Source organism: Papaver somniferum, unplaced genomic scaffold (genome assembly GCF_003573695.1).
Source record: "Papaver somniferum cultivar HN1 unplaced genomic scaffold, ASM357369v1 unplaced-scaffold_96, whole genome shotgun sequence".
Classification (NCBI taxonomy): domain Eukaryota; kingdom Viridiplantae; phylum Streptophyta; class Magnoliopsida; order Ranunculales; family Papaveraceae; genus Papaver; species Papaver somniferum.
This window is the reverse complement of record NW_020652748.1, coordinates 57,331-129,419: the sequence shown is the minus strand read 5'-3', so window position 1 is coordinate 129,419 and position 72,089 is coordinate 57,331. Positions and strand designations below refer to the sequence as shown.

The 72,089-nt window shown below is 35.4% G+C and overlaps 1 pseudogene; it reads right to left on the bottom strand.

Moving 5' to 3' along the window:
• Nucleotides 1-39,991: 39,991 nt before the first annotated feature.
• LOC113346169 lies at nt 39,992-40,091 on the bottom strand (annotated as a pseudogene).
• Between the last annotated feature and the right edge of the window lie 31,998 nt (nt 40,092-72,089).

The window sequence follows — 72,089 nt, the reverse complement described above, 5'->3', positions numbered from 1 at the left end:
TTTGTCATTTTTGTGACAAAAAGGGGGAGAAATATATGGAGTAAACAAGTGATACTGGAATTTATTTTATATTAATTGGTATCACCAGGGAAAAGAACATTGGTGCTTGAATGTTATATCTAATGAAAGAGTGAAAGCACAGACAAAGGGGGAGTAACATGTCATATTGATTGGTATAACAAAGACATACGGATTGAATATCTACCTATTGATAGATGCATTTATGTTGTCTAATATGTCTCAATTGAATGTATTGTTAGTGCTCGATTGTGTATTTATTTTGTTATTTTATGTCTTTGTAGGTGTTTTTGGAAAAATAAGCTCTTGCGGCGAAATTGGCTCGAAAAATAATGTTTTACACCCCAGGATAGAGTGTTAAAGGCACCCCCGAAATGCACTAAAAGCACCCGGAGGAGTCGATAAAAGCACCCAGAAAATTACTATTTCCACCGAAAAATTTACTATTTCCACCCCAATTGCTAAAGGGACCCCAGGAATGGATAAAGGGGAGGTCATCTTCTTCCAAAAATTTCAAACAGAAAATGGCGGGAAAAAATGTTCTTCCCTGGAAGAATTTCAATCAAGTGTTTGGACGTGATTTAGTGAGATTCAATCCCTGAAACTTAGTGGGTAGACGTGATATGATCATACAAAGCTGGTATGGGTGTTCGTTCAGACCAGAATTGGCTAGAATTGGCTAGATAATCCACAAGTTTCAAATAGAGAAATACGTGCAGGAGAAAGATATTCACGGGATTTGGTGAGGATTGAACGTGTTCTGTACGTGTATGAAGACCATAACAACCTTTAGGAGCGTGAAGGAGTTAAATATAGTGATTTGGAGGCTTGAATTCGCGTGAAGAAGCTGAAACAGGAAAGAAAATATCCAAAAATATTTTCTTTCACTGCCGAGTAAATGAAGATTTTTGGGAGTAATTGATCAAGATTCAATGCATGATATGGGTATAAATAGAGTCACAAGGTTCCATAGAAGGGCGATCGAGAGTTGGGAGTCGAGAGGAGGGCCAGAGAAGCAGAAATCAAGAGTTTTCAGAACTCTGCTGCTGCTGATGAAGAACACCAAGAACACGAAGAACAGACTCGCCAGGGCAGTCGTTTATGAAAAGTAACAGCGACAATTAAACGAGGGTCGTGGGTGCGGATCTTAGAACCATAGCGCCAGCAACACTTCAGTTTTATCGTTTCTATGACGTTTTCCGTCGGTCGTATATCCCTTGTGTTACACCTTTTCATCATTTGTAAACCATTTTTGAGAATAAATAAATATATTGAGAGCATGTTTATTATGATGAGCTAATTCCCTCGTAACCAAGGGAAGCTATTTACGCAACATAAATGGGTAATTATTTCATTTTCTCGTATTATATAATTCACTTAATCACTGCTTTTGCAGAGGTCTTTAAACTGTTTGCATGATTTTCTTAATTATTTGTCATTCAGTTTGATAGGTTATGCTTGGTTAAATCTCCTGATAATCTATTCTTAAAGTTTACAAATAACATTTGAGAATTTGTATAATTGATAGTGAATTAAAGATAAAAGAGGACTTAAGAATTGAATAGAGTTTTGAAATATTTGTCAATCAATTTTGCGTAATAGTGGAATGTAGTGTCTAGGTTACCTCTCGCATCCTTTGTAATATTTTTGTATAAAATTTTATTTAAATCTGAAATTCCATTTCCTTCACAAGTCTGAAAAGAATCCATTTTTACCACTATTACAACAACTTTTGAAAAATCATCACCTATCTTCCTTAGGAGGAGTAATAGATTTGTTATTAAAATGTCAACATCGACATTTTCAAGGATTGAATGTAAGCAGTTTTACTGTGCTGTTGAATCGGGAATCAAGCGGAGTGTAATGAATTCTTGTAATTTGTTTAGAACGATTTTTTGGGGACTACTCAAAAAAGGTGGGGGACTATTTTGTGATAGGAATGTTCATCCTATACTTATAAGGGGTGTCTTAAAGTGTGGAGATGACCAACCTACGCTTCACCTATATATATAATCACCTCCTCCCATCACCACCACCTATATATATATAAGCACCTCCTCCCATCACCACCACCGCTGCTCACCACCACCAACCACCACCACCACCGACCACGTCAAATCACCACCACTGCCACCTCTATATATAGCTTAGTTTAAATCATTAACAAAACAAAATCAAAATCAAAATTATTACACACCCATTACTTTTTATTCGTTTTCCGTTGAAATAATGAGAAGTAATCATCAAAATGAGCTGAAAATGGAAGTTACAGAGAAAAGTTCGGCTAGGAATTATGTGAAACAGTTTTTCGAACTAACCGAACTCGGCTTTAATGGAGTTTTTTCTTTCAGAAAAAAATTCAGTTACCTCGCAAAAAAAATTTCCTAACCGTCGCAACTTTTTTTCCTTTTTCTCATAGCCGAACTTTTAGTTCGGTTACGTCGCAATTTTTTTCTCCTAACCGAACTTTTCTCTGAAAACCTATATATTGAGTTCGGTAACGTCAATTTTTTTTCTTCCCAGGAGAACATTTGGTTCGGTCACGTCGCAAAAATTTTTTCCTAGCCGAACTTTTCTCTGAAAGAAAAAACTCCATTAAAGCTAAGTTCGGCTACCTGTGTTTTTAGAACCATTAACCGAACTACACTTGCAGATGAGTTCGATTACTTGTTCTTCAGATATCCTAACCGAACTCTATCTACATGGTAGAAATAAGTTTATAAATTTTTCATTTTTCGAAGGATTTTGCCAATTCGAGCAACATTATCTAAATTTGAAGTATACCTAAGTACCCAAAACCCTCATTTCAAAATCAACCATCTTATAAAAAAACAAAAGAAAAAAAACCCCTTCTCCTCACAAAATTATTCTTTTAAAAATACCCAACTAATTAACCTAACCTCACTAATTAATCATTGCACTAACACTAATCAATCATTACACTAATTAATTTAATTACCGAGGGCAAATTTAATATTAAATAAAAACTTAGATAAGGGGTGACTCATTTTTACTTCTAATATCCAATCCAAAAAGTGGAGAGTAGTCCCCCACCGTTTTTAAGTAGTCCCCAAGAAATGGTTCTTTGTTTATCCATATGATGTAAGAGTTTAGTCACTAAAATTGACAAAGGGGGAGATTGTTAGAGCATTGGTCGGTTGAACCCACCAAGCGTTGGTATGTCAAGCTTGGTTGTCATATTTTAGTGAATCAAAACTCATGTTAAGAGGCGCTTGATTATGTACTTGAAAAAGCGGGGGTCTAACAACACCACCCAATATTTCGCTTAGCAATCTGTATGGACTAATTCCAAAATACTTTGCTAGAGAATCAGCTAGACAGTCAGACAAAAAATAGATAAAAAGTATCTCGAGGAGTTAATATCTCTCACTTGTTTTGATTTAATCAAGCTAAAACAATAGCGAGTCTTTTAATCAAACACAAGGAATAACTAAGACGGTACCAAAGACCAATATCCAAGGATCAATCAATATCAATCAACAACCAAAGGTTGGATTTCTAATTGATGATCTTTAACGCACAACCTGTATTATTTCTATTATATAAAATATAATGTGGAAAAGAAATAACACAGACACCAGAAGTTTTGTTAACGAGGAAACTACAAATGCAAAAAAAACCTGGGACTTAGTACAGATTGAATACACACTGTATTAAGATGCTATAGACACTAGCCTACTACAAGCTAACTTCGGACTGGACTATAGTTGAACCCCAATCAGTCTCCAACCAATCCAAGGTACATTTGTACTCCTACGCCTCTGATCCCAGCAGGACACTGCGCACTTGATTCCCTTAGATGATCTCACCCACAACTAAGAGTTGTTGCAACCCAAAATCGCAGACTTGATAATAAACAAATCTGTCTCACACAGAAAAGTCTATCAAAGGATAAATCTGTCTCCCATAGATAAACCCTAGGTTTTGTTCCGTCTTATGATATGAAATCAAGGTGAACAAGAACCAATTGATAATCTGGTCTTATATTCCCAAAGAACACCCTAGATTAATCAATCACCTCTCTACAAGCCTTCCTGACTACACAAGCGGTTTGTCGAGGAATCGCAAATTGTCAGGCAAAGATATTTATGACTTTTTTATCTTCCCTGTCGGAGAACTCTCATGATCTCAAGCCAATCAAAGATTGTACTCGTACGATAGAAGATGCAAGATCGGATCACACAACTAGGATAAAAGTAGTATCGGTCTGGCTACACAATCCCAATGAAGTCTTTAAGTCGTTAACCTGGTTTTAGAGAATAAAACCAAAGGTTAAAGAAGAATCGACTCTAGCGAGCGCACTAGTATCACATAGACATGTGGGGATTAGTTTTTCTCATAGCTAGATATCTTATTTATATAGTCTTCAAATCAGGGTTTTGCCTTAGATACAAAGCAATCCATATTCACCTTTAGATGAAAACCTGATTTAGATTCAAACTAATATTTTTCAACCGTTAGATCAAAAACTTAGCTTGTCACACATACTTGGGTAAACGTTTTACTGGGTTCGTGAAAACCTTGCCAAACGTGTACGTGTATGTTGGTTTAACATAGTAACCCAAAAGGGCAACCATATGAGCATTTCATATTAACCTTGTTCTTCTTCACCATAACTAGTTCAATTGACTCAAATGAACTAGTTAAAGAGTTGCTCAATCGTAAGATACAACGGAAGCAAAGATGATTCGATTCGATGAATCCACTCATGAACTTATAGCCACGGTTTGCATAAAGCATTCCTTAGAAATTTAAGTTTCATTTTCAAAGAACATATTTAAATCATAACCACTTAAGATCAAAAATCGCGAGTTAAGATAACCGGTTGAGTTTTCCAGACTCAGCAGAAAATCTCTGCAAGGAGACTTCCGCCAGTTCGTGGACTAGGTTCGAGGACTGAGTTCGCGGACTTAACACGCAAACCAGTTGTTGGAAACTCCAGCAGTAATTATCGGGAAGAGAACTTCCGTCAGTTCGCGGACTGGGTTCGCGGACTTGGCAAAGCCAATTACTCCGGTCCTCACTCAATCAACAAAGCTCGAAAGCTTCGAATTAAGGAATAGTACTTATGCACATATGTTTTACCACACAATGCTTATATACATCATTGGTTATATAGCCCTAAACTCTCATTCCAACCATTGAAACATTCTCAGAGGACGTTATTCATTCGTTATTCACAGACCTTTCTTGTCAGAGAAATTTCCAAAGCAATTGAAACTTTTCATGACTTTCGTCACTAGGTGAAGATAAACTTGATCAAAGCAAAATAATTTACCAACACACGATTTCAATAAAAAAATAAGCATTGAATACTTAACTCGAAATATCAAATGTGTATGCTCCAGTCTATATAGCATACAGCTTTTGTCTCATAAGAAGTAGGAGATAGAATAGATAGACTTTTGAGTGATAGATAAGTTCAAGTCTCCACATACCTTTTTGTTGATAAAGTTCCACGGTTGCTTGAGTAGATCTTCGTCGTTGTATGATGAATCGCCATGAAGTTCTTGATCTTACTACACTTTCCTATCCTAGTCCGCGACTTAGCTATAATAGGCTAGAAATCAAGACTCATAGTTTTGATCACTAACATTGACAAACATGCTTGATATATCAACGCATGAGAGGTTGACCGAGCTATGCTCTAACAGTACTAAAGTTAATCTTCGTATAGGTTAGCTTGAAAACATTAGGATATGAGACATTACAAGTATTGCGAAGTCTTGAAGATGTGAAGAAGCAAGGATCTACAACGACAACAATCATCCTTTCACTTGAGGTTAGTGATATTTGACTTGAACTGTTTCATTCCCTAACGTATCTTTCAAGTCGTGCATATTTAAAACATAACTGCAAAGCATATTTGAACTCTGGATAGACATAGTATTAAGGAATACAATACGAGGTTTATTGATTAACCATTAAACTTTGTAGATAAGACATCGCCATAATCATTTGAATGCTATTGTGATTATGTATGTGTATAAGATGAGGATTTCATCCTAGGGAAGAATGTTTACATGTGTTCTAAGGAAGTAAGTTCATAAACTTCTTTTGTGAACCGAAACGTAAATTGCCAGGTGTTATTGGTTTTTTTATTCATTGCATATCTTATGAACAATCAATATGTGTGATAAAGTAGAACCGCTCACAACTTATTGTGTTCTTGGTAGAACTATTCACAAAGGCCTGACTTTTGTATTGGTATAACTTTTATTAGTAAAACCAATCTTAAGTAATCACCTTGGTATGATAGGATTATGTCTTCCATGGGAAAGGAAACCGATCCTTGTAAGGTGTGCAGTACATCAAGGGGAAACGATCCTTGTATGGGGTGCAGCAAGGTTTACAACATAAAGGGGAACCGATCATGTGAATGTGTGCAATACATATAAGTTAGATACCATATATATTTGGAGAACCGATCCTAGTACCTAGTCAACCGAATCTTTTGGGAAGCTAGTGTGACTATGTGTAGTACTCACATGAAGTTAGAACGGAAACTTGTTTTGGTAGAAATGTAAACCCATGATTGTGATCGAATGTTGGTTTGATCAATCACATAGTTCTTGAAAGTCATATGAACCAATTCTAAACTTTTTTGGAAGTGTGGAAAATCAGTTCCAAGGTTGTAAGTGTGAAAGAGAACTTACAAAGTAAAGATGTCGACAAACTTTGAACACGTGCTGAGAATGTTTATTTCTATAATTGTTCAAAGATATTCCTTAAAGTATAAGGGAAGTGAACCCCATGATCGAAACATAAGTAAGTTAAGAATCTTTTAATTAAGGTTATTAATTTATCTTTGTGGGGAAATTATGGAATTAGTAATGTGCATTTACTAATTAGATTTTCCGAGAGATATCGATTGTTATTTTTGGACAGAGCATTTCCAAAAATTATGAAAACCGAATTTGTGCATTTATGTATATATTTAGAATATTTTCTGTTTTGGAAATTCCTTGGTGTCCAAACTTTCTTGTCTATAAATATACAAAGTTTGCCGTTCTAGCAAACTAATCCTTCATAATATTTGACTTCCTCTTTTGTCATTGTTACTGGTATAGCCCCCTACTGGAGAGGAGAGTAATCTAATTAGGTGAAATCTCTTACGTCCCTCGTTTTAAAGTTTTCTTTGGGATTGAGAAGCTCTAGCACGACCCGTTGGTGGGAAATTAGATAATTTCGGTTTATCTTTGTTTTCGATTGATTTGATTGACTAACGGTATTTGAAATCTGATTGCACCTAGTTTGTTTATTCTTGAGAATCTTCTCTTCTGATATAAGATTCACTCAAACTAGTTCAGAGTTTCGACATGGATCTTTAGACTGTTGCTAGTTCTAAAGACGATCTTGTGATTGTCATAGCATAGCTCGGTCGACCTCGCATGCGTTTCTATATCAAGCATGTTTGTCAATGTTAGTGATCAAAACTATGAGTCTTGATTTATAGTCTATTATATCTAAGTCTCGGACTAGGATAAAAAAGTGCAGTTGAGCTCAAGGACTTAATGGAGATTCATCATACAACGACGAAGATCTACTCAAGTAACCGTGGAACTTCATCAACAAAAAGGTATATGGAGACTTGAACTTATCTATCACTCAAAAGTCTATCTATTATATCTCTTACTTCTTATGAGACAAATTTCGTATGCTATATAGACTGGACCATACACACTTGACATTTCAAGTTGAGTATACTCTACTTATCTTTTTCTCGAAATCAAGTTGGTAAAGCGTTTCGCTTTGATCGGGTTTATCTTCACCTAGTGACGAAAGTCATGAAAAGTTTCAATTACTTTGGAAATTGCTCTGACGAGAAAGATCTGTGAATAACGGATGAATAACGTCCTCTGAGAATGTTTCAATAGTTGGAATGAGAGTTTAAATCTATATAACCAATGATGGATATAAGCATTGTGTGGTAACACATATGCGCATAAGTCTTATTCCTTAATCCGAAGTTTTCGAACTTTGTTGATTGAGAGAAACGGGAGGAATTGGCTTTGCCAAGTCCGTGAACCCAGTCCGCGAACTGACGAAAGTTATCTTCCGAGAATTTTTGCTGGGATTTCCAAAAAACTTGTTTGCGTGTAAGTCCGCGAACCTAGTACACGAACTGACTGAAGTCTCCTTGCCGAGATTTTCTGATGAGTTTCGAAAACTCTGCAGGTTATCTTAATTCCACGATTTTTTTTGTAAGCTTAAGTTGTTAGGATCTAAAGATGTGCTCTGAACATGAAACTTAAATTACTAAGGAATGTTTTATGTAAACCGTGGCTATAAGTTCATGAGCCGATTCAATCGAATCGAATCATCTTTGTTTTAATTGTGTCTTATGTAGTTACATAAGATCTCATAGCAATTGAACAACTCTCTAACCAGTTCATTTAAGCCAATTGAACTAGTTATGGTGAAGAATAACAATTTTAATATGAAATGCTCATATGGTTAACCTTTTGGGTTACTATATTGAACCAACATATACATACACGTTTGGGCATGGTTTTCACAAACCCAGTAAATGTTTTCCCAAGTATGTGTGACAAGCTAAGTTTTTGATCTAACGGTTGAGAAATATTAGCATGAATCTAAATCAGGTTTTCATCTAACGATGAATATGGATTTCTTTGTAACTAAGGCAAAACCCTGATTTGATGGATATATAAATGAGATATCTAGCATTGGGTAAAACTAATCCCCACACGTATGTGTGATACTAGTGTGCTCACTAGAGTCGGTTCTCCTTTAAACCTTGGTTTTCTTCTCTAAAACCAGGTTAACGACTTAAAGACTTCGTTGGGATTATGAAGCCAGACCGATACTAATTTTATCGTAGTTGTGTGATATGATCTTGCATCTTCTATCGTACGAGTACAATCTATTGATTTGCTTGAGATCGTGAGAGTTCTCTGATAGGCAAGATAAAGAAGTCAAAACATCTTCGTCTCATTGTTTGTGAATCCAAGACATCTGCTTGTGTAGTCAAGAAAGGTCGTTGAGAGGTGATTGATTAATCTAGGATGTTCTTCGGGAATATAAGACTGGATTATCAATTGGTTCTTGTTCACCTTGATTTCATATTATAATACGGAACAAAACCTAGGGTTTTTCTAAGGGAGACATATTTATCCTTTGATAGACTTTTTTGTGTGAGACAGATTTGTTTATTATCAAGTCTGCGATTTTGGGTTGAAGCAAATCTTAGTTGTGGGTGAGATCAGCTAAGGGAATCAAGTTGGCAGTATCCTGTTGGGATCAGAGGCGTAGGAGTACAACTATACCTTGGATCAGTGGGAGACTGATTGGGGTTCAATTATATTCCATTCCGAAGTTAGCTTGTAGTAGGCTAGTGTCTGTAGCGGCTTAATACAGTGTGTATTCAATATGGACTAGGTCCTGGGGTTTTTCCTGTATTTGCGGTTTCCTCGTTAACAAAACTTCTGGTGTCTGTGTTATTTCTTTTCCGCATTATATTTTTATATAATTGAAATAATACAGGTTGTGCGTTAAAGATCATAAATTGGAAATCCAACCTTTGGTTGTTGATTGATATTTATTAGTCCTTGGATATTGGTCTTTGATACCGTCCAAGTTATTCCTTGTGTTTGATTAAAGACTCGCTATTGTTTTAGCTTGAGTAAATAAAAACAAGTGAGTGATATTAACTCCTTGATATCTTTAGTCTAGATTGAGTTTGAATGTCTAGTTGATTCTCTAGCAAAGTATTTCGGAGTTAGTACATACAGATTGCTAAGCAAAATATTGGGTGATGTTGTTAGACCCCCGCTTTTTCAATTGGTATCAGAGCAGGCAAACACGTTTAAGACCTCATCAGTCTTTGTTTGTAGCGATTTGACTCTATGGACAGATGTGCTATCTCTATTAACATACCAGAAGTCTTCGATGGCTCTAATTACTTATGGTGGAAAATTTATATGCGAGGTTTTCTTCAAGCATGTGATTTTCAATCATGGGTATATGTTGTTAATGGCTATGATGTTCCCGTCGTGGAAGATGGAGATGTAAACGTTCCCAAACCTATTGGTGAATATACCCCTACTGAGATACTTGCGGCTAAGCAAAAATCCAACGGTTTGAATGCTATCATACATGCTATTAACCCAAACCTTTAGCACCATGTGTGTAATTGCACTCGGTCTAAAGATGCTTGGTATATCTTATAAACCGTATTCGAAGGAAACTCCAGTGAAAAGGAAGCTAGGTTTCAAAACCTTAATTCCTATTGGGAGAACCTTCGTATGGCATATGAAGATTCATTTGATGAGTTTAATTATAAAATGTCTGAAATTGTTAATGCATCTTTTTCATTGGGTAAGACTATTCCTGAAAAGGACATTGTGATGAAAATTCTCAGATCTAGATACGAGTCTAAGAAGCATGCCATCGTTGAGGGAAATAACCTCGATAATCTTTCCAGAAACACCTTGTTTGGGAAGATTAAGATCTTTGACCATGAGCATACATCCAAAGTCGGTAAGGATGTTGCCTTTAAAGCACAGAAAAACACTAAATTACTTGTCAAAGGTAAAACTGTTCATGTCTCTGAGGATGATCAGTCTGAGAATGATTTTTCGGATGAAGACCGTGATAAATCGGTATCCTTAATCAGAAGAAAGTTTATGAATCTTCTGTTGAAGAGAAGTAAACGGTTTTCAAGAGACAAACCTCACGGTCGCGTACCTCCTTAAAACAAGGATGCTGACGAGGCTGATGATGAGGACATGCCTCAGTGCTGTAAGTGTAAGGGTTTTGGCCATTTTACTAACGAATGCCCAAATCGTAGAAAATACACTGGAAAAAAAGGTCTAGCTGTAACACTTGATGAAATATCTAATACCTATGATTCTGATGAAGATATAAAATCAAGTGTAGGGCTTCTTGGTGAAAACATCGATTTTGATACTTGTAGCAATACATATATCAACCTCAATGGGTTCAGAGAAGAAGGAAACCCAATCAAGCTGGAAGATTCATTGAATTCGTAACTGGAAACCCTATCAGTGATGTTTCAGGATCAACTGTATGTCTAGTTGTTTGCACATTTCAGATGCCTGAATACTATCCAAGATTGACGTGCTCGTTTTGTTCGATGAAGGGACACGAACTATCAAGGTGTTACAAATACAAGCACCAAATAAGGCACGCTAGCAAACTTCAACGCAGAGCAGATCGATTAGCAAGGAAGCTGAAACTTGCTCAGAAGACCACCGAGGTATGTAGGATCTTATCTTCGTCTAAAAAGTTGGTTTCCAGGGATAGAATAAGACCATTTTAAAAGAAAATATGGTCAAATCGTTTTGATATAAAGAGATCAGAGGATTCCTCCCATGAGTAAAAATATGGAAAAATTGTTGTTCATCGCAACGTAACTTGATTGTGTTGTTGGGAAAATATTGTATCATGTGCCTGATCGAAAAGAGACAAGATTGAGAGCTGATCCAGGTTTCAGAAAAGTTTTTCCTTCTTTTCGTAGTTTTGTTATTTTCGGTCTATCAAATAAAAGAAAGGGTTATTATCGATAATTCTACTCTTTATAGGGTTTTAGAGTTGGGGGTATACGAACCTATCAATAGGTTTCGAACCCTACTTTCCTTTTTCTTTTTGACATCCTTTATAAGACTGCTTGTTGAGTTAAGTGATTCCATCACACAAATCCAGTTGTTCATAAATGTTCTCAAAGCGCTATGTCGTCAGATGGAAAGGATGTCAACATGATTGTTAAGTCTTCAATCAAGGAAAAAGATAAATCTTCTGTTTCTAAGTCCTTGAAAAGAAAAAGAAGAAATACAAGAAAATCCAAGGTTGCTCCTTCTAACTCTCAGAAGTTTTCCGATGTTCTTGATGAGTTAAAGGAAATAAGAAGGGATATTTGTGAAATAAAGACTTTCATGTCTAAATCTTTGGAAATTCAGAGGACACTAATTCGACTTCTTCATCCAAGACAGTTTGTGGGTATTGACACTTATCTCCGTGAACCTTATGTCTCGATGGCTATCGATAACAAGGAGTTCGAGAATGATAAAGAATTTCTCAAAGGAATTGTTGCCTAGGATTTCTTCTTTTTGGATTGGTTGGAAGAATAACTAGAGCTTTGAATACCGATGATTGTGACTACACATAATTATTTTTGTTTTCATCTTCTTGTGTTATTTTTTAGGTTTATTTGTTCTAAATTCTAAAAATATTTGGAGGATGATATTATTGCAGTATTAATGTGTTTGATTTTGAATTATTGTAATATTTTTATGGGATATGTATTGTTTGCGTCCGTGAACTTGAAGGTCCCATATTTTGTCAAAAGTAAAGTCGTTCAAAAAATGATATTCGTATTGATGAAAGGACGAATGAACTTTTGAAAAGTACAAAAGTTATGCTTATGCAGTCATTTATTTGATGGAAAATAGGATGAAATCTTTTGTAAGACAAGGATAAAGTCTATTATGTCGTTATGCATATAGTGATGGAAAATAGAATAGATCCTTGTATGTTATCCACGGTATTGATCTTCATTGATCCATTTTGCTATGTATTACCGTGAAGGCTCCATTGTGTGTCTCATTTTGAGCACGGTACAACTAAGTCGATTAATTTTTGGCTTTTTTGGTTGTTCCATGAGATGCTATATGTTGAGCATTCTTGAACTAAATTAATCATCTCGGTTAGTTATTTAGTTATTTGCTACGAAAGTCTTCTTTTTTCGAGCAAATTATTTGACGATTAAATTAATTACTTAGGTGATTAGTTTGGTTGTGTATTCCAATTAGATTAATTATAAGTTCTATTATAATTAATCTAGTTGAGTTTTCATATATTCCACAAGTTCTTGTGTTGAGTATATGAACAACTATACTAATCATGTTCTATTGGTTAATGTAGTCATATATTCCGTAACGTTTTCCTTATGTTGAGTATTTGAACGGTTAAGTTAGTCATCTCCATATGATTGGTGATAAACACATTTATGTGTCTAATATGTCTCAATTATATGTATTGTTAGTGTTCTATTGTATACTTATTGTGTTATTTTATGTCTTTGTAGGAATTTTTAGAGAAATAATCCCTTGCGGCGAAATGGGCTCAAAAACAGTGTTTTAAACCCCGGAGAAAATTACTAAAGGCACCCCAGAAATGCACCGAAAGCGTCCCAGAAATGTCCCGGAGGAACCCAGAAAAAAAATACTATTTCCATCCCAAAATTACTATTTCCACCCCAATTGCTAAAGGGACACCCGTGTAGGATTAGGGGGAGGACATTTTCTTCTCAAAATTCAAATTCTGTTTTTGGCGGGAAATTTGCTTCACACTCTGGTAGATTTTCCAATCAATTTTTGAAGGTGTTAGACAGAGATTAAATGGCTGAAACTTTGTCTAAAGTTGTGATATGTCATAACATAGCTGGCATGGGTGTTTTGGTCGATCAAATTTGGCTGGAAAACGTGTCTTAGTCCACGAGTTGAAAACAAGGTGAAACACGCGTCAACGGGATTTGGAGAAGATTTTTGGCGTGTACTGAACGTGCTTAGCTGACTCAATCGATTATATGGAGCGTGAAGAAGGTTTATAAGGAAAGAAATACATCTGCATGCGTGTGGAAGATCAAAAAATGAAAATTTTGGCCATGGAGAATATTTTTAATAAATGAAGATTATTTGGGAGATATGGACGGATTAAATGAGGATTAAGAGTATAAATAGATGGATATTAGTACAAGAGAGGGTGGTCGAGAGTTTGGTGGCTTTAGGAGAGCGCAGGAAGCAGAAATCACGAGTTGAGATTTGCTGTTGCTGCCATTGATGAAGGTGAAGAACACACTGCGAAGGACCGTCGTTTATCAGCAGTGACAGCGACAATAGATGCGTAGGTCGTAGTATTTCAAAATACTACTGCACTTCTTATATATCGTTCTTTGTAACGGTGTTCTGAACCCTTATAAGCGTTGCAAAGACCCGATTTTCACTATTTTCTCTCCGTTTCATCATTGTAAACCATTTCTGATCCATAATAAATTATTTTGAGAGCATTTTTACTATGATGAGCTAAAACCCAACACCGGGACGACGAAGGAGGCCGAGCTTCATACATGGGTAATGTTATTAATTCTTTTTAAGACTTTTGCATTAAAAATTAATTGAAATATGATTTGATTAAATTGGTTGCTATTTGATTAGATGGTCATGCTTAGCTTAGGTGATTTGATGTTCCATGCTAAACATTTACAATCACTGTTTTGATAATCTACTTTGGCAAAATAAGAGTCCATATAATTTATGTTTTGAGCGATTATTTTCGAGAATAAATCATTGAGCCCTATGTTATGAAGATTGGCCGAATCACTAGTCCCAGTACTCTCTCACCAGTGTTAATATTTTTATTGTATATATATATATATATATATATATATATTTTTATTAAGTCTAAAAAATTATCCTTCACAAGTCCGAGAGTTTGAACCTCATTACTACAACCACAGAAAACCTTTAATCATTTTGGCGCCGCCGACGCGGATTTGTGTTTAGGTAGATTTGTTTTTTTAGATTTATTTTTCTTTGTTCTTTTTTACGGTCTTTGGGTATTTGTCTATGTGATACAGGTTTGAGGCTTGGATCGAAAAAAAAAAAGAAGTTGTCAAGAATTTTGACGATTTCATAAAGACTAGGAGCTAGAGCGTAAAGCAAAAAGAACGGAAAGAAGACGAAGGACTTTTTTTTATTATTATTATTATTTTTTTAGATATTTTTTTTATTTTTTTTTAGAAACATAAATTAGGGTTTTTATTTTTGTAATTTTTTATTTTTGCACATTTTTTTTTCGGACATTGAACTTTTGGACATTTTTTTTAAACCCTACGGAAGGGTTATATAATCAAAAAAATAAAATAAATATAAACTGTTTGCAGGGAAGGGCGACGATTACGATATCGTGTCGGCCCCTCAGGTTCGCACACTGACACCAGAGTCAGTGTCCGAGTCGACTACAGCGGTTCTTCGCCCGTCTGGTACGGGAGGTAAACTTCTAAACACCCTCGAATCTCCTACAAGCGGGTTTACTGTTTGCCTTAAGGTGAATATATGCTTAGGACTTGAATACAGCTGTTTTAAATTCCTAATAAAGGGAAAGGCCTGGCCAATATAAGATAAGGGTTCGGATTTCACCACCGCTCCCTTCTTGCCCGCCTTAGGAAAACGAAACCGAACGCGAACCTAAGCTTTAAAATTCGGAATAGAACAAGACTGATAAGGTGATGAGATTAATAGGAAACTCGATCGAAAAATATTGGTTGCTCTTTAAGCACACTTCAAAGTTCATGATGGTTTATGTGAGTTGAATGCGTGACTGCGCCGCCTTCTAATGCGGTGAGGCCTTGGGTATCAAAGCTCTACTAAGCTTCCCTCGCCTCGATTCAACTTACTTTGACTCGGATTGATTCCAAAGGGGTTTGCTTAAATCGTAACGAATTCCCTTTCGAAAGATAGAAGCTGGTCTAGAAACAATCTAAGTGGAGCCATCATGCTTTTTGTTTGCTAGAAATCTTTAGGTTTGCTTTGGTCGAGTCAGCCTTGTTTGTGATTGTGTATAATTCCTCTGGAGTTTATATTTCATCGGTGATGAATCCTTTTCAGGAGACTCCACCTGAGATGACGTTACGAGAATATATGAGTAGAAATTCTCGTTATCAAGAGACGTCTTCGAAAATGACTCTTGGTGAATATATGCAAGGGAAACGACATTGCGATGTTCTAACGGTTAACGATGAATCACCTCTAACGATCTACGAGAAGTATTATAAAAATAGACCGCCTAGTTTGGAACAAAGAATGATAATTATTGAATATCAAAAATTATATTATGATGATGAAGATAGTGCTGATGAAGAATCGGAAATGTGTGGCAATAGTGATCAGGAATTTTTTACCCCAATTGAGCCTTATAATGATTATATTATTTCTGGTTCAGATCCTAATAATTTTAACAATTGTTCACCTATTCAAAAGGACGAGGATTTGACTAGAGATACCCCCGTATTAGACGATGTAGTATGTCTTGTTTACGAAGCCAAGAAAGGTTTAGAGGAACCGTTTTATCCTGAAAATACTATTTTAGAGTCGTACGATTTAGAAACAATAGTCTTAGATGAACTCGTAGAGGTGAGTGAGGATGCACCGCAAGATTACAACTTAGAAGAATCAATTGCCCATTTTCAAGAATCTGATGACCTAGAAATTAGGGAAGTTGTGACTAGTCTATCTAGAGACGCTGAAAACTCTAAGTTTGGGGGTGAGTATCATTCTCCATGTGCTTTAACTTTTAGTAAGGTCCCTTACTTGGGACTTGACATCAATGCCTCAACCATCTTACAAGATTGTCTTCATACTCTTTTACCAGAACCTAATGATATCCAACAAGAGTCTCAACTGTTAGAAACCCATCCTCTGGTTGATGTGGTTAACCCAGGCAATAATACCAAGATTGATTTTGTTCTCCCACCAAATAGTTTTCTTCCAAATGTGGGAACATATAGATTTCAAATGTGTCGAATATTAAGTTGTGAGACTAAACCTAAATGCCTTAGAAAATTAGAATCGACACATTTGCTTAAGAATGACCACTACTCTCACTGTGGTCAATTATGTAAGTCAAACCTGATTGACTTAGAGGATCCTCAGTTATTTAGGTTATTATTTTGTGATTCTAAGTTCTTATTTGAGTTTTTCCAGACTCTAGGACCTAATAATTTGGATCCAACCTATGAGGAAATGCATCGGAGGAAAATATTTTATTTAGACCCTTTCATAGAACCTGAACCTGAACCACAATTAGATATAAATATCTTAATCAGAAAACTAGATAAGGGCATGCTATTCTTGTTCACTTTCTTGGTTCACTGCAGTTTCCTTTTGTCAGCTCTTTTTGGTTTTGAAGACTCGCAGTTATTTCGTCTGTTACTTTATGGTTCGAGTTGACTAATCCTTTCCTAAGCCTGGCTGAAGACTTTAAACTTAGCACTTCTTGGGAGGTAACCCAATCTCATGCAACACGGTAATATCTTTCCTTAACTCTTTTTCTTCAAATGGTAACAGTTTCTCATTGTTAATGCTTTTAATTTCATCTTTAGAACATTGAGGACAATGTTAGATTTAAGTTTTGGGGTATGGGAGAAACTTTTTAGTTGCAATTATTAAACTCCAGAGCCTAGAAATTTCTGCCTATTAAGGTTTTCACTAACCAATCTAAGTGGATGGGAACATCTTGGTTATAGGAGTTGAGGAACCAATCTGATTAGATGTAAACATCTATAGGAGTCTATTCATACAAGCATAGAGCTCAGGTGTTAGAAAAAAAAAACATGGTAGTTTCGCCATATCCTTGTGATGGAAACATCGAAAGAATCCTGATCACTTCTTTTTGTTTTATTTTTACCATTGCTAGGGTGAAATAGAGTGACTGAGATACACAAAAAAAAAAGAAGTAGAAGAAAAAAAAAAGACCAGACCATCAGACCAACCGGAATAAAGTCAACCACTGGAACCCTTGTATATGCCAGTTGTGTTGACCTAGAATTAGGATTATCGACCACTAGTTCCCTTGTATATTCCAGTATGTTGATACTAGTCCAGACCAGTATCTCAGTCCATTAGGATAGGTTCACCTTAGTCAACATCATCCACGTACATCCACCTTCTTAATCTATCCATGTGATTGGTTGACTCCGGTTTATGATGTCCAGAAACTATCTGAGTAGAGCTCTGTCACTTTATATGAATTTTAGTATGCTTGAGTGCAAACTAGTGTACAACAATTGGAATTTCGCATACGGGTACTTCCTCCTGTAGTCAATAAGTATGCCAACCAATGAGATTCTTTAGTGCCTTCCAAGGTTCTGCGTAGATAGCTAGGGTCTGGAGTAAAGGTTTTGTTGGCACACCTCTGGTAAACCCTCCGGAGTCAACAATCCGCCACTAGGGCCACCTAGGGGTTCAAATGATTTTCCTTTCTAGAATAAATTTGCTCGAGGACTAGCAAATAATAAGTTTGGGGGTATTTGATAGACACATTTATGTGTCTAATATGTCTCAATTATATGTATTGTTAGGGTTCGATTGTATACTTATTGTGTTATTTTATGTGTTTATAGGAATTTTTAGAGAAATAATCCCTTGCGGCGAAATGGGCTCAAAAACAGTATTTTACACCCCGGAGAAAATTACTAAAGGCACCCCAGAAATGCATCGAAAGCGTCCCAGAAATGTCCCCGAGGAACCCATAAAAAATTACTATTTCCACCCCAATTTCTAAAGGGACACCCGTGCAGGATTAGGGGGAGGACATTTTCTTCACAAAATTCAAATTCTGTTTTTGGCGGGAAATTTTCTTCACACTCTGGTAGATTTTCCAATCAATTTTTGAAGGTGTTAGACAGAGATTAAATGGCTGAAACTTTGTCTAAAGTTGTGATATGTCATAACATAGATGGCATGGGTGTTTTGATCGATCAAATTTGGCTGGAAAACGTGTCTTAATCCACGAGTTGAAAACAAGGTGAAACACGCGTCAACGGGATTTGGAGAACATTTTTGGCGTGTACTGAACGTGCTTAGCTGACTCAATCGATTATATGGAGCGTGAAGAAGGTTTATAAGGAAAGAAATACATCTGCATGCGTGTGGAAGATCAAAAAATAAAAATTTTGGCCGTAGAGAATATTTTTAATAAATGAAGATTATTTGGGAGATATGAACGGATTAAATGAGGATTAAGAGTATAAATAGATGGATATTGGTACAAGAGATGGTGGTCGAGAGTTTGGTGGCTTGAGGAAAGCGCAGGAAGCAGAAATCACGAGTTGAGTTTCTGCTGCTGCTGCCATTGATGAAGGTGAAGAACACACTGCCAAGGACCGTCGTTTATCAGCAGTGACAGCGACAGTAGATGCGTATGTCGTAGTAATTCAAAATACTACTGCACTTCTTATATATCGTTCTTTGTAACGGTGTTCTGAACCCTTATAAGAATTGCAAAGACCCGATTTTCACCATTTTCTCTCTGTTTCATCATTGTAAACCATTTCTGAGCCATAATAAATTATTTTGAGAGCATTTTTACTATAATGAGATAAAACCCAACACCGGGACGACGAAGGAGGCCGAGCTTCATACATGGGTAATTTTATTAATTCTTTTTAAGACTTTTGCATTAACAATTAATTGAAATATGATTTTATTAAATTGGTTGTTATTTGATTAGATGGGTCATTCTTAGCTTAGGTGATTTGATGTTCCATGCTAAACATTTACAATCAATGTTTTGATAATCTACTTTGGCAAAATAAGAGTCCATATAATTTATGTTTTGAGCGATTATTGTCGAGAATAAATCATTGAGCCCTATGTTATGAAGATTGGCCGAATCATTAGTCCCAGTACTCTCTCACCATTGTTAATATTTTTATTGTATATATTTTTTTTATTAAGTCTAAAAATGTATCCTTCATAAGTCTGAGAGTTTGAACCTCATTACTACAACCACTGAAAACCTTTAATCAGTTTGACGACGCCGACGCGGATTTGTGTTTAGGTAGATTTATTTTTTTAGATTTATTTTTCTTTGTTCTTTTTTACGGTCTTTGGGTATTTGTCTATGTGATACAGGTTTTAAGGCTTGGATCGAAAACAAAAAAAAAAGAAGAAGAAGTTATCAAGAATTTTGGCGATTTCATAAAGACTAGGAGCTAGAGCGTAAAGCAAAAAGAAGACGAAGGACTTTTTTTTATTATTATTTTTTTAGATATTTTTTTATTAATATTTTTTAGAAACGTTAATTAGGGTTTTTATTTTTGTAATCTTTTATTTTTGCACATTTTTTTTCCGGACATTGAACTTTTGGACATTTTTTTAAACCCTACGGAAGGGTTATATAATTAAAAAGAAAAATAAAATAAATATAAACCGTTTGCAGGGAAGGAAGAAGATTAAGATATCGTCTCGGCCCCTCGGGTTCGCACACTGACACCGGAATCAGTGTCCCGAGCCGACTACAGTGGTTCTTCGCCCGTCTGGTACGGGAGGTAAACTTCTAAACACCCGCCAATCTCCTACAAGCGGGTTTACTGTTTTCCTTAAGGTGAATATATGTTGAGGACTTGAATACGGCTGTTTTAAATTCCTAGTAAAGGGCAAGGCCTGGCCAATACAAGATAAGGTTTCGGATTTCATCACCGCTCCCTTCTTGCCCGCTTTAGGAAAACGAAACCGAACGCGAACCTAATGTTTAAAATTCGGAGTAGAACAAGACCGACAGGGTAACGAGCTTAATAGGAAACTCGTGCGAAAAATATTGGTTGCTCTTTAAGCACACTTCAAAGTTCATGATGGTTTATGTGAGTTGAATGCGTGACTGCGCCGCCTTCTAATGCGGTGAGGCCTTGGGTATAAAAGCTCTACTAAGATTCCCTCGCCTCGATTCAACTTACTTTGACTCGGATTGATTCCAAAGAGGTTTGCTTAAATTGTAACGAATTCCCTTTCGAAAGATAGAAGCTGGTCTAGAAACAATCTAAGTGGATCCATCATGCTTTTTGTTTGCTAGAAATCTTTAGGTTTGCTTTGGTGGAGTCAGCCTTGTTTGTGATTGTGTATAATTCCTCTGTAGTTTATATTTCATCGGTGATGAATCCTTTTCAGGAGACGCCACCTGAGATGACGTTACGAGAATATATGAGTAGAAATTCTCGTTATCAAGAGACGTCTTCGAAAATGACTCTTAGTGAATATATGCAAGGGAAACGACATTGCGATGTTCTAACGGTTAACGATGAATCACCTCTAACGATCTACGAGAAGTAATATAAAAATAGACCGCCTAGTTTGGAACAAAGAATGATAATTATTGAATATCAAAAATTATATTATGATGATGAAGATAGTGTTGATGAAGAATCAGAAATGTGTGGCAATAGTGATCAGGAATTTGTTACCCCAATTGAGCCTTATAATGATTATATTATTTCTGGTTCAGATCCTAATAATTTTAACAATTGTTCACCTATTCAAAAGGACGAGGATTTGACTAGAGATACCCCTGTATTAGACGATGTAGTATGTCCTGTTTACGAAGCCAAGAAAGGTTTAGAGGAACCGTTTTATCCTGAAAATACTGTTTTAGAGTCGTACGATTTAGAAACAATAGTCTTAGATGAACTCGTAGAGGTGAGTGAGGATGCACCGCAAGATTACAACTTAGAAGAATCAATTTCCCATTTTCAAGAATCTGATTACCTAGAAATTAGGGAAGTTGTGACTAGTCTATCTAGAGACGCTGAAAACTCTAAGCTTTGGGGTGAGTATCATTCTCCATGTGCTTTAACTCTTAGTAAGGTCCCTTACTTGGGACTTGACATCAATGCCTCAACCATCTTACAAGATTGTCTTCATACTCTTTTACCAGAACCTAAAGATATCCAACAAGAATCTCAACTGTTAGAAACCCATCCTCTGGTTGATGTGGTTAACCCAGGCAATAATACCAAGATTGATTTTGTTCTCCCACCAAATAGTTTTCTTCCAAATGTGGGAACATATAGATTTCAAATGTGTCGAATATTAAGTTGTGAGACTAAACCTAAATGCCTTAGGAAATTAGAATCGACACATTGCTTAAGAATGACCACTACTCTCACTGTGGTCAATTATGTAAGTCAAACCTGATTGACTTAGAGGATCCTTAGTTATTTAGGTTATTATTTTGTGATTCTAAGTTCTTATTTGAGTTTTTACAGACTCTAGGACCTAATAATTTGGATCCAACCTATGAGGAAATGCATCGGAGGAAAATATTTTATTTAGACCCTTTCATAGAACCTGAACCTGAACCACAATTAGATATAAATATCTTAATCATAAAACTAGATAAGGGCATGCTATTCTTGTTCACTTTCTTGGTTCACTGCAGTTTCCTTTTGTCAGCTCTTTTTGGTTTTGAAGACTCGCAGTTATTTCGTCTGTTACTTTATGGTTCGAGTTGACTAATCCTTTCCTAAGCCTAGCTGAAGACTTTAAACTTAGCACTTCTTGGGAGGTAACCCAATCTCATGCAACACGGTAATATCTTTCCTTAACTCTTTTGCTTCAAATGGTAACAGTTTCTCATTGTTAATGCTTTTAATTTCATCTTTAGAACATTGAGGACAATGTTAGATTTAAGTTTGGGGGTATGGGAGAAACTTTTTAGTTGCAATTATTAAACTCCAAAGCCTAGAAATTTCTGCCTATTAAGGTTTGCACTAACCAATCTAAGTGGATGGGAACATCTTGGTTATAGGAGTTGAGGAACCAATCTGATTAGATGTAAACATCTATAAGAGTCTATTCATACAAGCATAGAGCTCAGGTGTTAGAAAAAAACATGGTAGTTTCGCCATATCCTTGTGATGGAAACATCGAAAGAATCCTGATCACTTCTTTTTGTTTTATTTTTACCATTGCTAGGGTGAAATAGAGTGACTGAGATACACAAAAAAAAAGAAGTAGAAGAAAAAAAAAGACCAGACCATCAGACCAACCAGAATAAAGTCAATAAAGTCAACCACTGGAACCCTTGTATGTGCCAGTTGTGTTGACCTAGAATTAGGATTATCGACCACTAGTTCCCTTGTATATGCCAGTATGTTGATACTAGTCCAGACCAGTATCTCAGTCCATTAGGATAGGTTCACCTTAGTCAATATCATCCACGTACATCCACCTTCTTAATCTATCCATGTGATTGGTTGACTCCGGTTTATGATGTCCAGAAACTATCTGAGTAGAGCTCTGTCACTTTATATGAATTTTAGTATGTTTGAGTGCAAACTCGTGTACAACAATTGGAATTTCGCATCAGGGTACTTCCTCCTGTAGTCAATGAGTATGCCAACCAAGGAGATTCTTTAGTGCCTTCCAAGGTTCTGCGTAGATAGCTAGGGTTTGGAGTAAAGGTTTTGTTGGCACACCTCTGGTAAACCCTCCGGAGACAACAATCCTCCACTAGGGCCACCTAGGGGTTCAAATGATTTTCCTTTCTAGAATAAATTTGCTCGAGGACTAGCAAATAATAAGTTTGGGGGTATTTGATAGACACATTTATGTGTCTAATATGTCTCAATTATATGTATTGTTAGGGTTCGATTGTATACTTATTGTGTTATTTTATGTGTTTGTAGGAATTTTTAGAGAAATAATCCCTTGCGGCGAAATGGGCTCAAAAAAAGTATTTTACACCCCGGAGAAAATTACTAAAGGCACCCCAGAAATGCATCGAAAGCGTCCCAGAAATGTCCCGGAGGAACCCAGAAAAAATTACTATTTCCACCCCAATTGCTAAAGGGACACCCGTGCAGGATTAGGGGGAGGAAATTTTCTTCACAAAATTCAAATTCTGTTTTTGGCGGGAAATTTTCTTCACACTCTGGTAGATTTTCCAATCAATTTTTGAAGGTGTTAGACAGAGATTAAATGGCTGAAACTTTGTCTAAAGTTGTGATATGTCATAACATAGATGGCATGGGTGTTTTGATCGATCAAATTTGGCTGGAAAACGTGTCTTAATCCACGAGTTGAAAACAAGGTGAAACACGCGTCAACGGGATTTGGAGAAGATTTTTGGCGTGTACTGAACGTGCTTAGCTGACTCAAGCGATTATATGGAGCGTGAAGAAGTTTTATAAGGAAAGAAATACATCTGCATGCGTGTGGAAGATCAAAAAATGAAAATTTTGGTCGTGAAGGATATTTTTAATAAATGAAGATTATTTGGGAGATATGGACGGATTAAATGAGGATTAAGAGTATAAATAGATGGCTATTGGTACAAGAGAGGGTGGTCGAGAGTTTGGTGGCTTGATGAGAGCGTAGGAAGCAGAAATCACGAGTTGAGTTTCTGCTGCTGCTGCCATTGATGAAGGTGAAGAACACGAAGAACACACTGCCAAAGACCGTCGTTTATCAACAGTGACAGCGAGAGTAGAAGCGTGGTTCGTGGTATTTCGAAATACTACTGCACTTCTTACATATCATTTTTTTTGTTACGGTGTTCTGTAACGCTTATAAGCGTTACAAAGACCCGATTTTCACCATTTTCTCTCCGTTTCATCATTGTAAACCATTTCTGAGCCATAATAAATTATTTTGAGAGCATTTTTACTATGATGAGCTAAAACCCAACACTGGGACGACGGGGGAGGCCGAGCTTCATACATGGGTAATTTTATTAATTCTTTTTAAGACTTTTGCATTAAAAATTAATTGAAATATGATTTGATTAAATTGGTTGTTATTTGATTAGATGGGTCATGCTTAGCTTAGGTGATTTGATGTTCCACGCTAAACATTTACAATCAATATTTTGATAATCTACTTTTGCAAAATAAGAGTCCATATAATATATGTTTTGAGCGATTATTGTCGAGAATAAATCATTGAGCCCTATGTTATGAAGATTGGTCGAATCATTAGTCCCAGTACTCTCTCACCATTGTTAATATTTTTATTGTATATATTTTTTTTTATTAAGTCTAAAAAAGTATCCTTCACAAGTCCGAGAGTTTGAACCTCATTACTACAACCACAGAAAACCTTTAATCAATTGTCTTAGTCGTAGATCCGTAAGTTTACTTATGTTGATCACAATCAATTAAATTGATCACTTTTGTGGTTGATTTAGTTTCATATTCCAATTAAATCAGTCATGGGTTTACTTGAGATTAATTTGGTTGAGTTTTGGATATAGAAAATCATTCACATGGTTTTTGGTGTCCAATTAAAAATCCTTATTTTATTTCAAAATTAAAGTCGCCCTTGTTGTTCTTTCGGGAATGACATCAAATGGGGGAGAGTTCTTTTGAAATTTTGCTTAATGGTAATATCTTGCGGGGTGTGCGGATGTGGAATTTTAAATGGGTAATGTTGTATCTTAAAACTCCTTGATGAAAGCATTTAGCTTCGGCTTTATGATTGCATCTAAATTAAGTTGGTATGTATTTTTTTCTTTTAGTCTATGAAATGTCTCTTGTGGAAATTTCATTATGATCCCGTTCTTGTACCTTTGCAAATTTTATTGAAAAAAGGGGGAGAAATATTGTAGTTCACACTACAAATACATATGGTTTTCGGATCATTGTGTAAGGGGGAGTGGTTTCCATGATCGAGATGGAGTATTGAATAAGGAGGAGTGATACATATCACTATATTATTGTAGTTAAAGTCGTGATGTAATTGGACTTTGATGTTACATAATGATACTATGTCATTGTATAATGATGATCAAGAATCTCGATTTCTCTCATTGTTATAGATAGGGATCTTCAACGACGGTGGTGCTAAACTTACAACCTTTGGGATCATTGGAGTACTTGGAAGGACGAAGATTTCAAGGAATGTTGAAGATTGGACTATGGAATAAGAGCCACTAAAGTTTATCTTTTTTGTATTCCATATGTATTAATAGTTTTGTCACTAAAATTGACAAATGGGGAAATTGATAGAGCATAGCTCGGTCGACCTCGCATGCGTTGCTATATCAAGCATGTTTGTAAATTTTAGTGATCAAAACTATGAGTCTTGATTTCTAATCTATTATAGCTAAGTATCGAACTAGGATAGAAAAGTGTAGTTGATCTCAAGTACTTCATGGCGATTCATCATACAACGACGAAGATCTACTCAAGGAAACTGTTGAACTTCATCAACAAAAAGTTATGTGGATAATTGAACTTATCTATCACTCAAAAGTCTATCTATTCTATTTCCTACTTCTAATGAGACAAAAGTCGTATGCTATATAGACTGGATCATACACACTTGAAATTTTGAGATGAGTATACTCTACTTATCTTTTTATCGAAATCGTGTGTTGGTAAAGCATTTCGCTTTGATCGTGTTTATCTTCACCTAGTGACGAAAGTCATGAAAAGTTTCAATTACTTTTGAAATTGCTCTGACGAGAAAGGTCTGTGAATAACGGCTGAATAACGTCCTCTGAGAATGTTTCAATAGTTGGAATGAGAGTTCAGATCTATATAACCAATGATGGATATAATCATTGTGTGGTAACACATATGTGCATAAGTCCTATTCCTTAATCAAAAGTTTTCGAACTTTGTTGATTGAGAGAAACCGGAGAAATTGGCTTTGCCAAGTCCGCAAACTGACGGAAGTTCTCTTCCGAGAATTTTTACTTGGATTTCCAAAAAAACTCGTTTGCGTGTAAGTCCGCGAACCTAGTATGCGAACTGGCGGAAGTCTCCTTGCCGAGATTTTCTTCTGAGTTTGGAAAACTCTGCTGGTTATCTTAAGTCCGCGAACTTTTTTGTGAGCTTAAGTGGTTATGATCTAAAGATGTGCTCTGAACATGAAACTTAAATTACTAAGGAATGCTTTATGCAAACCGTGGCTATAAGTTCATGAGTCGATTCAATCGAATCGAATCATCTTTGTTTCAATTGTGTCTTGTGTAGTTACATAAGATCTCATAGAAATTGAACAACTCTCTAACTAGTTCATTTAAGCCAATTGAACTAGTTATGGTGAAGAAGAACAAGGTTAATATGAAATGCTCATATGGTTAACCTTTTGGGTTACTATGTTGAACCAACATACAAGTACACGTTTGGGAATGGTTTCACAAATCCAGTAAACGTTTACCCAAGTGTGTGTGACAAGCTAAGTTTTCGATCTAACGGTTGAGAAATATTAGTTGAATCTAAATCAGGTTTTCATCTAACGGTGAATATGGATTGCTTTGTAACTAAGAAAAAACCCTGATTTGAAGGCTATATAAAGGAGACATCTAGCATTAGGCAAAATTAATCCCCACATGTCTGTGTGATACTAGTGCGCTCGCTAGAGTCGATTCTCCTTTAACCTTTGGTTTTCTTCTCTAATACCAGGTTAACGACTTAAAGACTTCATTGGGATTGTGAAGCCAGACCGATACTACTTTTATCATAGTTGTGTGATCTGATCTTACATCCTCTATCGTACAAGTACAGTCTTTGATTGGATTGAGATCGTGAGAGTTCTTCGATAGGGAAGATAAAGAACTCACAAACATATTCGTCTCACTGTTTGTGATTCCTTGACAAACCACACGTGTAGTCAGGAAGGCTTGTTCAGAGGTGATTGATTAATCTAGGCTTTTCTTCAGGAATATAAGTCTAAATTATCAATTGGTTCATGTTCACCTTGATTTCTATCAAAAGACGGAACAAAACCTAGGGTTTATCTGTGAGAGACAGATTTATCCTTTGATAGAATTTTCTGTGTGATACATGTTTGTTTATTGTCAAGTCTGCGATTTTGGGTTGCAGAAACTCTTAGTTATGGGTGAGATCAATTAAGGGACTCAAGTACGCAGTGTCCTGATGGGATCAGAGGCGTCGGAGTACAACTGTACCTTGTATCAGTGGGAGATTGATAGGGCTTCAACTATAGTCCAGTCCGAAGTTAGTTTGCAGTAGGCTAGTGTATGTAGCGGCTTAATACAGTGTGTATTCAATTTGGACTAGGTCCCGTGGTTTTTTTGCATTTGCGATTTACTCATTAACAAAACTTCTGGTGTCTGTGTTATTTCTTTTCAGCATTATATTTTATATAATATAAATAATATAGGTTGTGCATTAAAGATCATCAATTGGAAATCCAACCTTTGGTTGTTGATTGATATTGATTGATCCTTGGACATTGGTATTTGGTACCGTCCAAGTTATCTCTCTTTGGTAAAGACTCGCAGATTTCTATTTGCTTGAGTAAAGATCAAATCGAGAGTCTGACTGTCTAGTTGATTCTCTAGCAAAGTATTTCGGAGTTAGTCCATACAGATTGCTAAGCGAAATATTGGGTGGTGTTGTTAGACCCCCGCTTTTTCACCTGAGAGTATTCAATTCTGGACTAGGTCCCGGGGTTTTTCTGCATTTGCAGTTTCCTCGTTAACAAAATCTAGTTGTGTGATTTACTTTTATTTTCCGCGTTATAATTTTTTTATTATAATTAAAGTAAATTACACAAACGTTAATTCCTATTTACTTGATAAGCAATCCTATTGTGTTTGGTTAAGTCTGAACCTTTGTATCAAGTAAATATATTTCGTTGTTGTATTGTCTCGATCTCGTATCCATAGACGATCACACGAAATGTGAACCGATTAGTTGTATAGTCGCGGCTCAGTCTATAGATAATCACTTTCGGAGAAAGGACTTATAGGTAGGAAAAGTTTCAGCTTGAGGTATATTTGGGTACCCTCGCCTTTTCATGTTCAGTTCAGCATCATAATTGTTGAAGATTCGTATCCATAACAATGATAAAACGAAAGCTCTCAATCATTGTTATACAGTGTCATAGTATTATTGCAAAGCATCAAAGTTCAATTGTATCACAACTTCGACAACAATACTATGGTGATATGTGTCACTCCCTCTTAGTCAATACTTTCATCTCAACATGAAAACCACTCCCCCTTACATAATAATCCAAAAACCATATGTATTTGTAGTGTGAACTACATATTAATTCTCCCCTTTTTTTGTCAATTAAATTGGCAAAGGTACGAAAACTAGTGCGATCCTAATGAAATTTCCACGGAGATCCTTCAAGACAAAAGAAAAGCACATATCAACTTGTTTAGATGAAATCATAAAGCCTAAATAAATGCATTCATCAAGGAGTTTATAAATATACAGGATGACTCATATAATATTCCACAGCCGCACGCCCTACAAAGATATGGAAATTAAGCGCAAGTTCAAAAAGAATTCTCCCCCATAAAATGTCATTCCCGAGAGAACAAAAAGAGCGACCTTACTTTCACAAGAAAAGAAAGATTTATTTGGACACCAAAAATCACAAAAGGAAATGATTTTGTATCAAAAAATCTCAATTAAACTAATCACAAGAGAACCCGTGATTAATTTAATCGGAATACTCAACCAAATCAACCACAATGAATTCATGCTTAATCTAGTTGAAAATTCTCACATAAAAAGGCTTACGGAGCCGCACAATATACAGTAGAACCTCTCTATATTAATACTCTTGGGCATCTACAAAAATATTAATATAGAGAGGTACCCATAGAAAATGCAAAAATTTAAGTTCAATGTATGATGTATATATATTTTTATAGTTCCATATACATCTGAATGTATATATCTTAAAATTTGTAGTTCCAAGAAGCTTTAAACATACTCGACAAGTTGGAAATATTATGGCTTCAACAAGAAGGTGTCTATGTTGATGAAATATTACGCACCCACAAGTTAAAAGATGTTGTAGTAATCCAAAAAATTACTTCTTTTGTTTAGACATAAATTTAATATAACTATATATATATATATTTTAGTATAATGTTGATTATTATTATTTGGAGGTAAATTCTTTAAGGCGGAACTGAAAAAAAATCATTAATATTAAACTGGAGAGGTTATTACTACTTTTCACTAGCCCAAGTCGGGACCATAAATTTCTATTAATATGTAGAGGTTATTAATATATGGAGGTTCTACTGTATACATAAAAATATGGATCATGGAAGATAAATACTGTGGAATAAACAAAGATTCATTAGTTTTTCATCACTATTTGCATAACGACATATAATAGACGTAATATTTGTGTTGATGGTGGTGTTTAGTTCAGGGATAAAATTGTAAAACCCTGTATTTAATGCGTCGTTGTTTTGCAAAGAATCTGAGCCATTTAAGAGTGATGAGTGCGCAGCCTCATCACTTACACATGTATTGAGCGATTCAGTGTATTTACGTAAAATTTATCTAGAATGGTGCATGTAGCAACAATCCCAAATATTCTGTAAATTTCAACATCCGCATATATTATTCATTAATGTAAGGCTCATTGAGTATTTTCCCTATGCTATGTTCCCCAGATAAACCCTTAATATTGATATGACATGACAAATAGTGTTCACTCGCAGCTGAGTGGCATGAATTTCCTGTAATATGAAGATTGAGGTATGCTTAAAAATACTCAGTCGGAAAGCATGCTGCTCTCTGACAATAAAATTTAAAGAATTCTGTGTCAACACGCAAAAATCACTGAACTTAATCAATTTTGTGATAGTGTTAATCTAATTAATTTGCAAAAATTAGGTTTTTGTGACCTGCGCAATATCTCGGACCGTGCTGGTCGAGACTAAACCTAGGAAAGCCAGACAATTGATCCTCCATGGACTACTAGTACCAAAGTCTTACCAAAAATCAGAAAACAAGAAAAGAGGAGCCGCGGAAAATAGGAATAGCAACAAGAGGAGGCGTGGCCGCGCGGCCACGCTCTATGTTGGTCTTGTCGGCCATCCTTTTCATATCGACCAATCAGGTCGCTCTAAATGGGCCACACACACTTGGGAATGTGGCCACTGCCCATGCTTTCCGGACCTATATCCCATCGACCAATCAGGTCGCTCTAAATGCGCCACGCGCACTTGGGAATGTGGCCACGTCCCATGCTTTCCGGACCACTTTCCTATCGACTAATCAGGTCGTTCTAAATTGCGCCACACGCATTGGGAATGTGGCCACGCCCCATGCTTCCCGTCCCCCTTTCCTAACGACCAATCAGGTCGCTCTAAACCCGTCGTGCATTAAAAAGTCCAAACTGCGCCAAATGGCCGTCATGACAATTGACTAATCAACTTACCAAATCGCGTCAACATGCTAATTGGCAGGCCATGCTATCCCGCGGCAGCAACATGCCAACATGCCATAACAGCGCAACCGCGTGCTATCTCATTTTTCTTTAGTGTCCAATACCATAACAAACTACTTCTTAATATTACTCGTTGCTTTATTGATCTTCTTTGGTACCCATTTTTGAATAGCTTTTGGAGCAACGTATTTCTTTTTCTCCCCGATAAAATTATGAAATTTCTTGGGGGGAATACTAGAAGAAATGATATTATGAGACTCAGTTTTTCTCCAGTTTAACATAAGATCTTGTCATCTTAACAAAATCAGATATGGTTTTATCTCGTTTAAGAAATCTTCAATTCCTTTGCAAGTGACCTGGTTTTCCACAATAAACGCAATATTTAGTAGAATGTAAAAAGTTATGTTTGGTGTTACCTGAATGTGTATGTGCTTGCTTTGGATCTTGCCAGAATTTCCTATTTCATCATTCGCAGTTGGTAGAGATACTTTAGTTTTTTCAACCGTGGAAGGTTTTGGTTTAGAAGAATCTTTAGCTCTGACAAATTTTACCTCTTTGAAAATACCAGGAGCGTCTATTCCTTCATATCCCAATCCTCGTGTATCACGATGAATTCTACATGCTTCCAATATCGAGGTTAATTTTCCTGAGCTGTTATTTCTAGAAAAACTCTCTTTTAAGCTTGAGTTTTCTTCTTCCAACCTTTTGACCTTTTCGAGCGCAATAACTAGATCATTCTTGGATGATTCATATTGAACTTTGAGATTTTCTCGTTCTGAATCAAATAACAAGTTCATCTCAATGTTCTCTATGTTATCTAGCTTTGATTGAAGAGTAATTTTCCGATCTCGACTTCTGGCAATTTCTTCTTTAAGCATTCATATTTCATTGAGATAATCTCTTGCACCAATAGAATCAAGTTGGTCTTGCAAGTATTTATTCTGACTACGAAGTCTGTCATATTTAACTTTCTGACTGAAGATGGTGCTTTCAGCCTCCGAGAGTTTCTGATGACATTCTTTTAGAAGGTTATTAGAAACTTGATCTACATGGAACACTTCTTCGTCAGAATCAGAATCAGTATTTGAAAGAATTTTTCCAGAAGCTAATGCAACCTATCTTGTGTACTCTTGGTGATCACAATATTTGGGTTCATCATCAAGAGTAGGCAAAGATGCTGCATATGACGATTGTCTACATCTCCAGCTAGGACATACTGAAGAAAGGTTCCTGAAAGCACGGAAGTTATAGCACTGTACATCATCAGTAGGAGATGTTGTAACTTTTGAAAAACTCTTTTTCCTGTATCTCAAGATTTTTATAAATTTTCGTTGAGTAACATCCTTAGTATCTGGCGAACCAGATTTATCCTTGGAGGGTTCAAAATTGTATGCAACTTTAAGAGAAATTACCTCTTTTCTAGATGCAGTTTCATTATCAAAGATCTTTAACTTTCCAACAAGTGTGTTTCTGGAGAGTGTAGAAAGATCGTTTGCTTCTTCAATGACATGTTTCTTAGATTTGTATCTTGATGGTAGAGACCTGAGAATTTTGCACACAATAACTTTCTCTGGAATAGTTCTTCCTAATGAATATGAGGAGTTAACTATTTGAGAAAGGCTTTCGTTAAACTCATCAAAGGTTTTATCATCAGACATGCGAAGGTTTTCCCAGTCAGAAGCTATATTTTGAAGCCTTTCTTCTTTCTTTGCGGCATTCCCTTCGAATACGGTTTCTAATATATCCCAACCACCTTTAGACTTATTACACTTTGTAATCACCAATATCTTTTGCAACAGTTACACCGCCTACTGTAACTAATGGAGAATTATCGCCATTAACAATACGAACCCATGATTGAAAATCTCGCTCTTGAATAAAAGAATGCACAATAATTTTCCACTATAAATAGTTCGTGCCATCGAAGACTGGCGGTACGTAAATATTAGCACTTCTTTCCATAGAATCATATTGATACAAACATAGACTTATGAGGTCTTAGCGTGTTTGCCTGCTCTGTATCGACTAACTCCAACATACTTTCAAGAGAATCAACTAGAAAGCCAGACTCAATCTTAAGAAAAGTATATCAAAGATTTATATCTCAATTTCTTAATTCAATCCGCAATCAAACAAATAGGAATTTGCGAGCCCAATTGAATATAAGTAATAACTTGGACGGTATCAAAAACCAATATCCAAGTGTCAACCAATTTAATCAACAACCCAAAGGTCGGATTCACAATTGATCGAACTTACCCACAACCTGTGATATTTCAATTATATAAACAAATATAATGCGAAAAAGAAATAACATATACACCAGAAATTTGGTTAACGGGGAAACCGGAAATGTAGAAAAACCCCGCAACCTAGTCCAGAATAAACACACACTAATTAAAATTGTTACACCAATTTCCTACTACCTATTCGGACTAGATGTAATACCTACTTTCGTTGTATTCAAGCACTTGTAAAACTCCAAGCAGAGCACCGGTTTTCTTTAGCAATTATTCTCGTATAACTTCTAGCAGAACACAAATTCTCTTTAGAAGTTATTCCCAAAAATCTTCTGGCAGAACAAATTTCTCTTCAAAAGATGCAACAACACGGTTGATTACTTCTTGATATTTTGTTTTCACAAAACACCGAATCGATTTCCCTTTAGATGTAAATAAAGATTTTGTAAATCTTTTGTTTGTTTTGAACAACTACCAAATAAAAAGTAGTGAAATCAAAACAAACTTGTAGATTAGGGTTTTAACTTACAATCAGTATGCGTACTCACAAGAAGTCCGTGAACCTGATTTTCGTAAGTGAGTTTAGGTGATTCCAAAGATTAATTTCCAAGTTAAGAAAACCTAATAATTCTACAACAAGAACAACTAGATAAATCTAGAGATATCTTGTTTAAAACTTCTTAAGGTTTTTTACGAGATACCTTAATCGAAGTTTTCAATCTAGATTCTGATTTCTACTAACAAGTGTTGGTATACGATCAGAAACTGAAATCTATCAAAACCTAGGGTTTATGGTCAACAACTCTTGAATGGTTTTATATCAGAAAAGAAAATCTTAGAGTAGACAAGAGGTGAAAAACCTAGATTATAAGTTGTATAATCAATCGCGAAGATTAAATTCAACTCGGATTTGTGATCCCCAATACAAAGACTTTTATCTCACTATTTTTCACGAAGAACAAAAGACATGGAAAACAACCTAATGAAGCTTACACCAAATTTTCCAAAAGGGATAAAAACGTGTAGCACTCACGAACCCTTTATTTATAATGAACAATAGCTTGGAAGCTAAGCAAAGTTATTTTCCTTTTTCAAGACTCTCCTAATTTTGGGAGTCTTTCCTAAGTTACAAACTCTTGCCAAAATGATTAATTAAATAATCAATTAGAAAATATTGTATTTATGTGAATAAATCACATTTTAACTTAGGCAGGAATTAAAAGTTATCACAAACACTTTAATATGGTAATCAAATATGTTTGGATTAATAGCCATATTTCCTAGATAAGGAAACATCACCAATTTGACTAAAAGAAACTTCTAGTCACGTAATTGGGACCAAGTCCGTGAACCGTTACAAACAGTCCATGGATTGTTTCCTACTAACGAACTGTAACACTTACATCAACACTTATAACTGTTACTTTAATAAATCACTGATCACTTTATCTTTATAACTCGGAATTGAGTGATTCTTGGCTCCTTGAATTCGTAAGCTCATTCACTATAACATGAGAACCTTTCCAGGGATAAAGGTTATTGTCACAAAAGTAGTGGCTCAAATAACCTCGAGTATATATATATATATGTACATTTACCGTCATAGTAATTGTTCCATAGAGTGAGCATTTGTTTCGATAGGTTAGAAAGATAGAATGGAACAAGAATCCATATGAAATCAATTAACACATACCTTTTTTGATGTCTTCGTGTAGTCTTCAAACTTCATCCATCAAGGGTAGCTTTGATTCTCCTTCTTAGAATTAATTTAGTCCGAAACTATCAATAGTATACTAAATAAAGAATGGATTTTGGAAACTAAAATTGAAAACTAACTTGACTTACCAACGCTAGTGGGTTCAACCGAGCAATTATCTAACAACTAGTTGCGACTAGAGTCGATTCTCCTTTAACCTTAGGTTTTCCCAAGACCCTATAGGTTAACGACCTGAAAACTTCATTGGGATTGTGAAGCCAGACCCAACTATTTTCTCTGTAGTTGCGTGTTCTGATCTTGTTGTTTTCCATCTTGATTAAGTATTATCTCCTCTAAGATTTTCTCGAGATTTAATCTCCTATAGGCAAGATATAAAGTAGTCACAAATATCTTTGTCTCATCGTTTGTGATTCCATAATATCTTGTTTCGCTGCCATATGATTAAGATTATTGTGAGGTGATTGATATTTCTAGGATGTTTTTCGGTAATATAAGTCCGGTATATCAATTGGTTCCTGTTAACCTTGATTTATCAAAAGACGGAACAAGACTCATAGGTATATCTTTGGGAGACAAATTTATGTATTCAATAGATTTCCTGTGTGACACAGATTGGTTTATCAAGTATTCGACTTTGGGTCGTAGCAACTCTTAGTTGTGGGTGAGATCAGCTAAGGGAATCAAGTGCCTAGAGTCCTACTGGGATTTAGAGATGTAAGGAGCGCAATTGTACCTTGATCAGTGTGAGATTGGTTAGGGTTCAACTACATTTCAGTCCAAAGTTAACTTGGAGTAGTCTAGTGTCTGTAGCGGCTTGATACAGTGTGGTGTTCAAATCTTGACTAGGTCCCGGGGTTTTTCTGCATTTGCGATTTCCTCGTTAATAAAACTTCTGGTATCTGTGTTATTTATTTTCCATATTATATTTGTTTATATAATTTAAATATCACAGGTTGTGTGTAATTCAGTCAATTGTGAATCCAACCTTTGGTTGTTTATTGAATTGATTGACATTTGGATATTGGTTTTTGATACCGTCCAAGTTATTTCTTATATTCAATCGGGTTGATTGCAGATTGAATTGAGAAATAGAGATATAACTATTTGATATACTTTTCTTAAGATTGAGTGTGACCGTCTAGTTTATTCTCTTGAAAGTATATTAGAGTTTGTCTATACAGATTGCTAAGCGAAATATTGGGTGTGGTTGTTAGACCTCCGCTTTTTCAATTGGTATCAGAGCAGGCAAACACGTTGAAGACCTTATAAGTTTGTGTTTGTGGCAATATGATTTGTATGGATAATTGGGTATCTCAAACTCGCACGCATATAAATGAGTTCTAAAAGTTTTAATTATTCCAAATGTCTTTGGCTTACCTCCAAGGATAAATCCTTTGCAGATTCTTCCGATTCCCGAGGTAGGAATTTTTTGCTATCAGATTCTGATAACATTCCCTCTGATGAGACATTTATATCCATGTATAAAACTGAAGTGAATCTCACCAGAAATCAAAAAATTACAGCTGAGACTATTGTTTTTCAAGATGCTAAGATAAAATCTCTTGAAAAAAAACATGATCAGCTTATTTATGAACTTGAGAAGTCTCTTGGTCGATAACGGGAACTCTATAGCATCATTGAGTCATTCTCTAACAATATCGAAAAAATTATTCAAGAAACTATTCCACAACGTGAAAAGATTAGTTCTCTTGAGGATATTGTTAAAGAATATTCAATTAGAGAAAAATGTTTGATCGAGACTCATTAATCATACCCGGACAACCTTCGTGTTGGCATAGAGAAATTGGTTACTTCCCTTCTTCTAGCCCAAAAACAGTGAAAAATACTTGAAAGAGGAAAACTCTAATGAGAAAATCTTTTGTATCTATATAGTAATTCTTAGACATAATTACAATACATGAAGAAAATTTCTCCAAAAGAAGTTCCTGCTAGGAAGTGTTTACATAACCAATAATCTTCTAATAGGGCTATGAATTTAAAATGGGTTCTATCCGACGTTTCTCTTCCACGAACCTGTTCCTTATGTGGTAAAAAGAATCATTATGTTCAAAATTGTTTTGCTAGAAAGAAACCGATTTCCGATCTTCAAAATCTACTTCTTTTTACAGTCCACAGAGTAAATTATCTAGAGATTTCTAAAATTAATTTCATGCCTACAGAAAGAAAAAACTCTCATAAAAAGGATTTCAATGGTCTCTCTGATAGACGCATTTATGTGTCTAATATATCTCAATTGTATATATTTTTAGTACTATATATTGTATTTATTTGGTTATTTTATGTATTTTTAGGTGTTTTTGAAAAAATAAGCTCTTGCATTTGGCTTAAGAATGTGGCATTTGGACCTCCGTAGATAACGTACCAGAGGCACCCCAAAAATACCCAGGAGGAACCCCGAAAAAGTGCTGAAAATAACTCAGAAGAATTGCTAAAGGAACCCCTAAGTTTGATAAGGGGAACCACATTTCAGGCATGTACTAAAGGGACACCAGGACAAGATAGGGGGACACCCTTCTTCTTCACGTTTAAAGAAGTTTTGGTGGGAAAAATGGAGTTCACGGAGCAGATTTTGAGCTCGAATCTTTGGGCAGTATTAAAGAGATTCAACTAGAGATTTCGATTGGGATGGACTTCTCATGGCTAGAAAGGGTTAATACATGTGTTTGGATCGATCAAATTGGGATGGAATGGCCGGAAAAAGGAAACATAGAAAATAAGGAAACACGGTCACTGTCAAGTTTGTATTAGGAAATTCAGAGAGATTAAAGACCTAAAACTCTTTAAAAAGATACATATATATCTAAGGAAGAGTTAGATATAAGTGGGAATACTCAGAAACGTGTGACACGAATTAGGGAAGAGATTATTGCCGTGACTGCCAAGGAAGGAAAGAAGAGATTTTGAAGTGGTTTGGGAAAGATTTAATCACTTTGTGGTGTATAAATAGGTTTCTTAGGGTCCCTAGAAGAGGTACGAGGAGTTTGGGGTCGAGAGGAGAGCTCAGAAGGCGTGAATCAAGAGATTTTTGTACACTGTTGTTGCTGCTGCTGCCATTGAAGAGCACGAAGAACACGAAGAACACACTCCCACAGACATTCGTTCTTCAACAGTAACAAGGAAACACGCCGCTCAGTCTTAAAACAACAGAAACATAAGCACTTCTTTTCTATTGTTCTTCTTTGGACGCTTTTTGTGGGTCTCAGATTCACTGATTTTATTCTTTTCACTCTTTTAATCAATTTTTGGGCTATAAACATGTATTTTGAGCAAGTGATTAATATGAGGAGATAAACCCCTTAGCCGAGGTAACGGAGGAAGCCATTGTTCCATGAAAATTGGTATAATTCTATTTTAATTATTTATTGCAATTATTTTACATGATTATTTGCATAGAACTTAAAAGAATAATTGATTTTTATTGAGTTGTTGTGAATTATTTTGATGCAGCATGCTTGGTTTTAAAACTTTTGATGTTTCATGCTTGGTGATTACAACTATTACTTCAAAAATCTATTAAAGGCAAAATATTAGAATCACTTTAAAAGAAAAAAATTGCATGAATATTGATTAGAATTTATCACTTAATTGGTTAATGGTGGAATCCAGAGTCTCTGTATTTTCAACAATGTTTGAAACAACTTTATTTAATTTTAGAAAATCCTTCACAAGTTCGAGAGAACGACATCTTAATTACCACCTTAAAATTACCTCAATTTTTGGCGCCGCTGCCGGGGATTTGAGTTTAGGGTTTTATTTTTACTTTTTTTTTTTAGTTTTTTTTTGTTCTTTTTACTGGTTTGGTATTTTTTGATTCTTTTCAGATTTGGAGCGGAGCTAAAAGGAAAGAAAAGAAGAATCCAAAGGAGTGAAGAAGAAGATTTATTTTATATATAGTATTTTTTTTAGATTTTATTAGTTTTTATTCTTTAGAAATTGTATTAGGGTTTCTTTATTATTTTGTAATTTTTCTTTTCTTTTGGATTTTTGGACTTGGACATTATTTTTATACCCTACGGAAGGGTATCTTTAAATATTAAACTGTTTGCAGAGAAGAAGGACAATTACGATATTGTCTTTGCACCTTGGGTTCGTACACTGACACAGGAGTCAGTGGCCCAAGTAAACTACAACGGTTCATCGCCCGTCTGGTACGGGAGGTAAGAATCTGAACACTCGCGAATCCACTGTCAGCGAGTTATTGTATTCCTTAAGGTGCATATCTGTTGAGGACTGAATATGGAAATTTATTTTCCTAGTAAAGGGCAAGGACTGTCCATACAAGATAAGAGTTCGGATTTCATCATAGTTCTCTTCTTGCCTGCTTTAGGAAAACGATACCAAACACGAACCCAATCCTAAAATTTGAATAGAAGAAGACCGATAGGGTAACGAGCTTGGTAGGAAAATCGTTCGAGAAACATTGGTTGCTCTTTAAGCATACTTTAAATTTCATGATGGTCATTGTAAGTTGAAGCGTGCCGCCTTGTAATGCCGGTGATGCCTTGGGTATCAAAGATCCATTGAGATTCCCTCGCTCCTGTTTCACTTACATTAACTCAGATTGATTCCAGAGAGGTAATGAATCACCTTTCGAAAGATAGAAGCTGGTCTAGAAACAATATAAGTGGAGCCATCATGCTTTTTGTTTGCTAGAAATCAATAGGTTTGATCTGGTTGAGTCAGACTTGCTTTGTGATTGCTTAGAACTCCCTTCCATATTCTTTTGTATGACAGAACGTGAAAGAGACGCTTTAGGTTGATTCATTAGGGATGAACCTAGTAGTTCTAAGAATCTCGATTACCTCAACTTAGAAAGTCCTGTTTTTGAAAGGTCCGGTTTTGAACGCACGAAGTTTACTGAGGAAAAATCCCTAATACTCCAATAGCGCCAGAAATGACAACTTTGAAAGCGTTGTTGAATCTGACTAGGACTACTCGTCCTTCGAGTATTAAGTTAGCTGACACAGAGGCAACTTATGAACTAAAACCTGGGACCATACAGATGCTCCCAATCTTTTTAGGAAAAGAAAATGAGAACCCCTATTTTCATATTAGGGAATTTCAGGAAATTTGTAGTACTATACGAATTAGAAACCTAGATGATGATGCTTTGAAACTTAGGTTATTCCCCTTTTCCTTAAGAGATAAAGCCAAATCTTGGCTATACAGTTTGACTCCTGAGTCAATTGAAACCTATGACCAACTTACATCTGCCTTTATACAGAAGTTTTTCCCTAGGCATAAAATATCGTCTATTAGGACGCATATTTGTAGGTTTTCTCAACAAGAGGGAGAATATTTGTATATGTATTTGGAAAGGTTCAATGATTTGTTATCCCAGTGTCCACATCATGGTTTAGAAAAGGTTAGGCTAGTTCAGATCCTTATGAGGGTTTAGATTATTCGATAACAACCATGGTTGAGTCCTTATGCACTGGTGGGTTTGAAAACCAAACTGTTGATGCGGCGATGGAATTCTTGAATGACATCGCCGATAAAACCCAACAGTGGGAAAATAGTATGGAGCCCAAGAAAACAATTCTTCTAAATAGAGGAAATGTCAATAGGGTAGAAGGAGGCTATGAATCAGATGCCAAAATTGTTGCTATAGCAAAAAGGTTAGAAGCTTTAGAATTGGGTCACACTAGTGGTAGAGTGGAGCCTTTTTGGTAAGGCCAGAATACTGAAGAGCAATCCAATGCTCTTTATAATAACACTAGGTTCGAGAACCGTCAGAAATTTGACCCATATTCAGAAACCTATAATCCTGGTTGGAGAAACCATCCAAACCTCTCATGGTCTAAGGAACAGAATCAAGGTCAGGTTAGTAACTCGAATACTCCCCCAAGTTTCAGTTATACTAAGAATCCTTCCAGACTAGACCAGAATCAGTCTAATAAGAAAATTTCAAATCTAGAAGAAAGTCTAATCTCGTTCATTCGAAACACCGATAAGATTCACCAATCACTTTCGCATAGCATAGAAGAAAGTAAAAATATTATCCAGGCTAATTCTCAGGCTATCTCCGAGTTGAAAACCCAGGTTAGTTTGATAACTGAGTCTTTGAGAGAAAAAGGTAAGTTCCGCAGTCAGACACAACCAAACCCTAGAGGAGTTCATGAAATAGGTATGAAACCATCACATCAGCTCAATGCTATTAGAACCCTTAGAAGTGGTAGAGTTGTAGACAACAAGGTAACCATGCCCGATAGTGAGCATACTGTAGATCACTCCTCAGGGCCATCCATAGCTGAGGAGAATGATAAAGTTACTGATGATGCCGATTCGGTTCCTGAGAGGCCCTATTTTATGCCTAGAGCCCCATTTCCACAGCTATTAGTACCAACCAAAAGTGAATCCAACTTCAATGACATAATGAAGGTTTTTAAGAAAGTTACCATAAACCTTCCATTACTTGAAGCAATTAGGCAACTACCGGCTTATGCAAAGTTCCTCAAGGATATGTGTACGCGAAAGCGAAATCTTAGTGTCCCTAAAAAATCCTTTTTAGCTAGTCATGTAAGTTCGATCATTCAGAACACCACAACTCCTAAGTATAAAGACCCAGGTGCCCCTACCATTGCTTGCACAATAGGAAAACACCGGGTAGAAAGAGCTTTACTTGACTTAGGAGCCAATGTGAATTTACTGCCATACCATGTGTACTTAAAGCTAGGACTTGGTGAACTGAAACCTACCAAGATAACACTCCAGTTAGCTGATAGGTCTGTCAAAATTCCTCGTGGTGTGATATAGGATGTTCTTATTGAGGTCGACAAGTTTATTTATCCAGTGGATTTCGTGGTCCTAGATACCCAACCTATCCCTGACCCATAGAACCAGATACCTGTAATTTTAGGTCCCCCATTTTTAGATACGTCTAATGCGATAATAAATTGTCGAAATGGTATCATGAATCTATCTTTTGGTAATATGACTATTGAGCTGAATATTTTTAATGTCAATAAGCTAGATGACACATGTGTTGAAGAGGTGAACATGATAGGAACCTTAGAGGATGTGAAACATATAATTCCTACTGTTTGTATACCTCAAATGCATTTAGAGGATAAACCACCTGATTATAACTTAAAGAAAACATTTGACCTTTTTCAGGAACCTAATGGTTTAGAAATTAGGAATATTGTGACTAGTATATCCAGAGACACCCAAAATTCTAAGTTTGGGGGTAGTGATCATCAAGTATCCTCATCAGAAGTCTCTAACTTGGGACTCGAGCCTAGTACATCTAAGGTTTTACTTGAGTCTATTCAGACTCCACAACCCGATCCTCCTGATACTATCCAAGAGGAAAATATGAACTTAGAAACTCATAGTTCGGAAGAATCTGTTTATCAGGACACTCATATGAAACCCAAGTGGTCTCCCCAGATAAATCCAGTTGTCTTAAGAGAAACATTAGATCAGGTTGTGCTATGTATGCTCATTTTTCTGATCCTGAGTATTTGTCTCATATTAGTGGCAGTTTTATTTGGTTTTGTCGACCCGCAGTTGTTTCGACTATTGATATATGATTTGAAAGGTAACTAGCCATTTTGTGGTACTTATGTCCGGCCGAAGACTTTAAACTTAGCAACATTCTCATGCAACCAGGTAACATCTTTCCTTAACTCTTCTGCTTCAAATGGTAACAAATTCTCCTTGTTCATGCTTTTAATTTTATCTTTAGAACATTGAGGACAATGTTAGATTTAAGTTTGGGGGTATGGGAGAAAAATTTTAGTTCATTATAAATAAACTCCAGAGCCTAGAAATTTATGCCTATTAAGGATGGCACTAACCAATCTAAGTGGATGGAAGCATTTTGGTTTTAGGAGTTGAGGGACCAATCTGACTAGATGGAAACATCTAAAGAGTCTATTCATAAAAGCACAGAGCTCAGGTGTTATAAATAACATGATAGTTTCACCATATCTCGTTGAGTCCTTTTCACTTCTTTTTTTATTTTTTTTACATTTTAAACTATGTTTTTCTAAGTGATTAGGTGGGGCTCACGATTCAAGTTGTTACCACTGCTAGGGTGAAATAGAGTGATTGACTTACTTTTTATAGAAAAAAACACCAGACCAATAGACCAATCGGAATAAATATTAACACTTGGATAGCAATATGTGTGTGCTCTCCCTGTCTCTGTCGCCTAAACAAGCGTGGAATGCAGGACCCGTGGGAACTATCATGTAATTTGCTGACGAGAAGCATGCGCTTGGATCCAAAAGATCTATTCATGTCGTTAAAAAAATCGAAAAAATTAAAATGTTTATTATTGTTCTATATAGTCAACCACTAGTTCCCTTGTATCTGCCAGTTTGTTGATCTAGATTTAGGTTATCGACCACTGGTTCCCTTGTATATGCCAGTTGTGTTGATATTAGTCAAACCAGTATCTCAGTCCATTAGGATAGGTCCATTTTTGCAGTGGCCTTCAGACAGATATGAGAAACACCGTTCACCTAGTTAACATGAAAACCATCTATGTTTTTTTTATATCCATCTCTTAATCTATCCATGTGATTTGTTGACTCCGAATATGATGTCCATAGTGCAACTCTCTTAGTAGAGCTCTGTGTATTTATTAATTTTAGTATGCTTGAGTGCAAACTCGTGTACATCAATTGGAATTTTTCATCAGGGTACTTCCTCCCGTAATCAATAAGTATGCCAACCAAGGAGGTTCTTTTGTGACACTCCAAGGTTCTGCGTAAACAATTAGGGTATAGAGTAAAGATTTTGTGGGTATATTTCTGGTAAGCCCTCCCGAGACTATAACTCGTCCACTAGGGCCACCTAGGGGTTTAAAGGCTTATTGCATACGCTAAATGCAATCGATGATGCCTGCGACAATGAGTTAGGATTTTATTTTGTAGTTTTGATTTGCTCGGGACTAGCAAATAATAAGTTTGGGGGTATTTGATAGACGCATTTATGTGTCTAATATATCTCAATTGTATATATTGTTAGTACTCTATTTTGTATTTATTTGGTTATTTTATGTATTTGTAGGTGTTTTTGGAAAAATAAGCTCTTGCGGCGAATTTGGCTTAAGAATGTGGCATTTGGACCTCCGTAGATAACGTACCAGAGGCACCCCCAGAAATACCCCGGAGGAACCCCGAAAAAGTGCTGAAAACAACTCAGAAGAATTGCTAAAGGCACCCCTAAGTTTGATAAGGGGCACCACATTTCAGGCATGTACTAAAGGGACACCAGGACAGGATAGGAGGACACCCTTCTTCTTCACGTTTAAAGAAGTTTTGGCGGGAAAAATGGAGTTCGCGGAGCAAATTTTGAACTAGAATCTTTGGGCAGTTTAAAAGAGATTCAACTAGAGATTTCGATTGGGATGGACTTCTCATGGCTAGAAAGGGTTAATACATGTGTTTGGATCGATCAAATTGGGCTGGAATGGCCGGGAAAAGGAAACAGAGCAAATAAGGAAACATGGTCCTTGTCAAGCTTGTATTAGGAAATTCAGAGAGACTAAATACCTAAAACTTTTTCCAAAGATACATATATATCTAAGGAAGAGTTTGATATAATTGGGAATACTCAGAAACGCGTGAAACGAATTATGGAAGAGATTATTGCCGTGACTACCAAGGAAGGAAAGAAAAGATTTCGAAGCGGTTTGGGAAAGATTTAATCATGTTGTGGTGTATAAATAGGTTTCTTAGGGTCCCTAGAAGAGGTACGAGTAGTTTGGGGTCGAGAGGAGAGCTCAGAAGGCGTGAATCAAGAGATTTTTGTACACTGTTGCTGCTGCTGCTGCCATTGAAGAGCACGAAGAACACACTCCCACAGATAGTCGTTCTTCAACAGTAACAAGGACAGACACCGCTCAGTCTTAAAACAACAGAAACAGAAGCACTTCTTTTCTATCGTTCTTCTCTGGACGCTTTCTGTGGGTCTCAGATTCACTGATTTTATTCTTTTCACTCTTTTAATCAAATTTTGGGCTATAAACATATATTTTGAGCAAGTGATTAATATGAGTGGCTAAACCCCTTAGCCGAGGTAACGGAGGAAGCCAGTGTTCCATGAAAATTGGTATAATTCTATTTTAATTATTTATTGCAATTATTTTACATGATTATTTGGATAGAAATTAAAATACTAATTGATTTTTATTGAGTTGTTGTGAATTATTTGATGGAGCATGCCTGGTTTTAAAACTTTTGATGTTTCATGCTTGGTGATTACAACTATTACTTCAAAAATCTATTAGAGGCAAAATATTAGAATCACTTTAAAAGAAAAAAATTGCATGAATATTGATTAGAATTTATCACTTAATTGGTTAATGGTGGAATCCAGAGTCTCGGTATTTTCTACTATCTTTGAAACAACTTTATTTAATTTTCGAAAATCCTTCACAAGTTCGAGAGAACGACATCTTACTTACCACTTTAAAATTACATCACTCTCATATCGAGATCTCTACAGAGATCGCGTTTCTCCTCATGGTACAAATTCTTACACCACAAAAACTCACATTCCCAGTGTATGAGAATAAGTCTGGTATATCTAAGTCTAAAAAGTGTATACCTCTATCTTCTAATTCTCTGGAAACGATTTCTAGAAAGTGTAGACCTCTCTCCTCAAGCTAATGGAGTTGCTGAAAGAAAGAATATGAATATTCAGGAAATGGCCAGGGTAATGCTCCATAACAAAACTTACTATTAAGATTTTGGGGAGAAGCTATTTTACAACATGTTACTTGATCAACCATGTGTATTTACGGTCTAAAAACCTTAACACTCCTTATGAGTTGTGGTAAGGAAGGAAATCCAACCTACACTATCTCAGGGTGTTTTGAAGTAAGTGCTATATTCTGAAAGATCGAGAACAGAAAGGGAAATTCGACACCAAAAGTGATGAAGATATCTTTCTTGGATATGCTTCTGATAGTCGTGGTTTTCGAGTGTTTAATCTCTGAACATAAGTCATGATGGAATCTGCTAATGTTATCATCGACGACATTAGTAGCTTTATTCATGATAATCCTCCTGCTGAATTGCCTTTAACCGAGACAATTGAGAAAGTCAAAGAAATTCCAGAATCAGTTGAATTTATCCCAACGGTTACTGATCCTGACATTTCTAGTGACGAGGAGAAGAGAACTGATCAAGCCATTCCTGATGAACAAGAACCTGTCGCTCCAAGAAATCTCTGGGTTCAAAGGAATCATGATCCCAATAATATTATTGGAGGAAGAGATTCTACATCCAAAACAAGAGGACAACTTCTACATATGTGCAATTTTGGTTGTTATCTTTCACAAGTAAAACCAAGGAATATAGATGAATCTATGAATGACCCCTTTTGGTGAATGCAATGCATGAAGAGTTAAATCAGTTTCAAAGGCAAGATGTGTGGGAACTTGTACCTTGTCCCTCCAATATAAATATTGGTGGTACCAAATGGATATTCAAGAATAAGTCTAATGAATTTGGCATGATAGTCAGAAACAAAGATAGACTTGTCGCTCAAGGATATTAACAGATTGAAGGGATTGACTTTGACGAGACCTTTGCTCCTGTGGCACGCCTTGAGTCAATTCGTATTTTGTTAGATCATGCTTGTTTTCATAAGGTTAAGCTGTTTCAAATGGATATAAAATCCGCGTTCCTAAATGGAATCTTAAAGGAGGAAGTCTATGTCGCTCAACCTAAGGGGTTTAAAAATCCTGATTTCCCAGATCATGTGCTAAAACTCAAAAAGGCATTTTATGGGTTGAAACAAGCACCTAGAGGCTGGTCTGAAAACTTACCACTTCTCTCATTAGAAAAGGTTTTTCACGAGGCGGAGCTGATAAAACATTTTTTACCAAATGAAGTGGAAAAGATGTGGTTATTTCTCAATTCTATGCAGATGATATCATCTATCGATCAACATCTGAAATATTTGCAGAAGACTTCCAAGTCTCTCTTGCGAAGGAATTTGAAATCAGAAATGTTAGTGAATTAAAATTCTTCTTAGGATTACAAATTCAACAACATAAGGATGGATTTACTTATCTCAAGAAAAGTATGCTCGAGACCTTGTGACAAGGTTCGACATGGATAAGTCCTCTCCAAAATTGAAACCTATGCCCACTACTGGTAAACTACATAGAGATAAGAAAGGAGCAAAAGTGGATCAAAAGTTGTTTCGATCTATTATTGGTAGCCTTTTGTATCTTACATCTACTAGACCTGATATTTCTTTCAGTGTTGGTTGTTGTGCCAGGTTTCAGGCAAATCCAAAGGAATTTCATCTTGCAGCTGCAAAAAGGATCATTCGATATATTAATCACACTGTCGGGTATGGTACACTTTTGATACTAACACTGATTTATCTGCTTATTCAGATTCTGATTGGGCAGGATGTGTAGAAGACAGAAAAAGTACATCAAGTGGTTTTTACTATGTTGGACTAAATCTTGTAGCTTGGCATAGCAAGAAACAAAATTCTCAATCCCTGTCTACATGTGAGGCAGAATATATTGTTGCTGGATCATGTTGTACTCAACTCATATGGATGAAACAAATGCTGGATAATTGTGGATTTGATACTAGAATAATGAAGATCTTTTGTGATAACTCTAGTGCGATTCGAATCACTGATAATCGTGTTGAGCACTCAAGAACAAAGAACATTGACATAAGGTACCATTTTATTTGTGATCTTTATGAAAATGGTATCATAAGTATGGAATTTGTGCCTTACTAACAACAATTGGATTATATTCTTACCAAACCACTAGGAACTGCTACGTTTCAACGCTTGCGGTAGTCTATTGGTGTTGTTTTGGTTCATTAAAAAGTTTTTATAACTCTTGCCCCTATGCTTATATCTATCTTTTGTGCAATTGAGTTTGAAACTCCAGTAGGTTTACTCAAGTTCAGTTTCTATAGAGTTGTTTTTGTCTTGTTAGTGTCATTTTTGTTTCAAAATCCTTCTTTTCTTTTGAAATTAAGGTCGCTCGTTGTTGTTCTTTCGAGAATGACATCAAATAGGGGAGAGTTCTTTTGAACTTGTGCTTAATGGTCATATATTGAGGGGTGTGCGGATGTGTAATCTTAGAGGGGTTATCTTGTATCTTTAAACTCCTTGATGAATGCATTTAGCTTCGGCTTTATGATTGCATCTAAATTAGTTGGTATGTAATTTTTATTTTAGTCATGAAATATCTCTTACAGAAATTTCATTATGATCCCGTTCTTGTACCTTTGCCAATTTTATTGACAAAAAGGGGGATAATTAATATGCAGTTCAAATTATAAATACATATGGTTTTCGGATAATTGTGTAAGGGGGAGTGGTTTCCATGTGAGATGGAGTATTGGCTAAGGGGGAGTGATACATATCACTATAGTATTATTGTTGAAGTTGTGATACAATTGAACTTTGACACTACGTAATAATACTATGACACTGTATAACAATGATCGAGAATTATGTTTTCTCATTGTTATAGCTACGGATCTTCAACAACGGTGATGCTAAACTTACAACCTTTGGGATCATTGAAGTACTTGGAAATGACAAAGATTTCGAGGAATGATGAAAATTTGACATGTGGAATAGGAGCTACTTTTAGAGCATTGCTTGGTTGAACCCACCAAGTGTTGGTATGTCAAGTTTGGTTGTCATATTTTAGTGAATCAAATCTCATGTTAAGAGTCCCTTGATTATGTACTAGAGTTAAACTTCGTATAGGTTAGCTTGAAATCATTAGGATATGAGACATTACAAGTATTGCGAAGACTTGAAGATGTGAAGAAGCAATGAGCTACAACGAGAACAATCATCCTTCCACTTGAGGTTAGTGATATTTGACTTGAATTATTTCATTCCTTAACGTATCTTTCAAGTCGTGCATATTGAAAACATAACTGCGAAGTAATTTGAACTCTTAATAGACATGGTATTAAGGAATATAATACGAGGTTTATTTCTTAACCATTAAAATTTGTAGATAAGACATCGCCATAATCAATTGAATGCTATTGTGATTATGTATGGGTATAACTATAAGGTGAGGATTTCATCCTAGGGAACAATGTTTACATGTGTTCTAAGGAAGTAAGTTCATAAACTTGTTTAATATACCGAACAGGAAATTGCGAGGTGTTATTGGTTTTGTTATTCATTGCATATCTTATGAACAACCAATATGTGTGATAAAGTAGAACCGCTCACAATTTGTTGTGTTTTTGGTAGAACTATTCACAAAGGCATGGCTTTTTTATTGGTATAACTTTTAGTTGTAAAACCAATCTTAATTAATCACCTTGGTATGATCGGATTATGTCTTCCATGAGAAAGGGAACCAATCCTTGTAAGAGGTGAAGGGAACCGATCCTTGTAATGGGTGAAGGGAACCGATCCTTGCAAGGGGTGCAGTACATTAAGGGGAACCGATCCTTGTATGGGGTGCATCAAGGTTTACAACAGAAAGGGGAACCGATCATGTGAACATGTGCAACACATATAAGTTAGATCCATTTATATATGTGGGGAACCGATCCTAGTACCTAGTCAACCGAATATTTTGGGAAGCTAGTGTGAATATGCGTATTACTCACATGGAGGTAGAACCGAAACTTGTTTTGGTAGAACCGTAAACCCATGATTGTAATTGAATGTTGTTTAGCGTAATCACATAGTTCTTGAAATTCAGATGAACCAATTCTAAACATGTTTGGAAGTGTGGTAAATCGGTTTCAAGGTTGTAAGTATGAAAGAGAACTTACAAAGTAAAGATGTCAACAAACTTTGAACACGTACTGTGAATTTTTATTTCTATAATTGTTCAAAGATATTCCTTAACGACTAAGGGAAGAGAATCCCAGGATCGAAACATAAGTAAGTTAAGAATCTTTTAATTAAGGTTATTAATTTATCTTTGTGGGGAAATTATGGAATTAGTAATGTGCATTTACTAATTAGATTTTCCGAGAGATTTCGATTGTATTTTTGGACAGAGCATTTCCAGGAATTATGAAAACCGAATCTGTGCATTTATGAATATCTTGAGAATATTTTCGGTTTTGGAAATTCCTTGGTGTCCAAACTTCCTTGTCTATAAATACACGAAGTTTTCCTTTCTAGCAAACTAATCCTTCGTAACATTTCACTTCCTCTTTTGTCATTGTTACTGGTGTAGCCGCCTATTAGAGAGGAGAGTAATATAATTAGGTGAAATCTCTTACGACCGCCCATTTTAAAGTCTTCTTTGGGATTGAGAAGCTCTAGCACGACCCGTTGGTGGGAAGCTAGATAATTGCGGTTTATCTTTGTTTTCAATTGATTTGATTGACTAACGGCGGTTGAAATATGATTGCACCTAGTTTGTTTATTATTGAGAATCTTCTCTTCAGATATAAGATTCACGCAAACTAGTTCAGAGTTTCGACAGGGATCTTTAGACTGTTGTTAGTTCTAAAGACGATCTTGTGATAATCCATTATTAACAGACTCCGTTCTTTGCGTGATTGATCACAAGAGATTCAAGTGATTGTGTGCAGGTGTTATTGAAGATTTAAGAAGATTTGAAGACAAAGAAGATATTGAAGATCTGACTTGGGTTTTATAATCTTTGGTGTGCACAATACTTGTTAGGGAAAATAGGATCCGATTAATAATCAGTTTATCCTTGTGGTAGATTGGATTGATTAATTGAGTAGATCGGCATCAACACGATTCTTCGGATTAAAGGTGTTTTTGGCTTAATATTAACCGATTACCTTTGGGTGATTGAACATAAGATAGATCTAGACCCGACGAAGGAGTTTATGTTGAGAAAATCGGAAGAGCCTTTTTCTAACTCATATCACTTGGTTGAGTAGAGTTGATACCAAACATATTTCTTGTTACTTTACTGTTTGGAATACGAACCAAAGGGATTATTCCAAGTACGTGACTTATTCATAGGTCGGAGGCGTGGGAATACAGACGGAACTAAGTGAACTATATGGTTAGTTACTTGGTCTCAACTATACGAAGTTAGGTGTAATTTTGTGTACCGGCTTAATCCTGAGAGTATTCAATTTTGTACTAGGTCCCGGGGGTTTTTCTACATTTGCGGTTTCCTCGTTAACAAAATCTTGTTGTGTCATTTGCTTTTATTTTCCACATTATAATTGTTTTATTAATAATTAAAGTAAATTACACAAACGTTAATTCCTATTTACTTGATAAGCAATCCTATTGTGTTTGGTTAAGTCCGAACCTTTATATCAAGTAAACATACTTCTTTGTTGTATTGTCTCGATCTCGTATCCATAGACGATCACACGAAGCATGAACGGATTAGTTGTATTATCTCGACTCAGTCCATAGACAATCACTTTCGGAGAAAGAAATTATAGGTATGAAAAGTTTTAGCTTGACGTATATTTGGGTACCCTTGCCTTTTCAATTGGTATCAGAGCAGGCAAACACGAAAATATCTAACAATTTGTGTTTGGTGCGATCCAACCTATAAGAATTGAATCTATGTCCGATTCAGTTAACATCATGCAAGAGATTGAATGCTCAAATATTGAAGATGTTAATACTTTATTGACTCATAATCCAGGAGTAATGAAAACATCAATGTCTTTTTTTGGGGAAAAAGAAGATGCTGATAAAGAGTTGGTAAAACTCCTAAAGCCTATACAATCTCTGTATTCTAAAGTATTTATTTTAAAGACAGGGTCAAATCTTCTTAAGTAGGATATCAAAGAAAAAGACATTCAACTGAACTTTCTAACCAAAGAGAAATGGATCTCGCTGTCAAACTAGAAGCTCTTGGTAAATCTCTTACAGATAAAGAGACACGTCCTATGATTCTGACTAATGATTCTGTTGTGATTTCTTCTGATGAGGAAACTAAAATTCCTTGCTCGACTTTTACATATTGTGATAAAACTAGGTTAATCACATCTGAAACATATCAAGATGATGGTAGTTTACCTAACTACATCAAGTTAGAAGAGGATGAGAAACCATCTTCTAGATCTACTGATGATCAAACGAAATCTTGTCCATAGGAAACTTTGAACCGATTCCGTGTTGACTCCAAGGAATAAAATTTCCAGTCACTTGACATGAAACTTATACTTCTTCAACATACGGTTGTAAAATTTTTGAAGGAAGTTTCTTGTCTTAAAAAACTAAAATATTATTCCTCACTAGAAACACAAATTATACTACATCCCAATAAGATCAACTCAAAGGTGTCAAGGAAAAGAGTTGATAATCGCTTCTGGAAAAAGGTTCCTCCACACCCATATTGAAACGGTTCTGGTTTTGATGAGGAACGAGTTCAGAAGGAAGGGAAAGAGCGAATCTCTGCCAAAAGAAACAATCAGGAATTTCCGATAGTTGTTTCAGATGGTCACACTAATGTGAATAATAAGGAAGTCCTTAGAATGAGAAAATCTTATGAAAATCTCATTGAAAGAATTAAGAGAGAGATATCTATCTTCGATAATTCTCACATTAGTACGTTTTCTCCACATGATCATATCTCTAGTGTTGGAAAAGATCATCGTATTGGGAGATAATATTTCGGGCAGAAATTCCCTAGAAGAGACATGAACTATGTTTCTGATAATCACTGTAAGATGGAAAAGGCTTACTCTGGTGCAGCTTAGTTGTATCAGAATTGTGCACTCTTATCCCATAATTGTTCTCGTGATATTGGATGAGAAAAGCATAATAAAACAGGAGCACATGTACTTTGTGTAGTTGTTTATCAGAAAAACTCTGTGATAACTTATGGGTTGTTGTGAATCCATGGAAGTTTAAAAATTATTCATGTTTAACATGTTTTTCCAAAAATAGGTGTTATTTGGAATTTTCGGATGAGTTTAATAAACCTTCTAACTTAGTATTGTCGGACTAAGGAAACGTAATATATTGTACTATTTTTTCGGATTTTCCAGAGGTCTTTTGGTCATAAAGTTGTCTCTTTTAAAAGGAGAAACATTATCTTGTCTGTATTCGAAAACCTAAGGATTCCTTTATAAATTCGTTCATAACCGAACATGCCTCTAGTAACTCGCAGTGTCTTAAAGACTAATAAGGATGAAGCTCAAAAGGTTAAGGATTGTCAAGGAATCAATGCAGAGAGAAAGAAGAAAGGCATTATGTATGATTATGACTCTGAAAATTCTGTTGGATCAACAGATGAGTCATGTATTTTGGTTTACAACAAACAAGATCCAACCAAAACCAAGTGGACTCGTTCTGATAGTATGTATCAATATATTCAAGGTTTTGGCAATCTAGAAACCAATCTTGCTATGACTATTCGACATCAAGATTGGATAAATGAGAGGTACGAAAGTACAAGAGTAATTCTTTGTAAGCTCAAGGCTCTAATCGAAGAACGTGATAAACAAGAAGTGGTTGCAGACAACTCCATGGAGACATGCTTTAAGATTTTGAACACTGAAGAGACCTCCATGAACAACAAAAGTACCACTAGAGATTAAGTTATTTACTGTAATACTTAATCTAAGTTTAATAGACATTAATTTTTTATTTCTTTCATTGATTGTATTGGTCTATTATGAATAAAACTGTTATGAATAAAATTATTTGTTTTGAGTAATTTTCTTGTGATAGTTTTTTGGTTTACATAGCCTGTGGTTAATTTCTTTTACCTTATTGATATGTATGTTTATGGGAAGTTTGATTTTGGTTTTACTACCTTAATATTCGATCTCATATATTGTGAACCCTCATGGTTTGGGTGACTTTTTGATTTAGCGGGATTAAGTTCTAGCCATAGTAGGTAGGCTTTATCAAAGGATTATGAGGGGTTCTGATGGAAACAGTATGTGAAAAAGTCATAACATGTTGAATCGGTTTTGGTTTAGCATTAAAGCATATGTGTTTCAACGGTTTTCAACTTTTGCTTGCAATAGTTAAAACCGATATTCAACATTTCTCTGGTAAAGTTTGAGGTATGTTGTTATTCTGTTGGTCACGCATAAGGATGACAACGTGGGGATATTTCGTTATCAATTCTCCCTGGACGAAGATGCAATCATATTGGAGAAGTGGATGCGAAATTTGAGGTAACAATATTGTTAGTTAATTGTTTTCCAATTTAAGAAAAGCCTGAGTTTATATTATATATATTTGTTGCTTTTGCTTAACGAAATTTAGGTTCAATTGATATTTATTCCATGATGTGTGTGTGAATGTGTGTTTCAATTGGTTCATGTTAAGAAAAACAATTGTTATATAGCTTTATTGTATGGTATCAATTGTTTAGGCTAACAAAATTTCGGTACAAGTGATGTGTGTGTGTGATTCAATTGGTTCCGGTTAAGAAAAACTATTGTTATCTTGCTTTTGTATAGTTTCAATGGTTTAGGCTTATAAAATTTCGGTACAATTGATGTGTGTGATTCAATTGGTTCCAGTTAAGAAAAACCTTTGGTATTTTTGTTTTGTATAGTATCAATGGTTTAGGCTTACAAAATTACGGTGAAATTGCGGTGCTTATAATGTCTATGTTGATTCAATTGCTTCCGGTTGAGGTGAATAATTTTGCAAGTTGATTTATATTGGTTTGTATGAATTATTTATGGTTGAACCAAATAATATGTGTACGGTATGAGTTGTTAGTCCAATTCGATTCCGGATAAGGAACTAAATTAATTTTGATCTTAGTTTGTCTTATCAAAGTGAGGTTTCGGTTATTCAAGTCTAATCGAACGCCTAAACAAAGAAATGCTAGTTAACTAACCTAGTATTTGGCTTGTTTAAAATTTAAAGGTCTAAGTTATGGATAATTAGAAACCTGATGAGAAAAATGGAGTTTATTCTTTATCTTAGTCTTATCGAATTAAGCGGTTGTTTTTGAACAATCGATTTAGCAAAGGAACTAATGTGATTAGTCGTTTTGGTTTGCTAAACTAAATGGGAAAAATTGTTTCGGGAAATTGTTTCCTTGGTAACATATCAAAATAAGACTACTTGTAGTTTCGGTTTTGATATTGGTTATCAGAACGTGATGTGTGGAACCCTCGTGCCTAACTCTACAGGTTTGCAAGTCTATTATGAGATTTGTAAGATTCTTTTCGTGTTATCCTTTATTTTTTCGTTTCTTTGTCATTTTTGTGACAAAAAGGGGGAGAAATGTATGGATTAAACAAGTGATACTGGCATTGATTTTATATTAATTGGTATCACTAAGGAAAAGAACATTGGTGCTTGAATGTTATATCTAACGAAAGAGTGAAAGCACAGACTAAGGAGGAGTAGCATGTCATATTGATTGGTATAACAAAGACGTGCAGATTGAATATCTACCTATCTTCCTTAGGGGGAGTATTAGATTTGTTATTATAATGTCAACAACGACATTTTCAAGGATTGAATGTAAGCAGTTTCACTTTGCTGTTGAATCGATAATCAAGCGGATTGTAATGAATTATTATAATTTGTTTATCCATATGATGTAAGAGTTTTGTCACTAAAATTGACAAAGGGGCACATTTTTAGAGCATTACTCGGTTGAACCCACCAAGCCTTCGTATGTCAATTTTGGTTGTCATATTTTAGTGAATCAAAACTCATGTTAAGATTCGCTTGATTATGTACTAGATTTAAACTTCGTATAGGTTAGCTTGAAAGCATTAGGATATGAGACATTACAAGTATTGCGAAGACCTGAAGATGTGAAGAAGCAATGAGCTACAACGAGAACAATCATCTTTCCACTTGAGGTTAGTGATATTTGACTTGAATTATTTCATTCCTTAACGTATCTTTCAAGTCGTGCATCTTGAAAACATAACTGTGAAGCAATTTGAACTCTTGATAGACATAGTATTAAGGAATACAATACGAGTTTTATTGCTTAACCATTAAAATTTGTAGATAAGACATCGCCATAATCAAATGAATGCTATTGTGATTATGTATGGGTATAACTATAAGGTAAGGATTTCATCCTAGGGAACAATGTTTACATGTGTTCTAAGGAAGTAAGTTCATAAATTTGTTTAATATACCGAAAAGGAAATTGCGAGGTGTTACTGGTTTTGTTATTCATTGCATTTCTTATGAACAACCAATATGTGTGATAAAGTAGAACCGCTTACAACTTGTTGTGTTTTTGGTAGAACTATTCACAAAGGCCTAACTTTTGTCTTGGTATAACTTTTATTAGTAAAACCAATCTTAAGTAATCACCTTGGTATGATCGGATTATGTCTTCCATGGGAAAGGAAACCGATCTTTGTAAGGGGTGCAGTACATCAAGCGGAATCGATCCTTGTATGGGGTGCAACAAGGTTTACAGCAGAAATGGGAATCGATCCTGTGAACGTGTGCAAAACATATTAGTTAGATACCATATATATGTGGGGAACCGATCCTAGTACCTAGTCAATCGAATATTTTGGGAATCTAGTATGACTATGCGTAGTACTCACATGGAGGTAGAACAAAAATTTGTTTGGTAGAACCGTAAACCCATGATTCGATTGAATGTTGGTTTGATCAATCACATAGTTCTTGAAAGTCAGATGAACCAATTCTAAACTTGTTTGGAAGTGTGGCAAATCGGTTTCAAGGTTGTAAGTGTGAAAGAGAACTTACAAAGTAAAGATGTCGACAAACGTTGAACACGTGTTGTGAATGTTTATTTCTATAATTGTTCAAAGATATTCCTTAACGGCTAAGGGAAGAGAATCTCAGGATCGAAACATAAGTAAGTTAAGAATCTTTTAATTAAGGTTATTAATTTATCTTTGTAGGGAAATTATGAAATTAGTAATGTGAATTTACTAATTAGATTTTCCGAGAGATTTCGATTGTATTTTTGGACAGAGAATTTCCAGGAATTATGAAAACCGAATCTGTGCATTTATGAATATCTTGAGAATATTTTCGGTTTTGGAAATTCCTTGGTGTCCAAACTTCCTTGTCTATAAATACACGAAGTTTGCCTTTCTGGCAAACTAATCTTTCGTAACATTTGACTTTCTCTTTTGTCAATATTACTGGTGTAGCCGCCTATCGGAGAGGAGAGTAATCTAATTAGGTGAAATCTCTTATGTCCGCTTGTTTTAAAGTCTTCTCTGGGATTGAGAAGATCTAGCACGACCCGTTGGTGGGAAACTATATAATTACGGTTTATCTTTATTTTCGATTGATTTGATTGACTGACGGTGGTTGAAATATGATTGCAGCTAGTTTGTTTATTCTTGAGAATCTTCTATTCTGATATAAGATTCACTCAAACTATCTCAAAGTTTCGACAGGGATCTTTAGACTGTTGTTAGTTTTAAAGACGATCTTGTGATAATATATTGTTAACATACTCCGTTCTGTGCGCGATTGATCACAAGAGATTCAAGTGATTGTGTGCACCTGTTTATTGAATATTTAAGAAAATCTGAAGACAAAGAAGATATTAAAGATCTGACCTGGGTTTTATAATCTTTGTTGTGCACAATACTTGTTTGGGAAAAGAGGATCCAATTAATAATCGGTTTATCCTTGTGGCAGACTGGATTGACTAATTGAGTATATCGGCATCAACACGATTCTTAGGATTAAAGGTGTTGTTGGCTTAATCTTAACCGATTACCTTTAGGTGATTGAACATAATATAGATCTAGACCCGACGAAGGAGTTTATATTGAGATAAACTTAAGAGCCTTTGTCTAACTCATATCACTTGGTTGAATAGAGTTGATACCAAACAAATTTCTTGTTACTTTACTGTTTGGAATACGAACCAAAGGGATTTTTCCAAGTACGTGACTTATTCATAGGTCGGAGGCGTGGGAATACAGACGGAACTAAGTGAACTATAGGGTTAGTTACTAGGTCTCAACTATACGAAGTTAGGTGTAATTTTTTGTAGCGGCTTAATCCTGAGAGTATTTAATTCTGGACTAGGTCCCGAGGTTTTTCTGCATTTGCGGTTTCCTCGTTAACAAAATCTTGTTGTGTCATTTACTTTTACTTTCCGCATTATAATTGTTTTATTATAATTAAAATAAATTACACAAATGTTAATTCTTATTTACTTGATAAGCAATCCTATTGTGTTTGGTTAAGTCTGAACCTTTATATCAAGTTAACATACTTCGTTGTTGTATTGTCTCGATCTCGTATCCATATACGATCACCGAAGTGTGAACCGATTAGTTGTATTGTCTCGACTCAGTCCATAGACAATCACTTTTAGAGAAAGAACTTATAGGTAGGAAAAGTTTTAGCTTGAGGTATATTTGGGTACCCTCTCCTTTTCATCTACTAAAGTTTGTTTTGTTTTTTTTTTGTATTTCATATGTATTGATAGTTTTGTCACTAAAATTGATAAAGGGGGAGATTGTTATAGCATTTCTCGGTCAAACTCGCATGCGTTGCTATCTCACGCATGTTTGTTAATGTTAATGATCAAAACTATAAGTCTTGATTTCTAGTCTACTATAGCTAAGTCTCGGACTAGGATAGTAAGTGTAGTTGAGCTCAAGGACTCCATGGCGATTTATCATACAAGACGAAGAAATACTCAAGGAACCGGTGGAACTTCTCGACAAAAAGGTATGTGGAGACTTGAACTTATCTATCACTCAAAAGTCTATCTATTATATCTCCTACTCTTTGAGAAAAAAAGTCGTATGTTATATATATATATATATAATAAGATTATACATATTTGGTATTTCGAGCTAAGTATACCTCGCCTATCTATATCTCTAAATATGTGTTGGTAAGCTTTTCGCTTCGACCAAGTTTATCTTTACCTAGTGACGAAAGTCATGATATGTTTCAATCACTTCGGAAATTGCTCTGACGAGAAAGGTTTATGAATAACAACTGAATAACGTCCTCTGAGAATGTTTCAATGATTGGAATGAAAGTTTAGATTACATAACCAATGATGGACATAAGCATTGTTGTGGAAACACATTTATGTATAAGTCTTATTCCTTGAACCAAAGTTTGCGAACTTTGTTGATCAAGAGAACCGTAAGAATGGCAAGTGCCAAGTCCGCGAACCCAGTCTGCGAACTGCCGAAGTTCTCAAACCCGAGAATTTTTGCTGGAGTTGACAAACTATTATGTGAAGCTAAGTCCGCGAAGTCAGTCTGCGAACCCAGTACGTGAACCGGCGAAGTTCTCATCCCGTGAATTTCTGCTGGAGTTTGTAAACTCTGCGCGGTATCTTAAGTCCGCGAACCTAGTCTGCGAACTTGAGAAGGTTATATATCTAAATATGATCTCTAAACTTAAACTTAAAAAAGACTAAGGAATGCAAGTTTGCAAACCGTTGCTATAAAAGTTCATGAACCGGATTCAAGTGAATCAAATCATTTTTGCTTCGATTGTGTCTTATGTAGTTACATAAGATTTCTTGCAATTGAACAACTCTCTAACTAGTTCATATTGAAGTCATTTGAACTAGTTATGGTGAAGAAGAACATGGTTGATATGGAATGCTCACATGGCTAACCTTTTGGTTGACTATTGTTGAACCAACAATGTACACGTTTGGGTACGGTTAGAAAACCTAGAAGCGTGCATTTCATTTGTGTATAGCAAGCTAAGTTTTCGATCTAACGGTTGAGAAATATTAGCTTGAATCCAAATCAGGTTTTCATCTAATGGTGGATATTGATTGCTTTGTTACCAAGGTAACTTAATGACAAACCCTGATTTGAAAGACTATATAAGGGGACATCTAGCAACTCTGCAAAACTAATACCCACACCTTACGTGTGATACTAGTTTGCGTGCTAGAGTCGTGTCTCCTTTAACTTTTGGTTTTCTTCTTCTAAAACCAGGTTAACGACTTAAAGACTTCATTGGGATTGTGAATCCATACCGATACTATTTTTATCGTAGTTGTGTGATCTGATCTTGAATCTTCTATCGTACGAGTACAATCATATTGATTGGATTGAGATTGATTTCTACAATAGGCAAGATATAAAAAGTAATCAAAAACATCTTCGTCTCATTGTTTGTGATTCCGAAACATCTTGTTTCGCTACCATACGATTAAGATTGTTGAGGTGATTGATAACTCTAGGATGTTCTTCGGGAATATAAGACCGGATTATCAATTGGTTCCTGTTCACCTTGATTATTATCAAAAGCGGAACAAAAAACATTAGGGTTTATTTGTGGGAGACAGATTAATCCTTTGATAGACTTGTATGTGTGAGACATATTTGTTTATTATCAAGTCTTCCACTTTGGGTCGTAGAAACTCTTAGTTGTGGGTGAGATCATCTAAGGGAATCAATTACGTAGTATCCTACTGGGATCAGAGGCGTAGGGAGTACAACTGTACCTTGGATCAGCGGGAGACTGATTGGGGTTCAACTAAAGTCCAGTCCGAACTTAGCTTGGAGTAGGCTAGTGTCTGTAGTGTCTTAATACGGTGTGTGTTCAATATGGACTAGTCCCAGGGTTTTTCTGCATTTGCAGTTTCCTCGTTAACAAAATTTTTGGTGTCTGTGTTATTTTAATTTCCGCATTATATTGTTTTATCATTATAATTGAAATAATACAGGTTGTGCATTAAGATTATAAATTAGAATAATCCAACCTTTGGTTGTTGATTGTCATTGATTGATCCTTGGATATTGGTCTTTGGTACCATCCAAGTTATTCCTTGTGTTTGATTAAAGACTCGTTGATTTCTATTATCTCGAGTAAATCAAAACAAGAGAGAGAGATAAACTCGTTGATATACTTTTAATTGATTGAGTCTTGTTGATTCTTTTAAAATTATATTCGAGTTTTTCCATACAGATTGCTAAGCGAAATATTGGGTGGTGTTGTTAGACCCCCTATTTTTCAAAAATGTCAGGCCTTTATGGCATCCCACCACTGGTGGCTACTCGGGAAAGAATTTTTGAGGAACAATAGTGGTCTGTTTACCGGAATAACTCTGACATCTAGATTAAGAATCATTTGAAGAAAAAAAAGAAGACTATATGGGAAATAAAAATGGTTTGTTTACCAGAATAACTATGATAACTAGATTAAGGATCTAGAATTTAAGTTTCAAGATTGTGAATAAGAAAATGGTTTGTTTACTGGAATTACTTTGGCAATTTTAGATTAAGAAGCTAGAATTAAAGGTTGAAGGTTGTGAATAAGAAAAAGGTTAATTATTTTTGATTGAGAATGACATAAGTATTATTTTGAATTTGTATGCATGATTTTAATTATCGTGTCGTCTGCATGTGTTTGATCATCGATGCACTCTATTATTTTTGGAAACTTCCTACTGGTACGTGGTTTGTTCACCCTTTTTCCTCCCTTTTCCGCAGACAATAAAGAACTCCTAGCCGTAAAAGAAACTAATATTTATTATGGGGATTTGGGCTTTGCGCGTTTTCAGTTAAACTAGAATGTTGGTTTGTTTTAATATACTTTGATTTTGTAACATTATATTTCACTTATAAATTTTATTTGAGTTGAATTTCGTATTTTATTAAAATCTGGTCCTACACGAGTGAGAATCCGAAAATTTGGACTTGCTAGCTGGATCGAACCCAACCCACAAGGTCGAATCCGTGTCCGCTGGATGTCCGAAAATCCGGACCGTCACAAATTATAACTTATCTAGCCATGTACGAGCGTAGAGATTAAAGTTCACCACTTATTCTCTGGTGGTGACACAATCAAGGAGATGAGTCGATCTCTAAGAACATGTTACGGAATCCTGTAGCAGTTTAATCACAAAAAGTATAACCATGAAGATCAAAACTGCTATTCTCAAAATAGTTTACTCCTCTTATCTAAGAGTGCTAGAGCTTAACCTATGAGAAAATACGATATATATGTTCTAGTCACCAATAATAATAATATAGAACAAATCTCACAAAATAAGCAATATATATAACCATGAAGATTACGTATTGCAAGTCATCTTCCAAAATAAAATTCAATTAATAAACTTGGGAAGATGAAAATATTTGGAATATCTAATGTAACACATAAAAACTACTCAAAAAAACTAGTGTTCCTCCTTGAACAATAAGAACAAAATTCCTACAGGGAGTTAACTAGTGAGAAAAAAAATAAAAAAGCAAATAAGAAAAACATCTAGATAAAAATTTTCACCAGATCTTTCAGGAAAGCAAGATCTTCTGAAGTCTTCACTAGGTCTAATTTCAGAAGATCAATATTCTTCTTAGTTGCAGCAAGCTGATTAAACACAACTTTGAAATCTCTCATCAAGTTCCTATCTAGGTTAGAAGACATCTGAACATTGTAGAATCTCCATGTTCGTGAGCAAAAAAGCAAGATATGGTAAAAGGATAGTCATAAAATCTAATAACTTCATCAACAACATTTTTTTGACTCTCTTTTTCTTCTTTGATCATATAATATTTAACACTAGAAGCATCCATGTCTTTTGATATCAAGAGACAAAAATTGTAGACAAAATATAATATTGAGAGAAGTCTCAACTCATATTTATATAAGGAGTGTCCTTTTCTATACACTTTTTTAGTTAACAAGGAAACAAAGTTATTGGTTCCCTAACCAGAAACTTGTTAAATAAGACAATCTAATGTACCCGAACCCACGAGCCACAAAACATGACCGGGTGATAAGACCTAAGAGATACCATCTATCATTAAAATAAAAGGAATAATAAATATATTAACAAAAGATGTCAATCAGTTTCTTAGTCCAATAAGATTTAAAATGTTTACATTCTCCTATACATCAAAACTTCCCTTTACCGTGCATTCTCTAAAACTAGAGAAAGCACAAGACATGGGAATTAAGTTACCAAGGAATAAGCAAGTTTCTTATCTTCAACTAAATCCTTAGACTCATTGTTAAGTTCAATACCTAAATCCTTGACGTTAGTATAGAAAGATAAAAGAGTACTACCTGAAGAAATATAACGCTTTGCTCTTTTTATGACACATCTTAGCCTATTAATAGAAGATCTATGAACATAGATTCTTTCGTCAATATTAACATGAATTATATTTGCAAAACCAGTGACTTTGTGGGAACATGAGGCTTTATCCGATTGATATGACTTGAAGTTATCCTTTTTATTCTCACCAGACTTGAGAAAAGTAATACAACAAACAATATGTTGCAAAGTCCTTTGAAGAGGACAATTTTGAATCTTCAAGTCTGAAACACAATCCTTTGAACCATTTTTAGTTGAATAATCAACCTTACAATTAGAAGTTCTATGCGAACTATTTTCATTGGATTGTCTATTGCACTGACTGGGAAGATGTTCCTTTTTATCAATAGGAGAACCCAAAGATTCAGAAGTAACTTTTACATGATGGGGCAATGACTTTTGGTACCACAATATAATTTAACGAAACACAAAATACCACGACTTAACATAATAGCATTCCATTTTTTTTGTTGACTAATTTTCCCCCAAGAAAACATAGAGTTTGAGTCGCACATACATAACGATATGGGATCTAGTTTTCAGGCACGATTGATTTGGGTTATTAGAGATCAGATTTTTCTTATTTTCAGGCATCACTTCATTCAGCTCAATCAATAGGTAGGACATGGACAGTTGTTCTTTTATTGATTTGGTCGGTAAGTTTGTGAGAGAGGGTTTCCAGTAATAGAGTTTTTAATTAGGCTCGTGATGGAAAACTCCTGATGGTCCTTTAAGGTTCTGATCAAAATTTACATCGTTTCCGTTGGGTTCGCTTGTTGAATGGATACTTAGGATTTCCATTCATGTTGGTTCATCAGAAGTAAGTATGTGTTGCATCCGATTAAATGTATGGTATAAAAAGTTTAAACTTGACTTGTTATGAAGATTCATGGTTCATGTCAATCAAAAAAGCAGTATCTTGTGTAACTGATTTGAAATATCAATTTGTAAGACTTCAATAGGATGTTGTTTCAATTAGTTTTACTTCTTCTTCAAATAGTAGAACCCCTAATGCGAACCAGAAACAGCATCCGATTAAATGTATGGTATAAAAAGTTTAAAATTGACTTGTTATGAAGATTCATGGTTCATGTCAATCAAAAAAGCAGTATCTTGTGTAACTGATTTGAAATATCAATTTGTAAGACTTCAATAGGATGTTGTTTCAATTAGTTTTACTTGTTCAATAAAGTTATTGATGGATCTTACATACCAGAATAAAGTACTTTTTTACTATAATTAAATTACTTAATTATTTTTCATTAGTCATTAATTTTACTTAATCTGGACACAAAAATACGTCGCAGATATGTCATACACCCATCACTAAGGTAACGCAAATATGGTGCTATAAAGTTAAGAGCCTGCCAAAGTTTACTCGGCTTAAACGGCTTTGGAACCCACGTAGTTCATGTGTATCACATCCATCAAATAAGAATCACAAAAATTGTGCTATTAGGTTAAGAGCCATTCGGCTCGGGGTCGCACATTATTTAGAGTGTCGTCAATCACTCTCATTGGGGTCGCGTATTAAGTGCTACTTTTTGCTAGGAAAATTACACCCTTTCCGCATATGAGTCGCACATGCGACGCGTATTCAGTGGTATTTTGTAAGATAAAAGAGTAAATATGTAGGTGGACAAAACCCTCTATTTTGATTGGTTGACCGAAGAAAATTGTTTGTAACTACCTTCAAACTATATTAAATCCTGAAAATTGTATGCATTTTCTGCATGTTCTCCCAAGTTTTTTTCTCCTGCAATGCTACAACATCCTGCAAACTTAAATTCTCTCCTTCAACAATAAAATGAAAACAACTACTTGTACCGGCCGACTTGCATGAACTTCACACAAGAATAAGATGATTCTTACCAGCAACAAGAACAACATACATAATAACCTCTGGAGAAAAACTTGACAATCATATTTAAGCTTGAAACTATGCATAAATTCTCGATCTTTCTGAATATCTGGAGAACTATAATAAGAACCCTTATCTTCATCTTCATCGGCGCTTCCAAAACCTTCTTCCTCAAAATCATCTTCTAATCAGAAGGGTAATTACCTTCAAACTATATTACATCCTCAAAATTGTATGCTTCTTCTGCATTTTCTCCCGAGTTTTTTTCTCCTGCAATGCTATAACATCCTGCAAAATTAATTTCTCTCCTGATTGAATCTACCTTTGGTAATTCAACACTATCTACAATTTTATCTACAGAGATTAAGTTACCTTGTTAGCCTCATTAAACATCCATTTCAAAAATCTCAATTCATTAAAAGTTCTCACAAAGACAATATTACAGTTCTATCTGGATTCCTTACAAGAACACTAGTTACGCATAAAAGACCCAGTTCATTACAACCGAGATCAACATCTGCGTTTACAGTACTCTCTGCAAAGAATCCCTAGTTACTAGTTCGCTTGCAATGCTCTGGGTTCGCATAAGGTACATCGTGTTTGAAATTGCATCTTTGATTCTCTATCCAGTCTAATTCACTTGAAGGATAGGCATATACATACCTAGTCTTAATCTACAATATGGAAAAGGGACAAATTACGAACATCCGTATATGTTTGATATTTATATATTCTGCCAAATACATGACTAACAAAAATTGGCTTGCATTTTTATTTATGAATGAATGAAAATGACAGGTCACATGTTCAACACATGCCAGGATTTGCGAATTCTACGGTTTTTTCGAGTTGCACATAGGATTGTAAAGCTTGTCATCCAAATGGAGTGTTTATGGAGGCCACCAAAATGTGATTTTTTTTTAATTTGTTGTGATGGGACCTCAGAAGGTAATTCGGGACCTGCTGGCTCGGGTAAAGTGGCAAGAAGTAGCAGTTGTGAAGTGCTTGGGGCGTTAAGCATCAGTCTGGGATCCACAACTAATTAGCGAATTGGAATTGGCTAACCATTTTTGCCATGAGAAAATCTATGTGTGTTCGGACTCCAAAAGCGCAGTGCATGCATTCTTCTCCGACTCTATGACATGGATTGTACGACAAAGATGGTTAGGGACGGAGGCAACAAGAGATAAATGGGGTCCCTTAACCCCCACTTAATTTTGAATTTTGGTTAGAAAAGGACTGGGGTTTTGGTAATTATAACGAGTTGTCGGGGAAATTTTGTTGCAAAGTTTAAAACTTGATGGCTAATGGGTCATAATGTCAACAACACTACTCACTTAAATCCTCTTCTATCACCTGCAAACCCTCTAAACTAAGCTACATAGAATATGTATACTTATTAGTTTGTGTTGTAAGGGTATGGGGTTTGTTAATGATGACGTCAACTTAAAACATGGCGTATTTTTGGCTAATTTGATTTCTAGTGGATCCTTTACATTCTGAGCGGCATTTGTAGAAATTTTTGAAATATTAAGTGGACTGACTGAACCAAAACTCTATTGTATCCCTGCCTTGGTTGTGTTAATTTCCGTAGGTATATTAGACTTGCAATTAGGACTACACACCATGTGAAAAATGTTTATAGGTATGTATTGAACTGATGGGACTTGGACCATTACTACACTTAAAGCTTAGATATTTTTTACAGCTTATAACATTTTTTTCTCAAGTATGTTTATTTTTCTAAACCATAATTTCTGTTTTCGAAACAAATTTTGGTATTAAAATTTTGTTCATTAATTATAACATTCATTATTCCATATAACGAGTACTCTTTATAAGCAAATCACAGTTTTCCAATGGTATTACGATTTGTTCTAAAAAAATCGTCGGGACCTTTGTCCGCATAGCCGAATGGTAACATTCTAACCGTTTTGTACCTAAGAAAAAGTTACGAATCCATTCATGTTTTTGTATAATGGTTGTTGCAGGTTTATTTAGTTTTTATACTATTGTGCATGGTTTTGTAGTACCTTAACTGTAATTTGAATATATTTTGGAAAAAAAATTGGTAAGTGCCAGAGTAAATTTTATTCGACCCCTGGACATAAAAGCGCTAGCTCCGTCACTGAAGATGGTTAGTAGTGAAAGTTGATTATGCGCACATGACATTTGAGCAGTGAAAGCTTATCGTGAGATAAATTTTGCAGCTGACGAAATGTCCAAGAGAGGTTGTACGATAGAAAGTTACACTTGCATACCTCCATTTTTAGATTCTGTAGAATGGCTTGATACGCCATATAACCGATTTAAAAAATTGTTTTGCTCTCTGCCAACTTAGGATCGGATAGAAGCCTCGTAGATAGAAAGTATAGCACCATTAATATCTATTTATGGCGTTTGGTTAGACGTCCCATCTCTTTGCTATTAACGAGAATTCAAAGACATGCATGCACACCTTCTCCAGAAAATCATTACTCCATGCAAGCATATTTTCAAAACCTAATTCTAGACACCTGTCTCAGTGTCTCTAGACCTTTCATGCCGGTTTGATACCTCATACATGGTATCCAGAACCATCATGACTCTTTGGGAACTTCCATCCATAATCAATTTTATCTAACCTTTCAATTCAGGCTTAATTACACCTCTTCGAACCTATCGCCCCTCCTTGGCTTAATTGCACCACATTTGACGTGATAAACTGTTTGAGGACCATACTTAAAAGTGTAAAAGATGTAATACAAGTGAGACGAAAGAGATATTAATGTGCGATTGCGGATTGTAAACACCACATCCTCTTTATTCTATATATGCTCTAATATTTTTTATGCTTGGTGGTATATATTTCTAAGGAAGAGAGTCCATTTTATATGATCTTTTTGTACAAAGGATAAAACAGGAAAGTGAATGGACTTCTCCGCCTTTATATTAGGGATTAAGGGAGTATAAAATTAATTAATTAATTAATTAATCAAGTACAGAGAAGAATTCAAAATTAAATGGAGAGGGAGTCTAACGCAAAACAGATTTTCCACATAAAAAACCCAGTTCATCACAATCGAGATCAACATCTGCATTTACAGTACTCTCTGCAAAGAATCCCTAGTTACTAATTTGCAAATTAATTAGAATTGCCGGAATGCACATAAGTCAATATGTATTGTATAAGTTTTGAGTTTTGACTTGTTGACCAGCTTTATAAGAGTTTTAACAAAAAGATAGTCTGCAAATATCGGATTTTAGATCAATGGTTAAATTTTTGGGAATTTATAACAATTTTGGTAATACCTAAAATAAAACAGACACTTACGATAGTTTCCTCCATCTTTATATTCTCGCACCAATTTCATCCATCATCTTTGAAAAAAACAAATCACAACTTCTTCCATTAATAACACAAATATATATATATATATATATATATATATATATATATATATATATATATATAACGTACCATACGGTCCATACGGACCATATCCGTATAAAATTAACATCCGTCTCTATTCCATGCAATTTCAATACGATCGTCATCTTACAAAATGTTATCTAAAAAACAAGAGCAAAGTATAAATAAATCTTGCAAGATTCTTCCTTCCCCTTAACAAACCCCAACGCATGCAACTGTCAGATAGCAATTACATGCAAAGTACTCGTGATTTTAACATATCCAATAGGCTTGGGTTGTCCCACCAGGATCTCAGTCTTCACACCGTTGATCACTCGGAACCTCCTTACCTTTGGAAAAAGATGCCTATAGAAATCATCCTCGTCGTACTCATCATCAGCTATCTCTTCACCATACTCCTTCAGAAGCGCATCGAAACTGCGGAAAAAAGTAAAAAAGTATACCAAGTCTTATATGGAGAAGGTGGAGGCTCTTCATCGACTATTCATCTTTTGGAATAGTTTCAAAAATGAAGGTCCTGGAAATATTTTTACGAATGGGAGAGGGTTCTCTGACTATCTCTCGCGGAAGCGGGACCACCTCCAGCATCTCAATCCCTTTCTTATACCTTCGAACATAATTTCTCTGTTGAGCAGCCATTATCTTAGTTTTCCATCTCTCTCTAAAAAAATCTATTCCCTGAATTTTTTTACTTTTGTGAGAAAACCTGTAGAAAAAACTCTTGTATTTATAGCATAGATGGATCAAGAGATAACTAAGCCGGTGAATCGGTGAAGGATTGGAAATAGCAAAAACATTAAGAGAATTTACTACATTAAACAACCACTTCTACTTCCACTTAACCCTTCTAAGGAGAAAATTTGCATAATGCGGACGACCTTGATTTTATAAGGTATGTATACGGAGTAACAGTTAAAAACCTGCCTCTAAGGAGAACATTCTTCAGAAAATCTATTAATTCCTTTACTCTGACAAAAAAACACTTTTCAGTTTACACAATAGTCAATGTTGTTTCTAATGCCTCGACTTCTGTCTCTTGTTTATAATTTCCCCACAAGATATGCAGTTACATCATTCCTAATTACCAAGAAAGTAATGAAACACATATATCCCACATGTATATATACCTATTGACCCATAGTTCGTCACCTAGCTACTGACTATACGTGTCATGTATAGTGGCGAGAAGTGTGATTTTTCTCTTTCACCACTTGTCTTAAGTTTACGACACAATATTAATTCCTTTCTTCAACAATAACTCCATGAATATGATATTTATATGCTATATGAAAACTTTTATGGTTTGGTTTCTTTTTTTCCTTTTTATGCCTCTTCAAGATCCTTGGGTTTTTTCAAACCCTAATTATAGATATATTTCCATAATTGTACCTGCCACATGGGATCAGCTTTTAAGTATAGTTGTTATCAAGGGGGTCATGTAGCAGGATTGTTAAATGGAGAGTTCAAATTAAATGGAGAGGGAATGTTGTGAAAATTAGAGTTTCCACTTAAAACTATAATATAATATACAAATAGCATGCAAAATACAATTTGCTTATCTGTTTTCTTAGTAATTATTTAATTATTTGTCAATCTGAAGCGGTGTGGTTGTTTAAAACTGTTGGAGTAATCATTCAAGACTTCAGGTCGAAATGTTTCAAAGCTTTCTCAATTCTTGTGTCATAGCGGAATAATGTCAGATGTGGTGGTTTACACACGTAAAATCTCACCATCATGTGGTGCACAAACAATTAATCACGTGAAAAATCGTGGAAAGAAGAATTCACTTTAAAAGATATCACGTATATAGTCCTTTTTGCCTATACAAAATCATTGTTTCCTCCGTTGTAAATGTTTCTGTATATCCTATTTTTAATAATATATTTAACAACTTTGCAGAACAAATTGCGCATTTTCTTCCTACTCCCTCCGTCCTAGTTTCGATACCTATATTGAGAATTTTTTTTGTCCTAAATTACTTGTTAGATTTATTTTTTAACATTTTTTATCATAATCTACACCTACGTTGGGATCAAGTCATTATATGGGCAATTGTATAGTTCTATTTTCTATACACAATCTTAAATACTCCTCTCCATATATCCTTTATTCTCTAGGCCATTTTCTTGAGTCAAAAACCCAAGAATTTTATCTATAACTAAAAACTAGGTACCTTAAATAATACTAGCCTATTGTAATTATGGAAAAAAATCATTCTCTTTGCATTTCTTAATCCTTGTGCAAAATCCAATTTAGGGAGTATTATACTAAGTGTAACTTTAAATGTTGAGGTATCCTAAGCACTACAATTACCAAGAAAACCTCATTTTTTCTTTTTTTCACATAAATATACTAAATTCTACTCACACAAAAACCAACAGATTTAGATAACAATTGTCGCATCTTTTGTAAATGTTTCTGCATATCTACAAGATATACAATTTTCTTTCGTGATTCAACTATTTAACATTCAACTGAAAAATGCAATGATGGAGTAGGAGGTCAGGGCGAGTCTCCGTTCAAGAGTTTTGGAGATCTCATGAAATACTCCTATAGTCTTATGTCATGTAAATCAAGTTTTAGTAAGTTTAAGTTCTTATTAATATATCTTCTTTCCTATTAAAAAAAAGAAAAGAAAAATCCAATGATTCATAGGGATTTAGTAGTCAAATCCAGTAAAAAAAAATTAAACGTCCGAAAAAAAGGTCTGCCTATATGTTTACCATCCAAAGGGTTAACACATAAAACGAACTCCTAGTTATAAAGACATAAAGTTTCAGTGTATGCAGAAACAAGCCAGAAAAGAATTCTTACACGATCACGGATCTCGCGCTTCTTGGCTCTACGCATAAGATGTTTCTCAGCCGCCGTTTCCACAGCGCCCATTGCCCAACACACTGCTGCCTCCTTTGCTCTACCTCGAGCCGCCAAAATGACTTTCGCTGCAGACAAAGCTTTTTTTTGCAGCCTTCAAAGTATTAATAGCCCTTTTCTCTCTGCTTCGAGCACGACATGGTCCAACAACATCTTCCTGATGTTCTTCAATTGTTTCCCATCTTTTTCTACGAATCTCCACGAGATGAGCCTCCAGACACTACAACAAAAACAACAATAAATCACATATATTATTAACTGTGTGTAATCTTTTACTCAACTCTGTAACCTGAAACCGGCCGCCCGTGACGGTCGGGTCAAAAACCCGCCTGATATTTGGACGGGTGGGGTAGGGTTGGTAGTTGGTATTAGCAGAAGTCCGACCCGCCCGACCCATGTTATTTTGTTGTAGTGAGAACCTAAGATAAGGATACAATGGAAGAGTGGGACAAGAGAAGTTTTGATAAAATGGAATAATGGGACAAGACAAGTTTAGATATAAACAACAGAGAACGACAAGGTCAATACCGATTTTTCTGGGACACGTGCTAAACCTGGAAAAGGACCAACTATAGACGGATCAGGATCCGGACCGGACACCTGAGCTGGTACAATCAAACGGACTTCTTCAGCAGTACCAGTAGCCTCTTCATATTTCACCTGCTTCAACCTCTCATTATCTAGACGGAACCGATGAGAGATTCCAGCATAAACTTTTCAACCAAAAAAGAGAAGAGAGATACGTTAATATCCAGAAGTCGAAGAGAACATGGTAACAGAAACAAAAAAACAAATGCTTACCTAAAGATGAAGCCATAACCAAACACAATTAAGGTGAAAAAAGTTAAAAGGAATGTGTTTGTAAATAGTATGGATAGGTCTGTCACTCTGTATCAGATTAGTACCCTTCTTAAATGACTGGTAGAATCGAAACGTCAAATGAATATGGTACCACCTATTTGCCACTCACACTTTTCCTATTTGCAACCCTCATCAAAATTTCTAAAGTAAATATACTACCCTTTCAATTTTACGTTTTCCTATTTACTACCTATAAAAGTCAAACCATTTATACCTGACTTACAGTTCCAACCATTTAAAAAAATTTCCATGTATATCCCTTAATAATAATTGTTAAAATATTTAAATCTCCTAGTTTTTATTCCTTGTTTCTAGTGGTTGATTCCAATGCAGGGTCAAATTAGGAATAATGTGTGAAAATTATGGAAACCTTCATCTATTTTGGTACTATAAAACACTCCTTCCCTTTCATATAAAATAGGACGG